This window comes from Oryctolagus cuniculus, chromosome 1 (assembly GCF_964237555.1).
Source record: "Oryctolagus cuniculus chromosome 1, mOryCun1.1, whole genome shotgun sequence".
Classification (NCBI taxonomy): Eukaryota; Metazoa; Chordata; class Mammalia; order Lagomorpha; family Leporidae; genus Oryctolagus; species Oryctolagus cuniculus.
The window spans coordinates 107,554,541-107,625,524 of NC_091432.1; the positions used below are offsets into that span (position 1 = coordinate 107,554,541).

Sequence of the window (70,984 nt, forward strand, 5' to 3'; positions counted from 1 at the left end):
TGCGCCAGTCACAGGTGGTGGCTTTACCCACCACACCACAATGGTAGCCCCAACAATATGGGTTCTTGATGTAGACAGAATTGAGTTCAAATCCCAGGTCTGGCATTTATTTACTGTGGGGCCTTCAGAACGCCCATTATAGCAATATGGCAAAAACAACATCTGTGTCTAGTCCCAAGAGGAGGAGTTCAGATTGGAATGTGAGAGTGGAATACCATGGAAGGGGATGTGAAGTGTTTTCAGTGTTATTAGTAGGTGGAGTGTTTGGTTGGAGAGGGTGGAAAGTAATTAGTGCACAGAAAGCAGCAAATGAAAAAAAAAATCGAACAATTATAAACTCCAGGAAAAACAATGTACAGGAAATGAAGCAAAATCATGGTAAATTCCTGGATCAGCAGTAAACAATATTTATATTATGTAAACACAGACTATTAATATAGCTCTACCTTGTGATATTATTATGCTAGAAAGATAGGGGAAAGATAGCAAGAAGAAGGTGGTAGTGCTAGATAGCAAAATCCCCAAAGCTGTAATAAACGGAATTTATAGAAACTATCTAAAATTAACAACCCAAGAAATAGCAGTATAAATATGTTTGTTAAAATATCGGCCGTGGGTGTGTGGTACAGCAATTAAGTTGCTGCTTGGGATTCCCACATCCCATATTGGAATGCCTGGTGTGAGTGCTGGCTACTCTGCTTCCAGTCCAGCTTCCGGCTAGTGAGTGCCATGGAGGCAGTAGATGATGGTGGGTTTGGTCCCTGTCACCGGTGTGGGCGTCCCAGATTGAATTCCAGGCTCCTGGCTTAGCCTGCCGCAGCCCATGCTGCTGCAGGCATTGGGGGGGGGGGGGTTGGTAAACCAGCTGATGGCAGTTTTTTAAAATCTCTTTCTACCTTTCAGATAAGTAAGTAAATAAGTAAATAAAAATGTTAAGAACTAAAACACTGGCAGCCAATGCCAGTGGAAACTGCTGAGAGTTGAGAGGTCATTGCTGAAGGAGTGGGGAGGTGAAGAGGAGCAGAGCTGTAGTTTGCTATGAATTTTTTAAAGGATGATTTCATTTTTAAAAACTGTATACAGTTTCCTTGGATTAAAAATAAGAATTGGGGTAAGCAGTTAGTGTATTTAATGTGCTTAGCGTGGTGTTTGGTACATTAGCTATTATAGAAGCTGAGTGCACATGAAATGTTTATTGTGTCCATTCTCTTGCCTTTAGCCAGGACAACATCTAAACTCACCCACACGGCTGGCCGTATCACAGGGTAAATCCAGCAAGTCTTCCAGCGGCTGCTAGTTCTGTGACACTCTCTCGTAGTTTATAATGACCCCAGCATTGTAGAATGGCAGGGGCAATCCTGGGTGCAATGTCAAATCAGGGAAACTTGCAGTAATTGTCTTTCTGTCCATGTAAAAAGACAAAATGTTGAGGAAGTCCTCCAAGCAATTCCAAGTTTTATTTAATTTTTAAATTCATGCATTTAAAAAAATTTTTTTTAATTTATTTTATTTATTTGGAAAGCAGACAGAAGAGAGATAAGAAAGAGATCTTCTACTTGCTGGCTCACTACTTCCCAAATGCCCACAACATTTGGGGCCAGGCCAGGTGGAAGTCAGGATCCTGGATGGAACTCAGCCTGGGTCTTCCATGTGGGGTGGCAGGGACCCAAGTACTTGAGCCCTCACCTGTTGCTTCCCGGGGTGCACACTATCAGGAAGCTGGAATCAGGTACAGAGCTGGAAAGTAGTGTCTTAATAGCTGTGCCAAATGCTCCGTCTCCCTCTACACCCCAATCCATGTTTTAATCCCAAGAACTTGTGAATGTTAGCTTTTTTTGGGAAAAGGAACTTTGCAGATAAGAATAAATTAAGGATCTTGAGATGGGAAGATTTCCCTGGATTATCGCTGCGGGCCCTGTGTAATCACAGCAGTCCTTGTAGGCGGGCGGCAGTGAGGACTGGAGGGGAGGACTGGAACGATGGGCCTTGCAGGTGGAGGGAGCAGCCACGAGCCAAGCAACAGAGTCACGGGGATGGGAAAATGCCGAGGAAACAGCCTCTTCCCCTGGAGCCGCCAGAAGGAATCCGTCCTGCTGACACCTTGACTTTGGCCTGGCGAAATGGACTTCAGACTTCGCACTGCCACCACTGGGGGAGAAGGAGTGTTGCGTTAAGCCAATAGGTTTGTGATGATTTTGTTTCAGCAGCGATAGGAAACCAACAGGGTGCCAAGCCCCCTCATTTCCCCTCCCTTCCTCTGCAGGGTCTGCATCCCAACCGGCAGACACCAAGTCCGTTAGCCAGGGCCAACCTGGGAAATGGAAAACTGTGTCCTAAGTGCTGTGAGTCACTGTGTATCCTTCAAAGACATTTCACATCCTAAAAACAGATTCGGAGAAGAGAGTCTCAAGGGCTGAAAACTGGTTTTGCTCTTATTTGTGTTTCTAGTACCTATCAGAGTGCTTGGCTAATGAGTGATTGCTGAAAGAGTGGTGAGTGAGTGGCTATATACATAAAGGAATAAATAACTGAATAGGGACCGAGACTCAGAGAGACTATCACTGCTCATTAGTCAAAGATATTTAATACTCCTCACTGTTAAGAAAGTCTTCTTGCTGCCTAATTGAAATCCCCCAAGCTGAATTTTAAGTGCTGTCTTTTTTATCCTCAGTGGATTTAGTGAACATCTGGTCATCAACCAACATCTATTAAGTCACTTTTAGTTTGATTTTTTTCTCAGGCTAAATCATCCCTAGTCAATGAACTATTCATGCCGGTCCTCTGTCTCATGGCCAGTTTCCACAGAGGGTGGTGCTTTGAGCTCACAGACTGAAAAGAACTGCAATGAGGTGGGGCTTCCGTTCTCCAACCTCTGCACTCACCTGTCTGGGGGCCGAGGACAGAGGGATTCTTCGTCTTCAGCTGCAGCAGCATGCTGAGAGGCAGAGGAGGAATCTGGGCCATGCGGCGTGACAGGAACCGATTCCTGCAACCTGGGGAGGTAGCGCCTTGAGAGGTTGAAAGTCTGGAGTTAGCCCCTGATGCACTTGCTCTCCAGACACTTCCCTCACCATCTGTGTGACCTCAGGAGATCAGGAGGCTCTCCAAACCTCAGCACTATCACCTCTGACACAGGAGCCTTAGAATGCTGTTGATTCGGTGATGTAAATAGTGCTATTCACTGTGCCTGGCCCTTAGTAAGTGCCCGCCAAATGGGAACTCTAGATACCTCTCAGCTTACAGTGGAGTTAATCCCATTGTATATCACAAGGCATCCAATTTACCGGACCATATGGAACATCCGGTTTAGCAACACAGTAGCCTTTAGTGTGCTGGTGTGAAGGCCGGGCTGACTGGGAGTCAGGGACCCAGTGCCCCGGTCAGCATTGCCAGGGAGTATTGCACTCAGACATCAGCCTGGAAAAAGAACAGAGGTCAAAGTTGGAAGAACAGTTTCCACTGAGTGCATATCACTTTCACACTTCATAGAGTAAAAAACAAAAATAAAACAAAACAAAACACCAAAACCACAAATTGAACCATTGTAAGTTGGTTACTGTTTGCATTATGGAAGAAATTGGGAAAAGGTGTGCTGAAACTAGTTTTTTCTCCATCCCTGAAAGTTGGATGGGTGCGGGCTTCAGGTCTGGTCATCTTGGGCAGAGAGTGTTAGAGTTCACTCATGCGTCCCACAAGCATCTATTTCCCCCTAAAGGAGTCTTGGGTGTAGCAGGGAAACCATCAGACAAACTCAGCCCTGGGAGGAGAAGGAAGGAGTTCTGGAGTGGCTTCAAGAGGAGGAGGCGTCTGAATCCGTCTTGGACGATGAATAGCTGCTCTCCAGGAAGCGATAATGACATTCCAGACACAAGAAATAACACGCAAGGCCACCGGATGTGCACTAGCACAGCAGGTCCAGGAATATGAAAGGGAGGTTGCAAGAGCTATTTGTCATATTTTCAGTTTTCCATTTTCTAAACATAGGTGGAAATTTTGAAAGAGTTTCTGGAAAAATGGAATTAAAAGATAAGTTTATGGGAGGGCAGGTATGGGGGGAAGAACTGCTGTATTGCTAAAGCTGTACCTATGAGATTTGTATTTTTAAAATAAAAGATTTCTAAAAATATAAAGATAAGTCTATTTTGATGCAAAAATTTTGAAATCTACTCATAGTTTTTTTCAAATTATGCCGTTCCCGTGCACTTTTTAAAGATTCCTCATATGCGTGAACTTTTAAACATTTTTTTGCATCAGAAGTTTTTATTTTATAAATTTCTTTTTTTAAAAAGGATTTATTTATTTACTTGAAAGTCAGAGTTACACAGAGAGAGGAGTGCCAGAGAGAGAGAGAGAGGTCTTCCCTCCACTGGTTCACTCCCCAATTGGCCGCAAGAGCCGGAACTGCGCTGATCCGAAGTCAGGAGCCAGGAGCTTCCTCCAGGTCTCCCACATGGGTGCAGGGGCCCAAGCACTTGGATCATCTTCTACTGTTTTCCCAGGCCATAGCAGAGATCTAGATCGGAAGTAGAGCAGCCGGTTCTCAAACTGGTGCCCATATGGGAAGCCAGGGTATTAACCCGCTGCGCCACCGTGTTGGCCCCTATAAATTTATTTTCTTTACTTGAAATGCAGACAGACAAAAATGTTCCATCTATGGATTCACTACCCTAAATGCTTACAACAGCCAGAGTTGGGCCAGGTCTAAGCTAGGAGCTGGAAACTCAATCTGGGTTTCCTATGTGGGTGTCAGGGACCCAAATATTAAGTCATCAGTACTGCCTCCCAAGGTGCACATTAGCAGGGAGCTGGGATCAGCACCAGAGGCAAGATTGGAACCCAAGCACTTTGATATGATGCAGGTGTCCAAGTGACGGCTTTTTTTAAAAACTGTGTCTCAGTGTCTTGGTATTTTAAGTTTTTGACAGAAGATTTTATCTTAAAACAGAGTGGGGAAGAGAGAGGCTTTCCATCTGGGGGTTCACTCCCCAGATGGCCACAACAGCTAGGCTTGGGCCAGGCTGAAGCCATTCCCACAAGTAGCAGAGTCCAGGTACAGGGGTCATCTTCCGGTACCTTTGACTAGGGAGCTGGATTGGAAGCAGAGCAGTTGGGACTGGAACGATGTTGGAATTGCAAATGGCAGCTTGACCCACAATGCCACAATGCTGGGTTGCCAAAGTGACCTCTTAATTGCTATGCCAGACACATGTCCCAAAGTTGTCTTTTTTAAAAAAATTTTGTTTTATATATTTGAAAAGGAGAGAGAGAGAGAGAGAGAGAGAGAAAGAGAGAAAGAGAAACAGGCACCTTCCATCTGCTGGTTCTCTCCCCAAATGACTGCAATGGCCAGAGCTGTGCCAGTCTGAAGCCAGGAGCCAGGAGCTTCTTCCAGGTCTCTCACCTGGTTGCAGGGGCTGAAGCACCTGGGATATCCTCTACTGCATTCCCAGGTGCATTAGCTGGGAGCTGGATCAGAAGTGGAGCAGCCAGGACTCAAACCAATGCCCATATGGGATGCTGGCACTGCAGGTGACATAGTAACACACTGTGCCACAGCGCCAATCCCCCAAAGTTGTCTTTTAATTCCACTTGTCATGAATTTTTTGAAATACCTTGAAAGGGGGATTGCACTTCTTGTCCTCAGGGTTGGGTTCCAGTGTATGAGCCTGGGGACAGAAGTCCATGTGCGGAATGTTTTTATTATTGACACACGTTATTTCCAAACTCTCATGCTGTATGATGTGTTAGATGGTGGCTGCCATGTGTTAGATGGTGGAGACACAGAGAACACTTCCTGGTTCTTAACTGTGTTCATCATTCACCAAAAAGCATCCTTTCATTGTCACAAGTCAGGAATGCTGAGGCTGCTTAGCCCTGCAGCATGTCCCACATCCGGACTGACGAAGTGAATTATAGTGATGTGGGCTTTGTGCTCCTTTTCCCTCCCAGGGATGCAAGAGAACTAGAGTTAAATACATTCTTCTTCTTCTTCTTTTAAAATATTTATTTATTTGAAAGGCAGAGTTACAGAGAGGCAGAGACAGAGAGAGAGGTCTTCCGTCCGCTGGTTCACTCCCCAAATGGCCGCAATGGCTGCAGCTGAGCTGATCCGAAGCCAGGAGCTGCTTCCGTGTCGCCCACGTGGGTACAGGGACCCAAGCACTTGCGCCAGTTTCCACTGCTTTCCCAGGCCGTAGCAGGGAGCTGGATCAGAAGTGGAGCGGTGGGGACTTGAACCGGTGCCCATAGGGGATGCCAGCACTGCAGGGAGTGGCTTTACCTGCTACGCCACAGCGATGACCCCGCGTTAAATATATTTCCAGTGCAGCCTTGAATGAGAAATGTCAAAGCTGAAGTCTGTCAATGTGTTTCAAGTTGGAATTTCCACCCAACGCGTTGCCTTTGGAAAGTGAAAGTGTTGTTCAGCGATAGCTGACATGCATGGCTGCCTCAGTTTCCCCTGGCACCGCCTGTTTCCTAATAGTGTGGGTTCCTAGAGCCGGGGCCCAGGGTGGTGGTTTAGAATGTCGCACAGCGCTCTGCCCATGCTTCTCTGACGTAGCACAGCCAGGAGCGGGGGCAGGATTACGGTGCAGCCCAGGTCACAGCTGAGCAATGGACAGGTCTGGGAGTCCCCGCAGCTTGGGCAAGAGCACAGAATCGGAACATCTGAGACACAGGCTTCGACCTGGGGCTGCCGATGCCAACTCCTGAGCTCTGTCCGCTCGGCTGCTTCCCCCAGCCCTTCCTCACCCCTGGGGACAGCCCAGCTTGCTCTCCTGAGCACAGTGACGGCTTCAGGGACGACGTGTGAAAAAAGTCCCAGGCCGCAAAGTTTCCTTCCGGCTCTTCACTCCTTTCCCGTCTTGACCAATGCGAGGACGATGCTTATGAGCACCACAACCCTGTGGGAGACACAAAGGTCCCTGGGCCCCTCCTGCGCAGAGCCGGAGTACAGCTTGGACAAACTTCGTCTTTGCTACTCCCAGAGCTTTGACTCCTTCTGGAATTCCTTGAACGGAAGTGTCCTTTTCTCACATTTCTGGCCAAAGCTCAATTGCTTCCTCCTCCACGGAGCCCTCCCAGATAGCCCAGACACTACCTGGGGTTTTGTTCTCACTGTGTGATGTCTTCTATTATGGTTCGTTGTGAGCATGTCTGACTTCCTCACCAGAATGTGGGCTCTCAGAGCCTGGGACTGTGACTCGCTCGTTTTCAAGGGGGCAGTGAGGTGGACAGAAGGCCCTGGGTTCTAGTTCTGTCTGCAGGTCTGTAGCCTTGGACAAGGTGCACGATTTTCTCTTCTGCTTACTAGGAAGGTTGAGATAAAGGCTTCCAGGGCCTGCAGTCTCCCTACAGTACGTGCAGACATTAATATCGATGTGTAGTTTATTTAAAGGGGATCCGAAATACTTATCAGATACTTAAGGGGGTTTATGAGCCAAGAAAGCTTACAAACCAATAAAGAATTTCCAAGTTTCCTTCAAGTGCTAGCATTCTTCAATACGTTTATAAAAATCCATCAATCAACGGCACAGAACAGACAGCCTACACTTAGAGAAGTCACTTGATTTTTGACAAAATTGCAACAGCTATCAAGATGAAAACAAAAGTCTTTCAACTACGTTTACCAAAGTAATTGGATAGTTGAGTGGAAAATCATTACCTTAGCCCCTGCCTCATTTCATACACAAAAAAATAATTCGTAATGGATCACAGATCTGAATGTGAAAGCGAAATCTAGACCACTTCTGGTGGAAAACCCAGATAATCTTCGTGACTTAGAGGTACAGGAAGAGGTATCAAGACAGTGGAAGCAGGAATGACAAAATTTTTAAATAAGCACAAATTAGATTTGAATAAAATTGAGTATTTTTACTCACCAAAAGACACTATTAAGAAAAATAAATAGGGGCTGGTATTGTGGTGTAGCAGGTAAAGTCGCTGCCTGCGATGCCAGCCTCCTATATGGGTGCTGGTTCGTGTCCCAGCTGCCTCTACTTCTGATCCAGCTTCTGGCTAACGGCCTGGGAAAAGCAGCAGAGAATGGCCCAAGTGCCTGGGTCCCTGCCACCCACATGGGAGACACAAAAGAAGCTACTGGCTCCTGGCTTTGGCCTGGCCCATCCCTGGCTCTTGTGGCCATGTGGAAAGTGAACCCATGGATGGAAGAACTCTCTGTCTTTCCCTCTCTTTCTGTAATTCTGACTTTCAAAATAAATAAATAAATCCTTTTTAAAAAACAAATATTAGGGATGGACATTTGGTGTGGCCATTTTCATTGCTTGGTTCACATACAGTCCCATATTAGAGTGACTGGTTCGAGTCTCGGCTTCTCTGCTTCTCATCCAGCTTCTTGCTAATGCCCTGGAAAGCAGCAGAGGATGGCTCAAATACCTGGGCACCTGCCACCCTTGTGGGAGACAGAGAGTGAGCTCTAGGTTCCTGTCTTTGGTCTGGCCCAGCCCTGGTTGTTGTAGGCTTTTGGGGAATGAATGAGTGGATGGAACATCTCTGTCTGTCTGCCTTTTAAATAAAATGAGAACAAATGACTTAAAAATAAAATAAATAAGCAAGCCACAGACTAGGAGAAAATATTTACAAGACATATCTGACAAAGAATTAGTATGAAGGAGGTATAAAGAAATTGCAACTAAATAATGAAAAGACAAACATAACTAAAACAGCTAAACGATATGGACAGATACTTCACGAAGGAAAGTTCACAACTGGCTACTAAGTGCTTGGGAAAATGTTAAAAAATGAGATATCACTATGCATCCATTAGAAAGGCTACATTAAAAAGACCGACAACATCAAATGTTGTCACAGATGGGAGCAACTGGAAATTCATGCATTGTTGGATTCTTGGTGGCCGGGTACAACCACTTTTGAAAAAGGCCTGGAGGTTTTTTTTTCTTTTTCTTTAATTTAACATACTTGTATACCTGTCCCCTAACCCAGAAATACAGCTCCCTGGTTTTTTTTTTTTTTTTTTTTTTTTTTTTTTTTAAATCTGAAATAAATGAAAACATAGGCCTGTATCTCCAGGGAGCTTTGTAGAAGACCCACATGCCCCCAACCTGGAAACAACCCAGGAGTCCATCAACTAAATAGAATCACACAGACAGAAGGACAGGACTCAGCAGTTGTTAGGAGCCAACCCCTGAGCCAGCCATCCCATGTGAGTACCAGTGCAGGTCCCAGCTGCTCCACTTCCAATTCAGCTCCCTGCTGAAGTGCTTGGGAGGGCAGCAGAAGACGGTCCAAGTGCTTGGATCCCTGCCACCTACGTGTGAGACCTAGCTGGAGTTCCTGGCTCCTGGTTTCAGCCTGGCCTAGCCCTAGGTGTTGGCCATTTGGGAAAATGAACCGGCAGCTGGGAAATCTGCCTTTCTCTCTCATCCTCTTTCTGTAACCCTGCCTTTCAAATAAATAAATATTTTTTAAGGAGCAAACTAGGGATACATTCATCAACATGATGAATCTCAAAACATTGTGCCTTGAGGCTGGTGCAGTGAGTCAAGCTCTGGCCTGCAACACCAGCATCCCACAAGGGTGTCGGTTCAAGTTCCTGCTGCTCCACTTCCAATCCAGCTCCTTACTAATGCACCTGGGAGAGCAGGGGAAGATGGCCCAAGTGCTCGGGGCCCTGCACGCACATGGGAGACCCAGAAGAAGCTCTTGGCTCCTGGCTTCAGCCTGGCACAGCCCTGGCAGTTGTGGCCATATGAGGAGTGAACCAGCAGATGGAAGGCCTCTCTCTCCGTCTCTCCTTCTCTTTCTCCATAACTCTGCTGTTCAAATAAATAAATCTTAAAAAACAAACCCAACATTGTGCCTTACATTGTGAAAGAAGTTTTACAACAATGGTAAATAGTATATCATTCTGTTTACATGAATTTCTTTAGCTGACAAAATTAATGTATAGTGAAAAATCACAACAGTGGGGTGTGTTGTGATGGGGTGGGGGCACATTCTGTAAATTGATAGGGCTTGAAGTTACACCAGTGCATGCACTCAGCAAAATTCTGAATGATACACTTGAGATTTGTGCATTTCATGGGGTGTAAATTTTACTTAAAAAGGAGCCATAAACAGATATTAAACTCTAATGATTTGCATGCCAAAGGGTTTGAGGGTGAAGTGCACTGATGTTTGCAGTTTACATTGAAGTGCATCCAAAAACATAAAACAGACTGAAGGAGGATACGAGAGATGGCTGGATGGACAGATACATGACAAACATGGATAACAAAATGTTAAATGTAAAACCTAGGTTTTTGTTGTTGTTGTTGTTGGGGCTGGTGCTGTGGCATAGTGTGCTAAACCTCCGCCTTCGGCGCCAGCATCCCATATGGGTGCTGGTTCCTGTCCTGGCTGCTCCACTTCCAATCCAGCTCTCTGCTGTGGCCTGGGAAAGCAGAAGATGGCCCAAGTCCTTGGGCCCCTGCACCCACGTGGGAGACCTGGAGGAAGCTCCTGGTTCCTGGCTCCTGGCTCCTGGCTTTGGATCTGTGCAGCTCCCACTGATGTGGCCATTCAAGGAGTGAACCAGCGGCTGGAAGACCTTTCTCTCTGTCTCTCCCTCTCTCTGTAACTCTACCTCTCAAATAAATAAATAAATAAATAAATCTTTTTTTAAAGTGTCTTCCATCGGCTGGTTCGCTCCCCACATGGCTGCAGTGGCCAGAGCTGGGCCGATCTGAAACCAGGAGCCAGGAGCTTCCTCTGGGTCTCCCATGTGGATACAAGGGCCCAAGGACTTGGGTCATCCTCTGTGGCTTTCCCAGGCCATAGCAGAGAGCTGGATCAGAAGCAGAGCAGCCAGGACTATAACCAGGGCCCGTGTGGGATGCCAGTGCTGCAGGCTGCGGCTTTACCCACAACGCCACAGCTCCGACCCCATAAATAAATCTTAACATAAAAAAGAAAAACCTAAGTGTTGGGTGTATGGATGTTCACTGTACAATTCTTTCAACTTTTCTGCTGTTTCATAATAAAACATAATATGTCACTTGAAAAATTAATAAGTCACAAAAAAACAGACCGACCAATTAATAAAGCAGCTAATATAGTGTTTCCCAAACTTTACGTACTCAGATACCGTCTGTACCATTACTTGCAGTATTGAATAATTTACCTGAACTTGACTTGCTGTGAAAGCTTACAGGCTGCCTTGGCTCATCCTGAGTATAGTATCTGTGAAATTATGTGTGATGTGGTAATTACAACTTCCTAAACACACAATATGCACTTATGTAAGTATGTAAACATTAAAACTGTCCACTCAACATGCCGTGCAAAATTTTTTCACTTACTCTCCAGGCCTGCACATCACCCCTTAGAAGCTCCGTTCTGTGCTCCAGGCTGTGGGGACATTATATCCTGTGCCCTCTGACCTCAGAGCTTTAGGACTGCCCCACCCATCTGCAGAAGACAGACTGTGCATAGGGGAGCTCAGCCCGGGCTGGGCTGGACACAAGGGGCTGGGAAATGGCTGCGCGCAGGCCCCATTCCATGGAAGGCAAGGACAAAAATCACTGGTGACACTCGGGTCAATGGCCTGTCTCCTTGCTCAAGACAAGTGGGCAGGACACTCTGAAGCCTCAGGGACAGACACTCTGTCAGAGAGCAGCTTGGATTGGAAGCTCTGCCGTGGACTTTGAAGAGAAGGAAAACACACAGAGAGAAGCCACCCAGTTGCAGGCCCCCTGTGGCTCCTTGCCCACCCTCCACCGGCTACCTATTCCTCTCCTCTCAATTGTCAATTAAAATAAACAGCCTTGTATTCCACGGCCCGGCTTCAATCTAAGCCGGCCGGGAGGATACGCACAGGTTTGTAGCAGTGCCCGAAAGTCCTTGCTCAACCTTTTCAATATCTGAACAAAGCAATCAAACCCGATAAGATCCAGCGAAGGCGAGATCACTCTCCTGTCCCCGGGATGGGAGCTTATTAGTCTGTGGCCCACATCATCAGAGTTATTGTGCCATGTTAAATTTATTGGTACTATCTCACCTCATTAAATACTTAAATAGACCTGACAGGACAGAAAAACGGGCTTTTTAATTTTTTTCCCCCTATCCAGAGGGAGCTGGTGTTTCCCCACGTCCCAGTTCACCTCTGCGACAGCTGTTGGCAAAGAAACAAGCACGCAGGGCTGTGCGCTGAAGCTTTGGCCTGGCTGTGCAGAGACTCCCGGCGTGCTCCACATGCGGCTCGGCTTGGGCTGCAAGTGAGAAAAGCCCCTTGGCCCAGTGGCAGTGGGGTGGATGACAGGGAGGGGACAGCTGTGCTGTTGGTCCCTTCGCCGAGTTTCCCAAAATCTGCCTGAGTTTCCATTTTCTAAGAGGAGTGTTGTCAATCATCCAGCTGGGGCAGCTGCCAGCAATAAAGGTCAGGGTGACGTGATGGAGGAGGAGAGGAGAGAGGAAGTGGGTGTGTGTGTGTGTGTGTGGTGGGGGAGGGGACGTTGGCGTGGGGGCAGCAGCCAGCCCGAGAGCTCCCCGCCCACCCTTGGGCACTGGGGCTTGTGTCTCTATTTAGCAGCTAGCCTTGGTATCCAGGGTTGGAGCGTGGCCAAGGCCAGGCTTTCCCCAGATCCTGAGCTTGTGAACTTGGCAGGCTGGAGAAGCCTTGCCGAGCTGAGCCGCTAGCCTGAAGGTTTCAAGCAAATCACAAACGACGCGAGGTGAGTGTCAAAGAATGCAGATGTCATTTGGTGCTGGCCCTTCCCCCAGCCCCCTCACTGCTGTCCCCGATGCGTGTGCATGTGTGTGTAAGTGTGTGCACGTCGGTGTGTTGTGGGGTAGAGGGCCCATGTAGGGACTGGAGACACCTTCCAACCTAGAAAATGTTCCTTAAAGGGTTTTGGGAAGAGGTTGGCGATTTTTCCTCATTAACAAGCCAATTTTCTTCTCAGCCAAGGTGATCTGGGACACAGGCTCCCTGCCTCTCCCTCTCCTCCTATCTCCACCTGCAGAGAAGATCTCTTTCTCCAGCTGTTTCCCTCTCCCAGGCCAGGTCCTCGTTTGCACCTTGCTAATAAGGTGGGCAAGGGGCCAGGAGGCAGCTCCCGGGCGCCTTCCATTCCTAATGCCCTGAATGGCCATGACACTGCACTTAATTTCCGTTTTAGTGCAACTGCTGGCAGCACATCAGCAGGCTGGGACCTGGGTCCTGTGACAGTACCTTCAACAGTGGCCAGCAGCCTCCCCATAATTAGATGCCACTTGGAGCCCGCTGCCCTGCCGTGCCGGAGCTCCTGGACTTATGTAACTGCCCCCCTGTTCAGAGCAAAAGGCTCTTTACGAGCTCCGAGTCTCCCAGCGTTAAAACAGCTATAATCCCTTGCCCACCCCGGGAGGGAAGGCAGGCCATGACCAGATGGGTTATCTGTGTTATCAGCTTAGCATTGTGTGGGGCACGTAAAACCCTGCGCCAGTGCAGAAAACCGAGATGGTTGACATTTACCTACTGGGGAGCGTTGCTCTTGAACTTTTCTGGAATGTTCCATAGTGGACTCAAGGAAGTGAAATGGCCAGAAGCCATTAGTGGGGGCTTTTGTTACCCCTAGGGCGTATGAAACAGCATTAAGTGGCGAGTGCGGTGGTTAAGCTGTGGTGTAATGAAGGAATGCCAGTCCTGGGTGGCGGGTGGTTGGACATGTGCTTGTGTTTGTGAATAGAAAGGCCCAGGTTAGTGTGGACTGAAGGTTGGGTTGGGGCAGCTGGGGGCAGAGGAGGTAGTGAATTACTGCCTGGGTGGCACTATGTCTTCATTGAGAGGTTGCAGCCTCAATCATCTTTAATTACTTCCTCTGTGGCCTCAACTCAGGGGCTGATCCAGAAGGGTAGGTATGTGTCCCGGGCAGGCTGGGCTGGCAAACGCAGGTCACGGGGTGGGGAGTCCCAGTGTGAGGCGGTGGGCCAGAGCCTCCCTCCAGCACTCCTCAGTGACACCGGTGACGACGTCCAATACCTGTGTCCCCAGTACCCCAGGCAGTCAGCATCTTGCGAGCCCAATGTCATCTTGGGTCCACTGACTGTTTGTCTTCACTTACATGCTGGGGAGGCTGGGAGTAAGTGGGGATTCTCTTTCACGTTGTATGGACGGCCAAAAAAACAATCCACCCCTATAATCCCCCATAATCTGTACCCCAGGCCAGGCTTCTCTGCTTAGATCTGAGGGTTCTTTTTCATAACAGGGTGGCCAAACTCATGAATAGGAGTCAGCTAAGGTGCTTGTTAAAAACACAGAGTGGAACTGTACCTACGGAATGCACAAAATCTTCTCTTTAAATTAATTAAAATATTTTTAAAAAATACAGAGGAGTGAATTAAATCCCTACTTGACACACCCTTGTTGAGTGTTTGGGTTCAAGCCGGGCTGCACTCCCCACTCCAGCTTCCTGCTAGTGTGCATCCTGAAAGGCAGTAATGGCTCCGGTATGTGGTTCGTGCCACACAGAGAGGAGACCTGGATGGAGTTCCCAGCGCCAGCCTTTGGCTTGGCCCAGCTCCAGCTACTGCAGGCATTTGGGGAGTGAAACAGTAGATGGGAGATCTCTCTCTGTTTCTCTGCCTTAAAAAAATAAAATGATTCACATACCAGATGTTTGCATTCAGAATTTCAGGGGAAGGCAAAGTTTTCTATTTTCTGTATTTTTAATAGGCTTTCCAAGTGTCTCTTAGGGGACAGGCATTTGGGAAGCACTGTACCGGGCTTGTCCTTTTTTACCATCTTCTTTTTAAAAGAGTTTATTTTTGATCTACTTGGAAATCAGAGTGAGAGAGAGATCTTCCATCTGCTGGTTCAGTCCCCAAATACCCACAAGAGCCAGGCTGGGCCAGGCCTAAGCCAGGAGCAGAACTGCACTAGGGGGTCTCATGTGGGTTTTTCAGAGACCCAAATGCTTGGGCCATTATCCATGCCTCCCAGGATAAATTATCTGGAAGGTGGGTCAGAGGCAGAGCAACTAGGACATCAGCTTCAGGTGCCCCAAACAGTGGCTTAACCCCAAACAGTGCCACTGTGCCCCCCCCCCCCCTCCTCGGCAGGGAGCTCCAACTCCTTACCTCCCAGGTGCCTCCTGGTCCCTGTGCCCTGCCCCCACATTCTTCACTCCTCTAACTTGTCCGGGCTGGAGGTGGTGTTTTCAAAATGTAGTCCTCACTCACAAGGTAATATCAGGAAAAAAAAATCACACACACACAGGAGAAGGAGAAAAGGATCAGGAAGGTGGCAGTGTGTTCTTCAGCATCAGCCCACCTCCCTGGTGAGGGTGATGTGGAGGTGGGAACTGGGAGAACTCCACAGAAGAGGGGTGATTGCAGATACAGCTATTCACACCCCCACCCCCAGCCCGAGTCTCCTCACCTGTGGGGTGGGACACAGGACAGGGTTAGCCATGGGATCCCTCCCTCACCTCTCCAGTCCCCAGCCAAGCTCTGGATCATCGTGTAGCTCCAATGGCAGGGAAGAATTCTGCCTCTGAGCATGGAGAAGAATCCCGTGTGCCACTCACAACTCGACCTGTTGCCTCCTCAGCACGACAGGAGCCTCTTGGCCTCTCTCCCACTCCTGACCCCAGCACCATCTCTCTCTCTCCCCCAGGGATGGGGTCTTGGACTGGATCACCCTGTCCTCTGACCCTGTAAAGCCTACTGAAATCTGCTCTGCCCTACTCAGACTCCTTGGACCATTTTCTGCTTTTCTTATCGTCCATTCTTTCCAGAATGGGGAGTTTCTTTTTGCTTCCTCTGCCATACTTGAGTGTCTGATCCCCGAGTGACCCTTTTCAATTTATTGAATATAAATTATGCCCCATGAGACAAATGTTTCTTCCCCTCTTGATCCTTGTGATCTTACCACCCCCAGTTCAAAATGTAGGACACTCTCAAGAGACGCTTAGGTGCACACGTTCCCAGCTCAGTTATCCAAGTTATTAAGGAGAGACGATTGGTAAGTCACAGTGGCGTATTTAGGCGGTGCCAACAGAATTCATGAATTATATCCCAGGGAGAAGTCAAGGATGACTCCAGGCGATTTGGCCTTAAACCAGACAGTTGCTATTTACAATTGACCACTGATTGATATCTGCTGTAACTTCACACAGGGAGGTCTTTGGGAGAAAACCTGGGACTCCGACATGATTAGAAGCAGCATCTCCTGGAGGCATCACATGCCCACCGAGCGGCAGGGAGACCCCAAGGGGAAGGAGACGTGGGCCCTGCCGCACAGGAACTGTCCTGGAAGACGACACCAACCCCAGCACACACACAGGAGTTGGTAGTGGTGGGTAGGGGCAGGTGTGGCTGAGACTTGTTGAGGGAAAAGTACAGTCCAACGGACTTTTAGAAGATACGACGCCCGAAGAGTGAACCCTGCCCTGTGGTAGGCTAAGGCTAGAGGTATGGTGTGTGTTTTGAACTCAGTAAATTGGAAAATATTGCCTTCTCTGCCTTTAAAAAGCTTGTTTCTGGAAGCAGGTGCTTAACCTCGTGGTTGAGATGCCCACATGTGATTTCCGAGTGGCCAAGTTCAACGCCCAGCTCTGGCTCCTGACTCCAGCTTCCTGATCATGCAGAGCCTGGGAGGCAGTGGTGATGGCTCAGCCCTGGGTTGAATTCCTGCCTCCCAGCTTCAGCCTGGACTTAATCCTGGCTTTTGTGGACATTTGGGGGGTGAACCAACAGATGGGCGTTCTCTCTGTCTCTGTGTCTTTCTGCATTTTTTGCTTGTTTGTTTCTACTACCTAATATTTATGCACAAAGGGCTCAACAGGGCAATGGGATCTTTCCAAGATGTTGATGAGGACATAGCTGGCTGCGGGCTATTACCAGTGATGATTTCTGCTTTTTGTGTTTGAGGATACCGACCTTGTCTACGCACAAAGATAGAGTGGTCTGTGTTCTGGAGCAGAAGGTTAAGAAATCTTAGAATTTGTGCCAAAGCCTCCGATTCTCTAATTCATTCCCTAATTAGTATATTGATTCTTTGATATAGTGGTTGATAGATGAATGGTTTGTTCATTTATTTGTTCAGTAAATACCACCGAAATTCCTTATACAGGTTCTTATCCAGTAAAATCTAGCTGGAGATTTTTCTTCCTTCTACTATCTCTTTTCTTGGTTTCCTTCCAAAGCAATTAAGAGGAGGCAGAGAGCAAAGAGGGGGAAAGATGTCAAATCTAACTCCTCGCAAAGCCGGCTCTTCCCCACGCGGGTCCCCAGGGAAGGAGGCCCCTGAACAAGGCGAGAGAAAGATGGAAGTCGGAAGCATTGTCTTGGAATCTGAATCAGTTCCTCTCCTGTGTCTGCTCTTGTCCAGTCCTCTTGGCTGGCTGTGTCCTTTGTTCCTTGGGTTTTGCACCCTTGGGGAAGGGGTCTGGTGGCCACGCCCTTTGCCCCGTGGGTTCCCCTGTCTGGCTGACCTACATCCTTCCCAACAATCCAGGGAGTTGGAAGCGTCTGGTACTCCTGTCTCTTGAGAGCCTTTTTAATATGATTTCATTTCTCTTAACCTTTATTAAGACAAACATTGAGCGGAGAACAGTCTATACTCCTGCTTGAGACTCTCTCCATCTCGATATTAAACAAAACAAAACAAAACAAAACCTAAACTCACCAAGGCTGAGGCCCAGAGGAGAGAGGAGAGGAGAGGAGAGGGAAAAAAAAAAAAAAAAAAAGAAAAAGAAATATCCTAGAGATATTTTTACCTTCAAAGATCCATCACTCATTACTGCATATCACATACACGTCTACAATCTCATCTTCTTACAATTCTCCGTGAAATAAGTGTAAATGGAAAATAATACCCCATTTTGAAAGTTCAACAAAATGTCTTTATCCACCAAATGTAGCCCCAGCTGTCTCATTTTCAGAAACAAAGCCTGATTTTAAGAAGCAGCTCACCACCCAAATAAACACGGGCAGCTCCATCCAGCTCCCACAGCAGAGGCTGCCTCAGTACCCCTCTAACAGCCCGCCTCGTAGTCAGCTTGGGGCAGCCTCTGTGGCAGCCCAATGCCCCAGTCCCAGCAGGTTCACAGGGAGAAATGCCAGAATTCTGTAAACACTGAAAGCCGTCTCTCCATCGCCACTTGGGGACGGAGTTGCCTGAGTTACCTTGTCACCCCCTTGCAGTCCACACCTTGGCATACACACACTGTCACCCCGAGGAGGGGGAGGAGAGGGTGCGAGAAGGCTGCCCACCCTGCAGCCAGTGTGCCTCGTTGAACTGAAGTGGAGCGGTAGACTGGGTCCCCTTGGCCAATGGAAAGGTTCTTTAAAACACAGAGAGGGAGGAGTGCTCCTACTTGAAGGCCTAACCCCTTTCTCTGCCTGGCTCTATGCTGCTGAGCCTCTCAGCTTTTCTTGGCTTCTATGACTTGGAGTCCGATGGGCTTTTCAAATAGCGTGTCCCCAATCACACTTCTGCTCGTCCCCTCCCTTTGGTTTTCTTCACCTCGGTTAAAAGCAACTCCATCTGCACTCAAGTGAAAACAAACACCTTGATTCTCTCTCTTTTATCCCACATCTGATCAGACAGCAATTCCAAAACCTGCTGGTTCCACCTTGAGATATAGTAGCCCACACCCTATCCACAGGGATATGTTCAGAGACCCGATGGATGCCTGAAACCTTAGATAGGACTGAGCTCTCTGTACAAGCACTGAGGGTACTGCAACAGTTGAGCAGGTAACTAAAATAGCTACTGTGTAACTAATGGACAGGTAGCACATACAGCATGGATACATTGGATAAAGGGCCGATCCACATCCCAGGTGGGAAGGCACACGATTTTATCATGCTACTCAGAACAACATGGAAATGAAAACTTAGAAACTGTTTCTTGAATTTTTCATGAATATTTTTGGATTGTAATTGACCGTGGGTATCTGAAATCATGTAAGGGGGGACTATTGTTTGGCCAGAATTTGACCTGTAATCCCGACTACCATCATTAACCCCCCCCCCCCCCAAGGTGAGGAAGCTTCCCTTCACCTCCTCTTCCCATGCTTGGGGAAGGAGTATGCGTGCAAGACCACTGCCATTGCTCCTAACTAATCTCACCCTTGACCTGACTCTGCCCAGAGCAGGATGGAGAAAAGGAAGACTTTGTGCCTTCACCCGAAACCAGGCCTTACTGCTCACTGACTGTGTCAGTAGCCAGGCACTGACAACTTCTCTGGGCTTTCCTTTCTTTTCTGTAAAATGGGAACAATCAGAGACTCTGCCCTCAGGGGTTGTGGTAAGGATGAAAGGAGTTGATGGACATGAAGAGCTTCAAGTGGGACTTAGCGTGCGGCAGGTGCCATTTAAGGCTTGGCTGATAGGAATGGTATTATGGTGGACGTTGTCCCCAGTGCAGCACCAGAGTGGGCCTGTTGGAATAGAAATCAGCCTCCATCACTCCTCTGTTCTGAACATTTCAGGACAGGATAAAACCCCAAATTCTTTCCAACTTCCTTTCTCTTCTGTTCCAGACTCAGGGGCGTCCTTGCCTTTCCTGCGACACACCTGCAGTTCCTACCTCAGGGTCTCTTCACTTGTCATTTCCTCTGCTAGAGCATTTTCCCCAAAGAGCCACATGGCTGGTTCCCTCGCCTCCTGCAGGTTTCGGTTCAAATACCACCTTTTTGGTGGAGCTGCCTCTGGCTACCTGTTTCAAATGAAACCCCAGAGCGGGTGTTTGGCACAGCAGTTAAGACACCAGCTGGGACACCCACGTTCTATACCAGAGTGCCTGGGCTCAAGCCCTGGCCCTGCTTCTGATTCCAGCTTCCTGCTAATGCACACTGTGACAGGCAGCAGGTGATAACCCCAGTGATGGGGTCCCTGCCACCATGGGCAGGGTTCCTGGCTCCTTTGTGTGCATTTGGGGAGTGAACCAGCAGATGGGTGCTCTCTCTGTGTTTCAAACACATGAAAATATGTTACTCAAATTAGTAAGTTAAAGAAACATTAAATGCACATATCTCTATACCTATTCTGATGCCTTTTCTCACCAGCACTCCTCTTGAATACACTATATGGTTGACTTTTTTTTTTAAATTTCGCTTACTGTCTCCTTTCATTAGATTATAAGCCCCATGAGGATGGAATAAAGATTTTGTCTGTTTGTTCACTGATAGACTCCCAACACTAGAATAGTTCTTGGCACATAATTGACACTCAATAAATGTTTGCTCAGCGGATGAATTTAAAGATAGTTCAGCCTGATGATCTTGAAGATCTCTCTGCTGAGGTTAACCCCCTGTGATGGTTTAATGTGTCTTCTTACCTGTGGGCCAGAGACGTCTGCCGTCACGCCCGCAGACAGGGGCCGGGCGACTCTCAGAGCAGCAGGATGCGGCTGGCAGAGTCGGTACACGAGTTCAGATCTCGTGACGGTGGCTTCATTCCTCTTGCCTCCACTTGGAACCTCGGCTGGCACTGGAGTCGACCCAGACGTGTTTGCCAGAGGGATGGATGAGCAAGAGCTTTCCCGTCCTCCGTGGAGAGCGGGCAGGAGGTGGGCGAGACGAGGCCGTCCTGAGAAGCCTGGAGCCTGTTTTGACAAGTGCAGGGTCTGACGTGGAGCCGGGCGCCATGGGGAGGGCCCGTCGCTGCCCGTGCTGGGCCGTGAATCACCGCTGATGATCGGGGAGCTGGGAGGCCTGTCAGGGGACTCCCAGATGGAATTGATGGATCAAGGTGCCGTTCTCTCGGAGTTGTTTATCAGAAGTGACACCCCGGGAGATTGACAGGCCGTCACTGGACACGTAGGCAGATCACAGGCTCACAGAGATGCCTGTGCCACCTGTTGTGGAGCGACTGGAGGTGCGCCTCTGGCAAGGCCTCCGCGAGGTTGACCAGCAGGCCCCCTGCACCAGGTGGGCATGGGGGGAGGGGCGTGGAACAGAAATGACCCAGCCTCAGGCTTTCCCAGCCACGCGGGTGGCGGAACAGTTCTTAGTTGTTTCTTCTTCTTTATTTCTTTGTGTGCTTTTACCTTCTCAGAGAGGCAACTGGACCACCCCACATCATCTCTAGGAAAAGGTCTCTAGAACAGTGCGGGGAGGGTGGGCTAGGCCAAGGACGTGGGCGCCGGGACATCTCCACACTCCTGCACCCTCCTCTCTGCACAGGATGACAGCTAACGGTTCCTGCGCCCTTACTTCTGTTCACTGCCTTAGCGCACCCCGGCTTGCTTTACCTTCCCCACTGCCAAATGACGCGGTGATTATAAACTCTGTGTTGTCATTGAAGAAACGGGCCTCTGAAGGTGGAATGACTTGTTCAGGTCAATGGCTGAGCATTGAGAGTGGCTGAACCGGGATTGCAATCCAGTCTCTAGGACGCAAGGTCTCATTCTTAACCCCTTCAGGCCCTGGAAGGTCAGGACAGGCCTCTTCCTGTGACTCAGCCGGGTCTTCAAAGCCCGCTTCTATATGCTTTTCCATTGCTCCCAGTGCAGGGGCTCTCCCTCACCCAAACCTGTGGTCCTTCTAATTCCCTTCTTGTGAGTTTTCCAGAGGTAAAAGACACAAAACGTGTCTTCATGCCGCAGAAGGCAGCACAGGCCTTGGCTCCCAATCAGGGCGCAGTAAATGTTTGTTGAGAAATAAAGTGACTTGTTTAGTCCCCGTGTCAACGCCTTGCACCTGCTTTCCTCATCCCACATTTATCTCCCTGCCTATTTTCCCATCCACCTCTCCCTCACTGTCAAAGCCTACTTTAAATCTTCATATTCTTCTCTTGGTTATGAATGTAGCTTGGTGCAAAGCTTCAGCGAGGACTTGGGGCAGGCTTGACACAGCAATTAAGATGCTGCTCGGGATGCCTGCGTCCCACGGTGCAGAGCCCGACTTCCAGCCGCGGCTCTGCTCCTGATTCCACCTGCAACAGCAGGTGTCATCTGGAATAGCTGAGCCCCTGCCACCCACACGCGAGATCTGGACTGAGTTTCCTGCTCCTGACGCTGGTTGTTGTGGGCATTTGGAGATCTCTCTCTCTCTCTCTCTCTTTCTCTCTCTCTGTCTCCCTGCTCTAAAATAAAATCAAAATAAACAATAACTAATATGTTTAAAAAGTGAGAGGACTTGATAGGGAATAATAAATGCCTTGGGAATATGTTTATCCTTTAACTCTGCATTTATTTCTAGGGATTTATCCTAAAGAAATATTTGTAAGGGGCCAGTGCTGTGGTGTTGTGGGTTAAAATTCCAGCCTGCAGAGCTGGCATACCATATGGGTGCTGGTTCCTGTCCTGGCTGCTCCACTTCTGATCCGGTTCCCCACTAATGTGCCTGGGAAAGCAGTGGAAGATGGCTCAAATGCTTGGGCCCCTGCACCCACACGGGAGACCTGGAAGAAGCTCCTAGCTCCTGGCTTTCAGCCTGGCTCAGCCTTGGCTGTTTCAGCCATTTGGGGAGTGAACCAGCAGATGGAAGACCTCTCTCTGTAACTCTGCCTTTCAAACAAATAAAATAAATCTTAAAAAAAAAAAAAATCGTACAGGTGACTGAAGAGGCAAGTACCAGGATGTTCGCTGCAGCGTTGTTTAATGTGACACAAACTGGGAATCCCTGAAATGTCCAATAGTAGAGGACTGGGAAATACATATATGTTCCCTGTTACATTCATACAATAGAACACTTACTGTTCATTACGAATAATGAAGATATATATCTATTGCCTCAAGAAATTAAGGGAAATAAGTTGGTTATAAAATAGTACACACAGAATAATTTGATTTTTATTAGAGTAGTATGAATATAAATATGTGCATCAAAAAATGTCTGTAAGGACATAGATCAGCCTGCAGACAGTGGTTATCTTCAGGTGAAGATTATGGGTGCTTTTTATTTTCTTTTTACTTATTCACTTTCTAATTTTCTGCAAAGCACTTGTTTAAAAAGAAAGAAAAATGGATTTTTTCTAAGACACATTCCCTGATTACCTCTTCCCTCCCTCAATCCTTCCTAAATCCGCTGCTGCCTCTGCCTGGTGTGGTCTTAGCCTGTGTCCGATCGGGTGGTCACAACAGTCTGGCTCTGTCCCCATGGGGGTGGCTCTCATTCCCCCTGTAAGCTCCTTGAAGGCTGGGGTCTGAGAGTGCTTATACTGTCTCTCTGTGGCCCCAGCATGTACTCCTACGACGCAGAAAATGAAGAGGGTTGCATGCACCCACCCCCCTGGGGAGCAAGGGCGGTGAGGACATTTCCCACGGGTCAGGCAAAGGCCCGAATTGGCCCATGAAGCCAAAGACAAGAAATAATCCAGGGACCTCGGAGGGCAGGGTCCTGGCCTTCTGCAGCAGCCACCCTGACCTGCATAATGGGCTGCAGCCCTCGGGATCCCTGCCGACGCCGCCTGGGCTGCTGCCAGCCTGCCCTGCAGAGGCTCCACGGTTGGAATGGATGGGCCTGAAAATGTGGCTCCCCGGGGACAGCTCAGGCCGTGATCCGGGGAGCCTGGCTGGCCAGCGGCCTGGGGGAGGGGTCTTAGAATCAGGACTGGAGACACGCGGCTGCTGGAGCCTTCCCCTGCCCGTATAGCTGCAGCCCCAGGGAGAAATGGACAGCCAGAAGGAGGACTTAGGTAATAATAATGTGGTGAGTAGCTTGGGCAGCGACTATTGCAGTAATATTACCTCCCACATGTACAGGACTTCACTGGGCACAACATGCTCCCACATATCTTACCATATTTGACCCTCACAACCGCCCTGTGAAATAGACCGTCTCTGCCCATATTTTCAAACCATAGACTTGGAACTCAGATTTTCCAAAAGCTGCACAGCCTATAAAGAGGCTGCTGCTTCTGACTTTGCTGTGCCAAAGAGAGCTCTACCTGAATGAGCCAGAGGGTGCGTCGCTGAAGGGCAAAGCAATTGCATAGTCATCTGCCTAGGAGCAGAGGGCTCCTCACTGGGCTTGGAGGCAGTGTGGACACAGAATCCAGCTCAGAGGGGGTGAGCTAGCCCCTGCAAGCCCCAGTTTATACCAGGCAGCCAGGGAGGCAGAAAGGCCATGGCCAGATTGTGTACTTAGGACTTCAGACACATAACCCGGTAGCACCATGACAAGGGAGACTTGGTGTCCATTTTTGGAAGCCAGAGGATGAGGAGGATGGAGTCAGTGAGGCAGATCCTCTGCCCAGGCTTCCCTTGGAGCAGTGGGATCAGAGGAAGGAGGGTGTGGGGACAATCAGACTGGTACTTGCGACATCTCAGGAAATTCGAAAGAAAATTGAGTCTCTGAGTTCATCCTTGTGGGATTCGCAGGGGGCTGGCAGGAGACTCAGCAGGGGAAAGCCAGCTGCTCTGACACCCGCCCTGCCCAGCCTATGAACTAGGAGCGTGCATCCTGTCCTTGTCAGAAAGGGCTCCAGAAGCAGAAAGTTGAGTAGATTGTCCCTTGGCCTCACCTTCCAATCCCCTCCCAGCATGGGGGGCGGAGTCTTCAGGGCTCCCAGCCTCCAGAGTTGACACTCTTATTTCCTTCACAATTCTTGCCCTGTGACGTGGTGACAGGGCAAGGGAGGCCTCTCCTCCGGAAGGCAGCCCAGCCAGGCCCACGTTCTGGTCTGCATCACCTTTGCTTCCAGGAGAATGCCGTCTCCTTCCTTGGTCCTGGCTGCTCAGTTTTGTTTGAAAGAGCTTGAACCGTTCAGAGCATAGCCAGGAAATCAAACCACTCCAGGCATTTCAGCAGGGATGACTTTATACAGGGTTCTGGTGCCACGGAAGAAAGCGATGATGTATGACCTGGGTCTGGGGGAACAAAGACGAGAGCTTGAGGTTACCGGAACCTAGAAGCTCCAAGGAGGGAGCCCGCGGAGCTGGGACCTAGACCTCAAAGGCAAGAGTTCCTGTTTGGCTGATGCTGGGCGAGACAAAGAAACTACAAACTGGAAACCGCTCTGGCCTCGGGGCAGAGAGGGCCCATGCTGGCTCTCGGGATGGGGCAAATCTTTGCTCTCTCTTCTCCAGCTTCCCAGAGTCTCTGTAGCTCCCCCCACTTGCAGAGCCAAACCGGAGCCAGTGGGCAAAGGAGAAATGCAAGTTGCAGTTTGCAGCTCCAGCGTCACAAAGCAGAACGTGGCAAGGTGGGGCTGGAACTTACTGACCAGCGCTGGCCCCTATCCCTGGAGGATGAATCCGTGGGGCGTGTTTTGCAGGCAGTCACGAGGCCCTCAGAAGGCAGTTTGGACTCTCTGATGGCCCATGCACTTGGCCAGCTCTTTGAGTCACCATGTCTGATCTGCCAGTTCTTAGCTGTCTGTGACAGGTCCTAGGGCTTTTATATATTACATTTTTTTTTTAAGTCTAGGGGTGGGAACACATCTTCATCTTTATTCCTTTCGGGATCATCTTGATCCTTTGCCCTTTGCCCCAGACTGAACAAAGCCCACTTCCAAGCAACAGGAAAAAGGGAGATTTAAGTGTCAAACAATAATAGCAAGATATTATCAATGTAGGCCTGTGATTGTGTCATATAAAAAATAAAATACACACCAGTTAATCAAAGCACTACAGACACTTTTAAGTAATCCCACTTTGGCTTTGCATAACTCCATATACTGCCGGCAGCGCTCCTGTCTACCACCAGAGACCATAATATACATCAAAAATTCTCCTTTAAATTTATTTTCAGTAAAGATTGCTCTTTTGAACTGCTGCAGTGGAGGCTTAAGGGTACAAAATCTCTCTCGCCTTTTTCTCTTTCTTTTTCTGTCTCCCCTGTCTGTCTCTTTGGTGGGGCGGTGACTCCGGGGCGGGGGCGAGAGCAGCAGTGGATTCCACACATCTTGTCGAACCGTCTGTCCTTTGCATGGATCAGTTCCTCTCATCTGCCACTTGATTAAGACATTAAAGCAGGAAGGTGAAGGAAGGTTGAGCTGCAGCAAGAGGGAGCGAGGAACAATTCCCCTCCATTCGCTTTGGAGAAAAGCGCTGGCCGCTGGGCCCAAGGATGGACGTGGGCTACCCCAGTTGGGAGGACACACACTTGGTGCTTTCTGGGAATGCCAGATTTTGTGGAATGTACAAACACTGGGCACCTAGGGACACTGATGACAACCCCACACCTATGTGGAATGCTCTTTTATTTTTTCCTGCCCTTGTCAATGGGACAGCCAAGAGGGCAGCCGTCCTAACTCATAGGGGGACTGTGGCTGGTTAGATCATTATGCAGGACAGTGCCTAAAGGTTAGTCCTAGTTTTAAATTGGAATTGATTACTTAATAGCATTGTGACCTGATACTAGATTTTTTTTTTAATTGGAGTTAAGCACACTCTACTTTCTCTGCCTTAAATGGAGAAAGGGCTCAGTGAACCCCATAGGAAAGAAGATCCGTCCATAGACTCTTAGAGCCGGAAAGGAAAGGAGCTGACGCTGATAGGAGAGGGAGAGGTGCTGATAAGGGTAGCGATCCTGCACACATTTAAAGTGAGTCACGGGTGTTTGCAACGCTTACTTCACTGGGTCCTAAGAGCAGTTCCCGCGGTGAGGAGGGGGTCCAGGCAGGGCTTGCTCCCCCTGTTTTCCTAAGGGTGGAACCTGAGCTGAGGCTGCAGGCCCCAGAATGAGTATGGGATGAGGCCACTTGTCCCCCACTCCCTGCCTTCTCGGCACGGCCTCTGAGGTTGCCCGGGTTAGCAGACCTGTTTCTATTTCACTCCTTATCCAAAGTTCACTGCATGCTCTCCTGTTTTCAGTGGAGTTCCTGCCTCAGAACCCACGGCAGCTGCTGGCACCTCCCCTCTGTGTCCCTGGAAGGGAAAGGCACTGCTGGAGGTTGGCTGGGGTGAAGACAGGGGTCAGGCAGCAGTTGCAACCCCGCGGGAGAAGGTCTCCCAGCTGCAGCGAGACCACCACCTGGGGGGCAGGCGGTTCTCCAAGCTCCTGACCTTGTCCCTCTGCGATAACCGTCCTCTTCCCTCTTGTGCTAAGATCCCTGGGAACAGAGCCGCTGCTGACCACATGTAAGAGACAAATTCCCTACTCAGCCTTCTGTGGCCTTGACGATCTCCCAAACCCCAGGCTTCCCCAGGGCTGTGTCTGGTAAAGGGGTCATGAAGGGCCCCCTCTCTTAGGAGGGGCTCTAAGGGCTAGGCGAAATTTAAGAGCAAGCTGCCTCCATCTGCCAGCCCCAGGGGTCAGGTACGGGGCAGGACAGGTCGGGGCAAAGGGCACAGGGCAAGGTGTCAATGGGACTTCAGAGGAGACCAGAGCAGCTGCTGGGTTTGCTGTCCACGCCTTTCTTTTGATCTCCCCAGTGGAGCGCAAGCCTACAATAAGGACGCCAGCCTTCTATAAACAAGCAACGGCCTTCAACTGCCACCCTGGCCTGTGCCCTGGATTCCTGAGTGAAAACACAGGCACCTTGCTTAGCAAGGGGTCACCGCCAGGACGATGCAGGGCAGCCACAGGGAGGGAGGGTGGCGAGACACTGGGTGGGCAGACAGATGGTGCCGGGGTGGGTTGGGGCATGGCGGCCAATGCAGCAGGACCAGCATCCCTGGGCAGAAGGAGGCACGGGGCAGGCCGGTGACCCCGCGGTCTGGGGGTAGGGCTAGAGGAAACATCTTAGCCGGCCTGCAGCAGACGTCTGGCCCGTGGGCGCTTCCTCTTGAGCAGCCCCAGCTGCACATTCCTGAAAAGTCGGCACTTGTGCGAGGCATCTCCCTACTCAGACATGAGTCACACCAGCTTATTTTAAGTCCTGACCTCCTCCCGGGAAGGGAATCCGACATGGAAAGCCACGTGCTGTGAAGCAACTGTGGACGGGGGCCAAGGGAAACAGAGGCCCCTGCAGCTGGCCACCACAGCCTCCTCTCCCAGAAGCTCAGTGTGAGCAGAGGCTGGGGGCAGCTGTGGGCACTCGCAGGGGCGGAGCAGAGGGCTGCGCAGCACCTGCAGCTCTGTGCCTCCCAGGAGGCCCCCCGAAGGCTGGGGGAAGGGGCAGCAGGCAGGGCAGGCAGCCCCATCGTTCCTCTTTTGGGGGTCCTGGCCTTGTTGTCTCCGCAATCCCAGGAGGCGACTGCTGCTCTCTGGGGACACACGGACAGAGGGCTGAGGACCGGAAGGCTCCTGCTCACTTGGCCAAGTGTATTCAAGCCCTTTAATAATTCATACCCCCGTTTCCATACACAGCCCCACTTAGAGAGGGATCCCTAAAAGCTTTTCTGATTGCACAGGCTCAGCCAGTATTCCCATAGAAGGTTCTCGACTGGCCTCTCCGAATCGACGGCATCCAGGCTGATGAAGAAAAACTAACGGTTCCAGCTGGTAGTCGTTGAAAAGTCACTTAATATTTCTCAGTGCAAGGAGGTATACTTAATGGGACACAATGTTTTTTCCCTAAGCAGTTGGGAAAAAACCCTTGACATCATATTAATAATGTCAAGTTTTATTGGTGCTCTCATTTGACATGATATTAAACTTTTCAGACTCTATCCCGACTGAGGTGTGAGGTTGTTAAAATGCAGACAGATTGGAGCACTACAAGAATGCACACGGGGCTGGCGCCGCGGCTCACTAGGCTAATCCTCCGCCTTGCGGCGCCGGCACACCGGGTTCTAGTCCCGGACGGGGCGCCGGATTCTGTCCCGGTTGCCCCTCTTCCAGGCCAGCTCTCTGCTGTGGCCAGGGATTGCAGTGGAGGATGGCCCAAGTGCTTGGGCCCTGCAACTGCATGCAAGACCAGGATAAGTACCTGGCTCCTGCCATCGGATCAGCACAGTGTGCCGGTTGCAGCGCGCCAGCCGCGGTGGACATTGGAGGGTGAACCAACGGCAAAGGAAGACCTTTCTCTCTGTCTCTCTCTCTCACTGTCCACTCTGCCTGTCAAAAAAAAAAAAAAAAAAAAAAAAGAATGCACACGGAAGTGCCGGTCAAGGTGAGCTGAGAGAGGGAAAGGAGGGAGACCCAGAGCTGCCTGGACAGACCCTGCGTGGTGGGAAAACTCTGAGGATGGCACCCCCTCCCCTGCGCTGTCTTCCTTCTGAGACTGATGGTGCCGGCGTCTCGGACGCAGAGGGGAGTTCAAAACCATACAGCACAGGGTTGCTTACTGTCTTCTGCAAGTCTAGTTCTTGGAAGAGAAGAAAGTAAAGACATCCACCTTACCATAGATACAGAGTCCACCGCAAAACCCAATCACAGCTTGGCTTCATGGTGCCCCCTGGGAAGGTTCCCAGGGTTTCTAACAAGAGCAATAAGAATAGCAAGGGTTGGGTGTTTGGGGCAGTCCCCAGCTGCTGCTTGGGACTTAACCCCATCCCATGTCAGAGTGACTCGGTTTGAGTCCTGGCTCTGCTTCTGGTCCAGCTTCCTGCTGATGCACACCCTGGGAGGCAGCAGTGATGGCTCAAGTACTTGGGTCCCTGCCACCCACGTGGGAGACCTGGATGGAGTTCCCAGGTCATGGCTTTGGCGTGGCCCAGCCGAGTTGTGGACATTTGGGGAATGAACCAGCAGACGAAAGATCTCTAGCTCCATCTCTGTCTCCCTACCCTTCAAATAAAATGAAAATCAATAAATAAAAATTTGAACAACAATAGCTAAAACCAACCTGATGGTACCGTTGGCTGACAGCGTTCTAAGCACTTTCCCATATTCACCCTTTCATGCCCTTCCAAATAACCAAATAAGTTAGGTGCTACTGTCACCTCCATTGTTCCCATTTTAAGAGAGAAAACTGAAGGAAAGGGGCGTCATGTGATTTGCCCAAGTCTGATGGCTGATAAGGACCAGATCCTGGAATCCCATTCCAACAGGACAGCTGACGCTTGAGACTGCGTGCTTACCCCTGCCCTGCTTCAGTACCATGGGAGCCACTATGGAAATGGAAAATGTCCCCTCTGGATCCCCACAGCCCTGGGCACCCTTCTGCTTTCCCCGTTTTCACTGTGGGGGCCTGACACGCCAGACAGTAGGAGGCTTTCGGCCAGCAGTGAGCCCTGATTTCTCTTCTCAGGGGCAGAACCACAAATAACACATGTTAAGCAAAGAACACGCCAGCAGCCCAATAATGCATGTCTAAAGCCATTTAGATGTTGGAGAGATACAGTAATACTCCTATGCTTTGTTTAAGGAAATTGTTTGCAGCGTATTTGTAGTGAAATCACTCCAAAGAGTTTATTTGGGATGATTGATTTATAGGAATGCAGCTCACATACCCAGAGGATGACACTTAAATCACATCTTCTTCCCGTTTATAATAAGGAACAAAACGATCCTATTTTGACAAGTCTGATCATTCTGGGGGCTGAGCAGTTTCCCTCGGTGGGCTCAGTCTACAGTCGCAGAACTGATAGAACATTATTATGTCTCATTAAAATCAGCGGCAGCGGCTTTGGCTGGCTGACCTGAACACGACGGAGCCAGCAGCAGTTTAATCCTGGAGAGCTCAGCTTACCTGCTGGTTTTCAGGAGGGGCAACCAGCAGTGTCTCTCGTGGTGATGGGCGAGTCAGTCTTCCTTGAAGTTGAACTTGAGGTTGAACCCTTGACACAATCCCCTGGCCCTGTCCTGCTGTAGCCTCTGGCCCGCTGGTCTTCACTGCCCAGGTGTAGCGGCCGGGGTGACATTTCCGGTTTGGGCACCTGCCCTCTGGCCAAATCAGACAAGTTGCTTTTGCGACTTTCAGACTCCAGCTTTGCAGCTGGGGCACAAGCCACGCTGCCACTTCTGTATGTGGGCTCAGCTCGCCCAGGGGGCTTCGGGTGGTGCTGAGCCGAGGGCTCCGCTCTGCTCCTGTCCCGCGTGGAAGCGCTTGCTTTTTCTCCTCTCCTGGTTTCCCGCACGGGTGGGGGCCCGGCCCTCCACCACTGCTACTTCTTGGGGGGAAGAGAGTTCAGTGTGTGACAACCACACAGTGAGAGGACCAGGAAAGTTAGCCAGGAACAAAACCTCCCCACGTCCTCGGGGTCCGTGCGGGCTGCGTAAGAGGAGTGCGGCGAAAGATCTTCCTCCTCTCATCTCCCTCTTTCATCTTCCCTCATCCCTCCCCTCCACTTATCTTTTTTTTTTTTCCCTCTGTGCCCCCAGCCCCCTCCTCTTTCTATTCACTATGGCAAACAGCCAATTTAGCGGGCAGCCGTGCAGCTCCAGCCCAAGTCCCTGGGATCAGTGGCTGTAGGGAATGGCACAGCCAGGAGGAGAAATCAAAGCTGAAATGTGCGTGTGGGTCTTGCTGAAACGGAAACGGAGCACCCTGCATGCATTATTCATGTGTGACTCCGTCACCCCTGCTCTCCATTCTCCGCTGAGCCACGGACAACAGAGCCCTGAATCCTCCCGGCTTTGAAATACTTGCCCCAAGGCGCTGATCCCGCCTCCTCCCTGCACGTGACCCAGACAAGGCTGTGTTCTGGGCTGACTCGGGCATGGCTGCAGGCCAGGTGAGCCTGTGACCTTGGTCATCCTCCCTCCTTGAGCATGTGGGTACCGCTTCCCACTGGAGGTCTAGCTCTTGATACCCAAACCAAAGGTGCAGGATCCTGACTCCCGTTTGATGGCTTTCAAACAGGAATTATTGACCTTGGGCAAGTCATTGGATTTCTCTGAGCTTCAGTACCCCATCCCTAACGCCTGGAGTTCGAAATGACTTCTTCACAGGGATGCTATAGAGACTGAATTAGTGAATATAGGAGAATGTGTTTTGTAAACTGTAAAAATGCTAAATTAGTAACAGCATTAAAATGATTAAGAAAAGCTGAAATATATCGGCATTCACAATATGCTAGCTGTTACGTTATGGCATTTGCTCGTTTAATCTTCACAAAAACCCCTGTGAGGCTGACACTATTATTTTCTCCATTTTTTTTTTTTTTTGACAGGCAGAGTTAGACAGTGAGAGAGAGAGAGATAGAGAGAAAGGTCTTCCTTCCGTTGGTTCACCCCCCAAATGGCTGCTATGGCCAGCGTGCTGCGCCGATCCAAAGCCAGGAGCCAGGTTGTATCCCTTGTGGGTGCAGGGCCCAAGGACCTGGGCCATCCTCCACTGCACTCCTGGGTCACAGCAGAGAGCTGGCCTGGAAGAGGAGCAACCAGGACAGAATCTGGCGCCCCAACTGGGACTAGAACCCGGGGTGCCGGCGCTGCAGGCGGAGGATTAGCCTAGTGAGCCGCGGCGCCGGCCTTCTCCATTCTTACAGATGAGGAAATTCAGGAGGCTCTGTGGGATGAAGGGACACCTGGAGCTGGGATTCCAGTGCAGAAGGAAGAGCAGTTCACTCTCCGAGATTTGCACAAACACAAATGCTGATTTGTGAGCAGCCTTGTTTCCCTCCCAGGCCCTGCACTGCGGGCAGGGAGCTGTCCCAGGCCCTGCTCCTCTGCTCAAGTGCTTTCCATTGACCTACCGAGTGGGCAGTGATCGCACAGCCAGCTGGGAAGTGCCGGCTCTCAGCGGGGATCCTTGGAGCAGGGGCCCCGGGAGCCTCCGTCTGCCTGATGCCTCTGTGCCCTCCAGGGCCAGTCTTTTTGTTCCCACTCATTCCCCTGGAACTGGTCTTAGAAAGCCACCCTTTTGCAGGAGCCAAGAGCCAGCACAGACTTTGGGGAGAATGGCACGCAGAGGGAAGAGGCTGTGGGTGCGATGCTTTCAATGGAACCAGTGGGAGATCTTTCTAGAGGACTCGGTGACCGGACACTTAGACAAGTTTGGAGTAACCACCCAGGGCAGTAACCTGGCTGAGGCTGTGGAAGGCAGCCGCAGGACGTTGTTGTTGTTGTGCACCGGGACTCGGGCTGCACAGGGTCGGGTGTGAGCTGATTACCAATTCTGTCAGCAGCCAGCTTTCGGCACATCGTAGAGCAGGCCCCAGCCGGCCCTGGGGAAACGCTGAGCTTAGTCACCTGTGGAGAGGTCCCCGTGTGGCGTTCTGACCTGGAAGGCGTCCCGGTACTCAGTGCGTCTGTGTGGGAGACGAACACTCGCTCTGCGAGATCAGGGGAGGGGCTCCGTGGCATGCCCCGCTCCTGAACTGGAGCCCCACGTCCGCTCCCGGAGGAGGCCCTTTCACGCGCTCGGTCTACAGATTCTGGTTTCAGCTATGGAAGGCTTGCCGGGCTTCCCACGCGCAGCCTTGAGGGGGAGTGAGAGGAGGGGGAAGGGGAAGAAGAGGCGCGAGGAAGAGCTGTTTCCTTGACAGAGCTGCAGGTGCAGGGAGGCAGAAGACATGCAGGTGGCTGTCAGTGGCCTGGAGGCTTGGAAGGCAGCAGGAGCGACCAAGCTTAGAGCTAAGAACTTGGCTTTGAAGGTCAGCCGGGATGCCCACATGAGTCGTGGTATAGTTCTACCTTATTGTTTGCTATACTTACTGTTCTATGGACATTCTGATATTATCCCAATCCTCCCCCAATATCAGAGAAGTAGGTCCATCATATTCCCACTGGACAGCTGAGAAGGCTGAGGGTCAGCTGACGTCCATCACTCATCGCGGGTCAGCAGCCAGAAAGGGATAAAGCCAGGATTTCCACCCAAGCAACCGGCTCTTTCCAGCTGCCTGATGGGGACAGTTCTGTCTGGCGGGGCTGGGCACACACCAGGAGACAGAAGGGACTTCTTGGGGACGTGGGCTTTGTGAGACTCCAGACGGCGTGGTGAGTGTGGCATCATGACCCATGTGGCTCTTTCCTTTTCTCCCTTCCCACCCAACTTTTCCACGTTCCGTTGCTCTCAGGACATAGTGGTGGGTGGAAGTCACGAGGAGGGATCCTGCCTGGGGAGGGGGCCCAGCCCCAGATCCCCTGTCCTGCGTGGCTTGCGCTCAGCACCATTGCCTGACTCCCACCTGCTGAGTTAGGCCACCAACGCCCATGCTGTCGCATGACCCCCTGTCCCGAGCTGAGTCCTTGGGGCTCCAGCCCTCCTGGGTCTCCCTCGCACTTAGCGGGTTTTAATCTGGCCCATGAGGTCTTGTCGGTTTCAAGAGCCCCCCCTGACCTTTTAATAAACATTTCCTATGTTATCAGAATTATTTCCTAATTCATTCCCTCTGTCCCCGAAAATCTAAATCCCATTTCAGTTAATGCCCTTCATTTTCATTTATAAAGACAGATACAAAATAATTATTTCCTATCTCTGTGGTTTCCTTATCTCTCGTCCCAATAATGCCTTTGGCACTCGAACATTTCTCCTCAGTCGAAACAGTTTGAGTGTTTATTTTTTTTTTCCTTTTTTAAAGAAGAAACAGAAATGCTTCCTCGGGCTTGGTCTCCTCCCCTCTCTCCCCTCGTCTCCTCTTCCTCCGTCTGGGCTCACCGTCCGCCCCTCCCTGGTGCTCCTCTCGCTCCCGCACCCTGGCCCCTCTCTGGCCGCCCAGGCCCCCTGACCAGCCATGCCGGTGCTTCCCGTGTTCCTGCTGGTGCAGCAATCTCTCTGCAGCCCCACATCCGAATTTCAGCAGCCCCTGAGCCTGCCTCGGAGCAAGTCCCGCCAGCTAGAACAACCGGGCTGGGTGAGCAGATGCCGACTCGGGAAGAAGCACGCTTTGGTTTCCTCTTCTGAAAACCAGCAAGTGGAGACTTCAGAGTTTCCTCTCTTCCAGCATCTCTTTGAAGTGTTGGATTGGAAGGGGAGGGGCTGCAAAGGGCTGGGGGAGGGCAGCAGGAGTCAGGACCCCCAGGTGAGCAGGACCCTGACTCTGGGGATCCTCCCTGTTCTTTGCCATCTTGCGGAGGGGAGTTCGGAGGCAACGCTTACTGTGACTTGGGGCTATTCTGTACCTGGCTCAATCTTTGGCCCTCCTCCCTCTTACTTTGGAATAAAATTAAACACGCAATTTAAATCTGGGCTTTGAGGGATTTACAGGGGCTCAGTTCTCAGCAGAGCTGTTTAGATGCAGCAGTTCACGTTTACCCAGAGCCTTCCAGATGCAGCAGGAGAAATGGTCTCATTTACATCTCGTGAGAACCCTGTGACCTAAGTGCCATCGTCTTCCTAGGGTGTCATGGGGAAACTGAGGCCCACAGACATGGAGTTTCTTGCCCATGGCCCACGGCCAGCAGTGGCTCAGCCGGGCCTCCATCCTGGGTCTTTCTTTATGCCCCACATTCCCCAACACCCAAACTTTCAAGAAAAAAGGATTTCTGTCACTCTTCCAGCCTCGTAGTCTCTGTCAAGACCACGAAGGGCCTGGAGAGCTCTTTCATTGTTGGTAGAGGAAAAAAAAAAAAAAAAAAAAAAACACAAGAGAGGAATGTTTGAAAGGACAGGGTGCTGGGGGGAGGTTGAAGATGGACGGGTGTCCTGGCAGAGTCTGGGAGTGCAGTCGTCTCCACTTCATGGCAGCTCCTTCGTCCAGACCTCTCTGGCCAGTGACCTTCCTCAGCTCCTTCCATACTCTGAGTCTTGGTCTGACAGAGGCCAGGGCCAACTCTTGGCTTCCTGGGGCCAGCCCCAGTGGCTGATGTGTTGCTCCCAGGCTAGGACCCGCCTCTCTCCCAGGCCTCAGCTTCCTCCCCTGTAGGACGCAGGGCTCTGATGCAGGGACACATGTGTGAGTTGTTGGTGATGGGGCGCACGGTAGATTTTGAAATGATCTGAGCATCAGTCATTCCAGTGGGGCAGGCAGGGCCTTTGGACAGGGGAAGAATGGGACAAGCCTTGGAGAAGAGAGGGGGCGACTCTGCTGGGTGTCTTCCTGGGCCCAGAGGAGGCGCTGGCCCCTGCACATTGCTGCTGATGGCTGCTCAGGGTGAGGGCCAGGCTGAGGGTGCAGGTAGAAGCCCAGGTGCTCTGGGAGTTCCAGACCTGGGTTCTGGTCCACTGCTGCCTCTCGGAGCTTCTGTTTGTGGCCCCATCAGATGAAGGCGTGTGGCTAGTAGGGGTTTCCAAGCCTCCATTTAGCCACCTACTATTTTTTTTGGACAAGCAGAGTGGACAGTGAGAGAGAGAAAGACAGAGAGAAAGGTCTTCCTTTTGCCGTTGGTTCACCCTCTAATGGCTGCCGTGGCCGGCGCACCTCGCTGATCCGATGGCAGGAGCCAGGTACTTATCCTGGTCTCCCATGGGGTGCAGGGCCCAAGCACTTGGGCCATCCTCCACTGCCTTCCCGGGCCACAGCAGAGAGCTGGCCTGGAAGAGGGGCAACCGGGACAGAATCCGGTGCCCCGACCGGGACTAGAACCCGGTGTGCCGGCGCCGCAAGGCAGAGGATTAGCCTAGTGAGCCGCGGCGCCGGCCTCAACTGGCTTACTTTTTAAATTTGTCCTTGCTCGAAAAAATGTTCTCCGTGAAACACGGGTTTGGTGTGTGAGTCGTACTTGTTCAAGTACATACACGTATTCAGATTCACTACTAATTCTCTTTAAGGCTCATCTGTGTACCACCTGGACGCGTGGTGGTGCCCACTGTCTTAGCCTCTGAGGAGCACAGGGCCAAGTGAGCGCAGGCCCCAGGCGTCTCTGCGATGCTGGGGTGCATTGCACAGGGACTACCTTCCTTTTCCTTTCTAAAAATGGAGGAGAACATTTGCAGAAGCTGTGGAGTCCCTGCTGGGAGAGAGAGAAAGATCTGCATGTTTCATGGGTGCTGAGGCAGGATTCTGAGAGGAAGGGCAAAGCCGTTGCTAATTGCAGCCGCTTGCTCTGTCGGGTGGTTCTGGTGAGGAAAATGACTTTGGATCTGCAGTTGTCTTGGAAAGAATTACTACACTGGTAAAGAATTTTGATTTGAGTAATTTTTAATGCTAAAATTTCCTATAAGTACTTAAAGCCTTAAAAAATCCCAATGCTTCCGCTTCCATTAGAGCTTAATAAGGCATCTTATAATTAATAACCCACTAGTCACACCTGCTAGTGTGACTTTGAGTATGAAGAGGAAGAAACATTAACTGTGCATTCTTTCTCTTTTCTTCTCTTTTTGGACAGGCAGAGTTAGACAGTGAGAGAGAGAGACAGAGAGAAAGGTCTTCCTTCCGTTGGTTCACCCCCCAAATGGCTGCCACGGCTGGTGCGCTGCGCCGATCCAAGGTGCTTCCTCCTGGTCTCCCATGCGGGTGCAGGGCCCAAGCACTCAGGCCATCCTCCACTGCCCTCCCCGGCCACAGAAGAGAGCTGGCCTGGAAGAGGAGCAACCGGGACAGAAGCTGGCGCCCCGATCGGGACTAGAACCCAGAGTGCTGGCGCCGCAGGCGGAGGATTGGCCTAGTGAGCCGCGGTGCTGGCTTTTTCTTCTCTTTTCTAAATGGTAGAATGATTCTTCCTTCAGGCCCCTGGGGCCTGGTAACACCCACTGGGAGGTGCCTTAGACTGTGGCTGGAGACCTCACCTCTTCGGCGGCACTAAAGGAACCAAAACTTCACCAGCACAGCGAGCACCCTCTACACGCATCTGCACCCTCTGATTCCTCTTCTTGGCCACGCAGGAGTGGTTGGTTTCTCCTCCTTTCTCTGTGCCTGTTTCATCACCAATAAAATGAATAAGAAGGGGTGTCACGTTTGAGCACTCTGTGTGTGTGAGAGAGAGCATATGTTTATTACGAGAGGGCTTCAGAGTGTTCATGAGTGGGGCCAACATTTAGACTAGGGTTGACACATTGATTAGTACTCCTGTGTCCCACATCAGAATATCTAGGATCAACACCTGGCTCCAGCTCCCGACACCAGCTTCCTGCTGATGCAGCAGGTGGTGGCGCGAGTGAGTGAGTTTCTGCCACCCACCTGGGACCCCTGTGTTGAGTCCCAGCTTCTGACTTCAGTGCAGCTCAGTCCCAGCCACTCTGGGCAGTTGGGGAGTGAACCAATGGATGGGAGCACGCTCTTTCTCCATCCCCGCCGTGTGTGCGCACCTCAATACAAAACATTAATGAAAAATATGCATTATCTTTTACTTCTGCTTCTCCATGAGCTTTATGAATCTCGTGTGTGTGTGTATGTGTGCATGTGTGTGTATGAGGATATTTCAAAACAAGTGAAGTGGACAAGTTTATTTTGGTGCAAGAAATTTTGAAATCATGTATAGTTTTTCATTAACACATATTTCCATGAACTTTTTGAAGACCTTGATATGCATGAATTTCAAATATTTTGCACCAAAATAATCTCACCTTTTATTTCTATTTCCGTGAGCTTTTTAAAAGATTTATTTATTTATTTGAAAGGCAGAATTACAGACAGGTAGAGAGAGAGAGAGAAAGAGGAGTAATCCTGTGGTTCACTCCCCAAATGGCTGCAACAGCCAGAGCTGAGCAGATCTGAAGCCAGGAGCGAGCCAGGAGCTTCTTCCAGGTCTCCCCCGTGGGTGCAGGGACCCAAACACTTGGATCATCCTCCACTGCTTTCCAGTCCAAAGCAGAGAGCTAGATTGGAAGTGGAACAGCGGAACTTCAACTGGCACCCATATGGGATGCCGGCACTGCAGGTGGCAGCTTTACCTGCTACGCCACAGTGCCGACCCCTCCATGAGCTTTCTGAAGTAGCCTTGTTTGTAGGTAAGCTGCAAGCTAGTGCTATATATTTAAATAAATAGTGACGCCACACTGCTTGAAAAATATACTTCATCATTTTATTTATTCTCATTCATTAAGTACCTGTTAAACACATTCAATCCATGTATCTACTCATCTATTCAGCAACACTGTCAACAAACATTTGTCAAGAATCACTTACGTACTAGATCCTGAAGGAGATACAGAAAGGTAGCAGAGAGCTGTTCAAGACCTTGTCATCTTTTTTTTTTTTTTTTTATCAACAAGACTTTGCTGTATAATAGTTAACTAACAATGTGCCTTAGCAGGAGTCAATGATACCACGAATAATTCAGAGGCCAAACATCCTAAGAGGTAACTTAGGCATTCAGAGGAGGGGTAGGCGTTATGGCATAGTGGTAAAGTCACCGCCTGACATGCCAGCAGCCCATTTTGAGTCCTGGCTGCTCTATTTCTGATTCAGCTTCCTGCTACTGGTCTGAGAAAAGCAGTGGAAGATGACCCAAGTGACTGGGCCCCTGCCACCCTTGTGGGAGGCCTGGATGAAGCTCCCGACTCGACTTTGGCCTGGCTCAGCCCCGGATGATGTGGCCGTCTAGGAAGTGAACCAGTGTTTGGAAGATCTCCCTCTGTCTCTCTCCATAACTCTGATTTAGATCTTTGTGGAGTGGTGGATTTTAAGAAATGTTAAGCAAAGGAGACTTCAAAGCAGAGTGTTACAGGTTGAACTGCACTGGGATTGGCAGAGAGGATGATAGAGGGAAAGAATTGAGCAGTATGGGGCTGACACTGTGGCACAGCAGGTAAAGCCACCACCTGCAGCACCAGCATCCCATATGGGCACCAGTTCGAGTCCTGGCTGCTCCACTTCTGATCCAGCTCTCTGCTATGGCCTGGGAAATCAGTACAAGATGGCCCAAGTTCTTGGGCCCCTTCACCTGCATGGGAGACTGGAAGAAGCTCCTGGCTCCTGGCTTCTGATTGGCACAGCTCCAGCCATTGCAGCCAACTGGGGAGTGAGCCAGCAGATGGAAGACCTCTCTCTTTCTCTCTGCCTCTCCTTCTCTCTCTGTCTAACTCTGACTTTCAAGAAAGGAAGAAAGGAAGGAAGAAAGGAAGGAAGGAAGGAGGGAGGGAGGGAGGGAGGGGGAGAGAGGGAGGGGAGAGGAAGGGAGGGGGGAAGGAAGGGAGGGAGGAAGGAAGGGAGGGAGGGAGGGAGGGAGGGAAGAGAAAGAACTGAGTACTGTAGATGCACTCTCAGCTCCACCATGCCCTTACTACAGGACTTGGGGCAAATCTCCTTGCCTGTCTAGTCCTCCATGCTCTCCTCTGTAAACCGGTGGTGGACCATTTGCTCCAAAATGTTATGGTCCAGTGAAAACCTACAGGGGCGAACAACATGAGTGATTCTATAGGGAGGCAGGGGAAAGGCTGGATGACCTTGGAATGACCTTGTCTGATAGGCCCAGAGTGTCTGTTCTGCACCAGAAAGCATGGACTATGTTTGAACTGAGGGCTGTAGCCTAGAGGTCTGATCTGAATTCTCTTTCCCTGGACCGGAAGAAACACAGTCTCACTATCTTGCCAACAACTGCCTGTGGCGAATTCAGTACCCTGTTTGATACAGCACTTGGAAGAAAATTTTCCATGAAAACAAAAGTTTTTGCTTAATTATTCAGCACACTCATGCGTTTAAAAATGCTGTCCACTCTAACTAGCTGTCTTTTTAACGAAGTGTCTTGGCTCCCAGGGAGCCCAGCCCCCAGTGTCTAAGGCTTTCTTACACAGAACTCTGGGCCAGGCATAATCCCAGCTGTCGCTGGCTTATAGAGGAGCTTCCCCAGCAGAAGGAGGGGTCTGGGCTGCTTTTCTGCAGAGGTACGAGGAAGGCACATCTAAGCTCCCTAGGGGCTGGGGCAGCAGTGTGTGGACTGGGATGAGGCAATGAGACAGTTCATCTGCCCCTAGAGCAGGAAGTGAGTTTCAGGAGTCTTTCTTTGCACTGTCTCCTGGTCCGATTTTATCTGTCTGCTGTCCATCAGCTTGCCATTTACCCAACACATGTTCACTGCCTACTCAGTGCCTCGATGGTGCTCCGGGTACTGAAGCCCTGATATACAGAGAATAATCAGTGTAGTACAATTTTCAAGGGACGCTGGGGAGTCTTCCAGTGGCACAGAGGAGACTTGGCAATTTTTGCCTCACCCCAATTTATTATGATTTCTCGGAAGCTTTCCAGTTGCATGACATTTGGGGGAGCTGGCTCCACTGGGGCAGGTTAGCTTACCTTGAGGAACAGTCAGACGTGCACTGCCAGAGGGCAGAGCCACGTCTTCATTGCTGACTTCATGCCCAGTTCAGCCCAGCCCTAGATCAGTGGAAGTCCAGTAAGCGAAGGATTTGGACGAGGAAAATGCTATTTATCAAAACAGCAGCCCACTTAGATGGCAGACTTACAGGATGTAATGCAATCAGCAGCCCACGTGTGCGCCCTTAGTATTCTAGCCTGCTTCTCCGGCTTTCTTGCTGAGGGTGCCAGGAACAGCAACATCAAAAGAAAGAGAAAGTGCCTGAAGTTGGAATCATGAGTCATTCTAGAGGGAAGCCAGAGCGGCGGAGAGGGACTGTCACTATGCCTGTGATCCTGCCAGAGGGTCTTTCTGCCACCACTCGCCTTTTCTGGCAAGCTTCCTCCTCCCTACGGGGCGTGGAGGTGTGGGCTGGGGGATGGCGTTGGCAGTGCTGGCAGTTTCAGGCATGGGGTTTACAGCCGTGTCCAACCCTGGGCCACAGAAGGTGGTGCCAGCTCACTGACCACCTGGAAGGGAGACAATGAGAAGAAAGTAGGATTAAGGAAGAATTCAGACAGACTTCTGGTAGGATTTTCTGACCACAGAGGTCCCAGGGATCCGTGAGGAGTCACGGATTTAGCAACGACCTTGGGTGTTTTCATCTGTTAGACTTAGATGTGAATGCCTGTCTTAAAGGCAGCTATGAGGATGGGATTTAAACAGATAATGCACTTGAGAGCACCAAGCACCGTGGCTGTCCCTGAGATGTCTCAGTACTTGCTGCCGAATCTGATTCTGACCCTAGAGAACAGAGGAAGGCTTCTCAAAGAGGACAGCTCCAAGTGGGATCATGCCGATTCCTAGGAGTACTTTGACCCACGGAAGCCTGCCTGTCAGTGATTTCCCCTCCATGTGCAGTCCATCTTGCAAATGGCTCGTCTGATATTGACTTTAAAGACAAAATGATTATCCTGAGCCCCTTTTGGAAACATAAAAACCAAGTGCAAAGAAATCACCGCCTTTCTCAGATCCCAAGATTTGCCCTTGCTAAGAGCCAGGAGGCTCCAAGGCCATGGGCACTGAGGCCTGCTCATAAGCTATGGTTTCTAAGCGGGTGGTAGAAAACGAGTGTCTTACTTCTGTATTGATAAGCTTCTTCTGTCTAATTCCCTATTCCTTTCCAACATGAAAAGCTAGGAAGGGGGCTGGCGCTGTGACGCCTCCAGCGCCGGCATCCCACATGGGTGCCGGACCCAGTACCAGCTGCTCCACTTTCCCTGCTAATGAGCCTGGGAAAGCAGTGGAGGGTGGCCCAAGTGCTGGGGCCCCTGTACCCATGTGGGAGACCCAGAAGAAACTCCTGGCCCTTGGCTCCTGGCTTTGGTCTGGTTTCTGGCATTGTAGCCCTTTGGGGAGTGAATCAGCGGATGGGAGACTTCTCTCTCTCTGCCTCTGCCTCTGCCTCACTCCCTCTCTGGAACTCCACCTTTCAGATAAATAAATTAAAAAAAAAAAAAAAAAGCTAAGAGGCCATGAATTCTTCATCACCACTAAGGATAAAATCATAGACAATAGACTGGCATTAGAGCAGTGAGGTTTTAAAAAATTTTTAAAATATCCTTAATTTATTTATCTTTATTTGAAAAGGAGAGAGGTGGTGGGTGGGAGAAGATCTTTCATCTGCTGGTTCTTTCCTCAAATGCCCACAATAGCCAGGGCTGAGCCAGGCTGAAGCCAGGAGCTCAGAACTCAGTCCAGGCCTCCCACATGAGTGGCAGAGACCAGTACTTGAGCCATCACCTGCTGCCTCCCAGGCTGCTCATTAGCAAGAAGTCAGAATCAGAAGCAGGCCTAGTTGCTGGCGCTACGGCTCAATAGGCTAATCCTCCACCTGTGGTGCTGGAACACCGGGTTCTAGTCCCGGTCGGGGTGCCAGATTCTGTCCCGGTTGCTTCTCTTCCAGTCCAGCTCTCTGCTGTGGCCTGGGAGTGCAGTGGAGGATGGCCCAAATCCCTGGGCCCCGCACCTGCATGGGAGACCAGGAGAAGCACCTGGTTCCTGGCTTCGGATCAGCACAGTGCGCCGGCCACAGCCCGCCAGCCGCAGTGGCTATTGGGGGGTGAACCAATGGAAGGAAGACCTTTCTCTTTGTCTTTCTCTCTCTCACTGTCCACTCTGCCTCTTAAAAAAAAAAAAAGGAAGCAGGCCCAGGATTTGAACCCAGGCACTCCAATATGGGATGTGGGTATCCCAAATGGCACCTTTAACCCTGGGCCAAAAGCCTGCCCTCAACAGTATATTTTTTTGAGAAAAAAATTTTAACAGACACATATAGTAGACTTCACCATGTGATGTCCTGATACATGTGTATATTGTGTAATGTCCAATCAGGATAAATGTATATTTTCTCAAACATTTAACATTGCTGTGTCAGGAAAACATTCAAAATGCTACCTTCTTGTTTCTTTTTTATGGAGGACTATATGGTGCATTACATTATCTGTTGGACATTGCCTAAAACCTCCATTACAATATGGCGCCTGGCGGATATTCGAGGGGCGTGTCTGTGGCTGCTGCGGTTAAGCTACGTAAGATCAGACCACCAGCAGGGATAGGTCCGCTTTGGTTCTGGACAGGTGGACAGTGTGTGATCCCTATACTTTGTTTAAGATGCCCCTGTGCGTGGTCCACCCACGCCTGCATGACCTTTTCGCCGATTGGCTCCCCTACTGCGCATGTCTTTCGAAAGCTTTATAAGCCTGTACACTTCCTCAATAAAGTAGTTCCTGCTTTGACAGGACTCACAGGTGCTTGCTGCGGTGTGCTTGACCCGTCGACCTTACCTTTCCCGTTTGCCTTGTCGGGGAGTGCTTGTACTGCCCCTGCTGGTCAGGGGCTAGCCTCAGGCTTAAGACCCCAACAGTTATCTTTAGTCACCCTGCTCTGAAATAGAACCACCGAACTTCTTGCTTCTCTCTGAGTATAACTTAGTACCTTTTCCCATTCCTCTCATTTCTCTCCTCCATCCCCAGGCTCTGCTAACCACCACTACACTTTTAACTTCTAGGACATCACCATGTATGAGGGAGATTATCTTTCTGTGCTTGGCTGATTTTACTTGAAATAATGGAGTAATTAACCTCCAGTTCCAGCACAAAATATAACAAGTATTGGTGAGGATGTAAAGAAAAGGGGACCCTTGCACACTGGTGGTGGGAATGTAAATTAGTGCAGCCATTGTGGAGAACGGGATGGAAGATCCTCAAAAACTAAAATAGAACTACCATAGGATCCAGTAATCCCACCAGGGGATCTAAACCCCAGGGGAATGAAATCCATCTGTTAAAGAGTCATCTGCACTCCCATGTTCATTGCAGCACTATTCACAACAGCCAAGAAATGCAGACAACCTACGTGTCCATCCACTGAGGAGTACATAAAGGAAATGTGCGTTTACACGATGGAATAGTACTCGGCCATTAAAAAGGGTGAAATCTTGTCATTAGCAGTAATTAATGTAGAAATTGGCCAGGACTTTGAGATAGAAGAGTAGGGAATAAAACTGAGATGTTTAACCAGGGCTGTCCCGGGTTCCTTTGCAAATACCTTCAATAATGGGACGGGCTACCAACTTCTGGTTACCTAACGCCAATGCAACACGAGGCCACCTTATAAGAGTCCCTCCAGATCCAAGATAAGGCCAAGCAACAGCTGTCATGTTTGCCTTAAGAAACAGCTGCACGTGGTCAAGTCAGATGTAGTCACTTACCAGGGTGCATTTCCTGTCTGCTGCCATTCGGTAGAGGGAGGCATTGGGTGGGGTGAATCCTTTGACAAGGGGGTCAGGAAATGGGCAGCTGTTCATAGCAGGTGGCCAGCAAGCCTAGAAGTGAAGGTAAACAGCTGTGGAGCTGGATCAAGAGGCGGGGGAGGGGGACTCGGGGGGATGTTGGTGTGGTGGGGGTGGGCACAGGATGAGAGCAGCAGAATGGAGGAAGGAGAACTCAGCAAGAGAAAGAAAGGGGCATCTGTAGCCCAGACAATTTCTGTTTGAAGCGCGAATCCTGCTAGCTTTGGGCAGGTATGCCTGGTGCTGCAATTTTGCCAAATGGAGCCGAGTGCTTGGTTTAAAAAAGAAAAAAAAAAAAACACTGAGTCATTTGCATGTGGTTCTTGCATCTCATTTGCATACTATTCACTTAATGTCAGATGCACCCAACTTCTCAGCTCCTGCTTTTTGTCTTCCCACCCCCCCCCCCCACCAAGCACCTGTCTCCCTCCTTTCTCAGCACCTCTCCTTCCACCCCTGTGTCTATCTTCTCCCGGGCTCTGACCCCGGGTACACCTGCACTCCCAGGCAGTCTCCTCCACATACCTGGGGTCCTTCTCACACTCACCTGCAAAATGGGAACCATCATACCTACATCTCAGAGTTGTTGCAGAAGCCAAATGAAGTTAAGTTCCATCCAAAGTCCCAGTAGCACTGCACAAGGTGGACCAGTTCCGGGGTCTGCCTCCCACATCAGTTCAGGACAAGGTGGCAGCGCTGGAGTCCCTGGATGGTGTTTTACCTGGAACCTGTGGGCCAGCCAGTTGATTTTTCAAGCTGGCGCCCTTCTCGGTCACGTGTCCGAGTTGTAGTTAGAGGCAGGGAAAGGGGAGGAGGTAGCACTTGAGCAGCAGCGCCCCCGGATGGAAGTTTCCAGTGTCCTCTAACTGAAGGCTGTTCTCATTCATCTTCCCCAGCATCCAAAGCCAGGTAGGCTGTGGTCCTAATCCCCGGGGCCAGCCTGTTCCTCTACAGCCTCGCTCTCGGACCCCCATCTGCCTGGTCCCCAAAGCCGGGAGCGCACCACCAAATCCCTGGCCGCTCTGGTGTCCCTGACTAAGCGATCGTCCCTGCCTGGGTCAGGTTCCCAGAACGCCTGCTCTTTGTCCAAGTAGCGGCTTGGCCTGTCTCCAGGCCTTCGCGTCAGAGTTGATATTTTGGGAAATGCAGAGTGGGGAGAAAACTGCCAGAGCTCCCCTCTGCATCTCAGGAACCACTTCTGGGAGGCTCTGCGCCCGTCTCCCCATCACTGTCAATCAGCAGCGTCCTTCTCTTTCTTTCTGGGGCAGAGGTGAGGGGCTGTGCTATAAAGAGGTAATAGCCGGGGCTGGCACTGTGGTGCAGTAGGTTAATCCTCCGCCTGCGGACGCTGGTCCTAGTCCCAGCTGCTCCACTTCCTACCCAGCTCCTTGCTAATGCAACTGGAAAAGCAGTAGAAGACGGCCCAAATCCTTGGGCCCCTGCACCCATGTGGGAGACCCAGAAGAAGCTCCTGGCTCCTGGCTTCGGATTGGCGCAGCTCCTGCCATTATGGCCATTTGGGGAGAGAACAAGTGCATGGAAGACCCCTCTTTCTCTCTCTCTCTACCTCTCTCTGTAACTCTGTATTTCAAATAAATAAAAATAAATCTTTTTAAAAAGAGAGATAATAGCTAACACTTGAGTCGCACTTACATGCCAAGCTCTATTCTAAGCCCTCCACATATATGATCTCCTTTAATCCTCCTGACAGCTCTACGAGGTCATTCTTCTCCTCACTTTTGCAAATGAGACAGAGAAGTGAAGTAACTTGTCCACGACCTCACAGCTAGTGAGCATGGAGTCAGAATTCTACCGAGGGCAGCCATTGGCTTCACCACTTGTCCTAGTGGATTGGGGGAGAAGTACATGGGAGGAAAAGCAAAATTGATGCCTTCCAAGGTTGGGATAAGGAAGGGCAGACGTGTTGCAGGAAGGAGGATTAGGTGGGACATCAGAACTTTCTGTTTCAAAGAATGAACAAGTCTCATACTACTGGAGTATAATGGGACGCCTTGATACGGAACACCTGCTCCCATGGGGTCTGCAGAAACCGTGTGTGTCTCTGTGTAGAGGAGAGAATCAAACAATGGTGAGCATGTACAGGAAGCTTTAATACCAGTCTGCAAATTCTCTTCCATGCTGACACCATGCTGAGCACCAAGGGCGGATGGGCCCGGCTGCTCCTGGTGGTTGCTGCCGGGTTCAGTAGACCATGGGGCCCCAGGCTCTGGGCACACAGGGGGCCGTCTCAGCAGCCCTTAGTTTTTTCTTCTTGTTCCTGCCATGCTGTGGTCCAGATCTCAGTTCACGCCTTCCCAGGCCCAGGAGTCCCTACTCTTGGGCTGGGACAGCCCCACAATCTCCAGACTCCAGAAGCTTACAGAGGATTCATTCACCCACTCAGTGACTGGTTCACTTGTCCCTTGCATGGTTGTGAAGACCCACACGACACAAGGCCTGCGTCAGGGCGCAGGGATGCAAGGGTGAAGACTTCGGTCTGGTCTTGCTCTTGAAGGCCCACTGGGCAGTCAGTGGACGGACTACTTCCAGACAGTCGCACCATGGCCCCAGATCCATCCTGGCCCCGGGGGGCAACCTAGGGAACTCTGTCCCTTTATCGGGGCCCCCACTGATACTGCATTTTTAGCATGGCTACATTTGTCATCCTTCACGCCAATTAATTAATTAATTGCATTTTATTTTATATTCTAGGAGTTTGGGTGTTTTGAAGGCAAAAATGCAAATGTATGCAAATCAGCACACAAATTTATGCAAAGACAACATGGAAATGTGTCCCCAGATTTTCTGGGAAAAAAAATCTGGAGGCCTTCGTCAGTCCCCCAGCAGGCTGCCTGTCCCCAGGCCTGTCCTGTCTTCCCTTTTGTTTGCGTTCTTAATCTGTGCTGGGCTCCCCGCCTGGCCAGGCTGAGGTCAAAAATGCAGGTGGGCAGGCAGCAGCCTGGCCATCCATTATCCGGAACCCGCTGAGCTTCCCAAGCCACCAGAAAACTCCCCCACTCCCCGTAATCGGCTTTCACTGGAAACAACTATGAGATTTCCTACCACTTTCCCTATGACCAGGTCTCATAAAACACCCCAGATGCCGAGTGTCAGGCTTGGAGCTCGCCTCCAAGAAGGGACTTCAAAGGAGGAGATGGGCGATGTCTGCCTATGGTTAGTGAAAAATATCCCAAGCCGTTTCACTGACCATCTTCTGTGTGTATCTGTGTGTGTGCGCATGCGTGTGTGTGTGTGTGTGTGTGTGTGAAGAGGGGGGTTGGCCTTGGTTCCCTAGGGAGCTGGGAGACTGTGGGGAAGCGAGGGTTGGGAGGGTTGCAGAGCCTCTGTGGGTTTGCAAGGCGAAGCTGCCCGGCAGGTGTCACAGTGATAAACAACCTGTCTTCTGCGCTGGACAGGAAACCTCATGGAAGCTGCCTGGCGGGAGGAGGGGCTGCGAGGGCAGTGGCTGATGAGGACGGCAGGAGAGGGGCTCAGCCTCGTCCTTGCAGAGTGTCATCAGGTAGTGCGGCTCTGCAGAATCAGAGAGTAAAGCCAGCCGAGGGCTCAGCCAGGGTGGAGAGGTGAGCGGGGAGTCACGCGTGGCGTGCCCTGGGGGACGAGTGGGCGCCGGCTTCTGGGACCGCCTCTCACCTGGAGAGCCAGGGTGCGTGCAGAGTCCGGGCTTGTGCTTAGGCACGAGCAAAGCCACGTGCCGTCAACTTGCCAAGTGTGGCCAGACTCTCAGGAGGACGTGTGAGCTGAAGGCTGCTTGAAGGGGTTTGATTTAGGCTGGAAGGGAAGAACTTCCGGAGGGTGGGCGGTGTGAGATACTAGAACAGGTGACTAAGAGAGGATGCGAAAGCTCTTTTCCTCCGAGAGTCTTTGAAACAAATCTGAAACCCATTTGTTGTGTGGGAGAGGAGGCGCAGCTCTGTCTGGAGGCAGGGGGATGACTCTGGGAGTCCAAGGAGACTAAAGAGAGCTCTACCCAAGCAGATGTCCGAGTAGCATGATCTTGCCTGCTCATGTGCGGCCACGCCCAAGGACACAGAGCTAAGTCTTCCTCTCTCTTTCCCTCCCCCCTTCCAGTGAGTGCAGGTGTGGTGGGTGGAGCCATCCGGTCCTGGAGCTCCGTGTCACCGCGTCGCCCCTGCCCGCTCCCTTCCCTGCGTGGATGCAGAACTTCCTCCTAGACCGGCAGCGCTGAGCAGCCCTGTGGCCACTGCAGCTGGAGCCTGGAGCTCAGCCCTCCGGAGGGGCACAGGGCAGCATGCCGGCGAGCCGCATGTCAGAGTGGCTCTGGCGTTTCCCTAGAACAATTCAAATTGCTTTTTTTACACCTCACTGCACTATGCCAACCCTGATTCACATTATTTGTGCACTCGCTAAGTGTACATTATCTGATCCGTCACCCTGTAAAACGCTGCAAGAGGAATCCGTGGCTCCTGCCTGCTACTGACTGTGGGTCAGGCACAGAAGCCTCTGTACAAATATTTTTGCAAAATGGGAAGGAAGGAGTACACCAGACACCGGTGACAGCGACAGCCTGCCGTGGCTCTGGGCTGGGAGGGAAAGTCCACGGCTCCTGTGCCAGGCGCTCGGGCGCTCCTGGAAGACAGCTCAGGCAGAAAGCCCCAGTGTCTTCTCTCCCATGGCCTCCTTTCTGTGTCACGTTCTCTAACAGGAAGAGACAGGCAGGAGGGGAATAAGTCTGTGAACCCAGCTATGCAGATCTGCTCAGCCCGGTGCCCAGGGTCTGGGCAGCACTGCAAGCCAAGGCAGGAGTTGGGGGGAGGAGGTGGAGAGAGAGAGAGCGAGCAGGCAGGAGGCAGAGTCGTGCCTTGTGAACAGCTCAGCTGCTGTAGGGGAAACAGGGCTTGCCACCCTTCTGCTCGACCCTGGGTACACTGGAAATTGCTCCAAAACCTTAGGCTCCTTCTATCCTGGGTCATTGGGAGCTTGGCTACCCGGCAGCTTCCCTAACGCAGCCCTAGAAACAGCTGATCTGAAAGGAAGCGCCAGCACTCTACAGGTGTTGGAGAACGGGTGCTTGCTGCTTTTGGCCAGCGATCATTCCACCCTTCTGCCCCCTTGCCCATAGCCTGGGTGGAAGGGACACGCGTCTTGTCCTTGGAGACCTCCCTGTGTGCCAGATGGTCACAGGAAGCTGAGGAACTGTCCCCCTGGGGGCCAGGGGCTCGTTTCTAAATGGAACCAGCAGGCTTTCCTGTTGGCTGCATGAATGTCCCTGCCTGGGTTTGAATGCCGACCCACTCCCTGCAGGCAGAGCTCCATACTCCTCATGGCACTCAGGGTGGGCCTGCCTCACCTGCACCATCTCAGCGTCAGGTGGATCCACTGTGTGCGCGTGGGGGACACAGGGTGCGGGAGCCCATCCCAGGGCCTGTGGGCGAGAGGGAGCAGAACGAGAGAACGACCCGGTCCCTGCCCTGGGGTTGCTTATGATCTGGGTGGATTGACAAATAGCTGTCTTTCCCAGCTGTTCCCAATTTGGCTGCAGCCCCGGGGCTCCTGAAGGGCATCTGCCGCCGTGAGGCCCAGGGGTCGCCCAGCTGAGAGCCACATCGCCTCTCTTTTGGCAGGAGCCGGCAGCTTCCGCTTGGGAGCTCACATCTCAATGAAAACAAGAAATCTGATGCCTCTCTGACAACTCATTTGCTCAACCTTCATTCTGGGGAAAGGCGACTTTGTGTTCCAGCTGCCATATTGTAGCCGCAACCCCTGATGCACCATCAATTAAAAACAGCAATAATTATGCATGGGAAAAAAGCCACAGATAATAGGCTTCCATTAGATTAAGTAGTTATATGAATAAAAAAAAATAAAACCTATACTCCGGCTAATTAAACCCACTCACCATCTGATTAAGATGTGTTGTGAGACCATGGAAAAGTACCAGGCATTGACTGTAAGTAATCTGGCACAGATGGGAATTAATAGCATATTCCCTGGCTTAGAGATAATGGATCTCCATAGAGGTTAATCAGAATCATTAATAAGCATCGACAGGATGGACGGTCCCAAACAGCTGGTGCCTAATGTTGGGGTCAGGGCAGGCCGCGCGCCCAATAAAAATGGCCTCTCCACTCCATACCACCTCCTGAGAGGAGCGGCTGAGGAGGGAGAGGTGTGCCGACCTCCCCAGCAGTCCAAGACCTGCGGTCTGGGCTCACGTAAGCTGAAGAGGAGTTGTTGACCCAGCCAAGAGTGTGGAGTGGGCGTGGAGTGAGACGGTAGTTCAAGGGTAACTCGGTAGGAACCCAAGCCTTGGGCACTCCGGGAAGGCAGTGTGCCCGTTATCAGGGACTGTGCTCTCCTGGGGCCAGGGCTCGCATTCCCATGGGAACAAGGCCTCTCACAGGGGCATCAGGGCCCTCGTGCCGCAGCTGGGCCTGGGTGGCCAGCTGCTGCTGGTCGGGGGACTGAGAAGCAAAGGCACGCCCCAGGATGACACCCGGAGGAGCAGGTGCAGGCAGGAGGAGCAGCGCAGGGCCGCCTGGGCAGTGAAGGAGGCTGGAGGGCAGGAGCACGCCGCCGGAGCTCTCCCCGGCACGGTGTATCCAATACCCACTCAGCAGCCACTCTCCAGCCCGCTCTGTCCTTCGCAGCAGCTGTGAGGAGAGTGCCCCGGCCCTGCCTCCTAATTACCACTAATTAGGTAAATGCTGAGACGTCTCTCTCTCTCTCCCTCCCCCTCCCTCCCTCCCCCAACAAAGGCAACCGAGAGATCCACAGAGAGGTCAGAAAGAGACTTTTCCAAATGGAGACGGGCAAGGATGACATGGCCTGAATACCAAGCAGCCGCTGGCGAGGAAGGGGCGAGGGGATGGGAAGCTGGGCTTCTGAGAGTGTGGCTGGCTTCTCGCTGGGGAGGCACTGAGAGAGGACGGGGGTCACACAGAGGCCAGGAACCTCGGCCTGGGCTCATGCCACTTTCCCAGTTGGGGTGCCTAGCTCCTCCCCTGTTATTTGGGGGATGTCACATAATCAGTCTTCTGAGGGTCAGCTCCATCAGGCTCAGGACCCTTGTACTTCTGGTCTTCCACTTGTACGGGTTTGACTCAACTCCTGGTGGGCTGGATGGGAGCAGAGGAGCTTGTCCAGGCTCGGGGTAGGGACAGTCGCACGGTGAACACCAATGGACAGCTGCAGGGCAAACGCAGCAGGCATTTCTGCAGCCTGAGGCTGTGGGTGGAACCAGCACTCTGTCCATGACAGCAGAGGAGCTCAGAGTTTGGGTTTGAGGCAATAAATTGGCTCCAAATGGGTGCTTTGTCTTCATTTGCATATTTAATAACACCACTCTGTTTAAATATTTATTTTTGTTTTATTTTATTTATTTTTAAATATTTATTTGAAAGGCAGAGAGAGTGGGAGAGACATAGAGAGAGAGAGAGGTCTTCTAAATGGCCCCAATGACCGGGGCTGGGCCAGGCTGATGCCAGGATCCTGGAACCCCATCAGGGTCTCCTACATGGGTGGCAGAGGCCCAAAGACTTAGGATGTCCCCTGTTGCTTTCCCAAATGTAGCAGCAGGCAGTTGGATTGGAAATGGAGTAGCTGGGATTTGAACTGGTGCTCATATGGGAGGCTGGCATCACAGGTGGTGGTTTAACCCATTGCACCACAACATCAGCCCCCAATATTAATTTTATTTGAAAGGCAGAAAGAGATAGAGATCTTTCATTCACTGGTTTACTTACAAATACAGTAAGTATTTAACAGTAAGGCATGGCCAGGCTGTAGCCAGAAGCCTGGAACTCAATCTGGACCTCCCATGTGGGTGGCAAGGGGCCCAAGTTCTTGAGCCATCACCAGAGAACACATTAGGAAGAAGCTGGATTGGAAGTGGGGGAGCTGGGACTTGAACCAGGCTTTCAGATGGCATGCAGGCCTCCCAAGTGGTGGCTTAACTCCTATGCCAAACGCCTACCCTGGATATCACTTCTTTATCTTTCGTGTAGCCTTTAAAGCTGGAAGCTGAAAAGGGAATGGTGGTCCCACTTTACAGAAAAAACTGGAGGCCGAGAGCAGGGAGCAGCTGAGTGACTTCAGAGTCACCCTGTCTGCAGTTCCAGGCAACGACCCAGTAACCTGCAGTGTCCAGGAAAATACGGCTTTGGTTGTGCGTTATGGGAGGAAAGCACGTTTGTTTCCTAAAGAATTGTGCTAACCCTGACGAGTTTCAAGCCAAAAGCAAAGTCTCCGAGCCCATCGTCCCTCCTGCTGGGCTCCAGTAGTCATCCTTGGAGAAACACCCAGGTCTGTACGAGCACACGCATTTCTCTCTTTAGTTTCCTCTTTTCCACAGATCAAACAATGACTATGCCAGGAAAGTACAGTTTTATTTTGTCATTGGTCTGTTATTCTTGGCATTTTACGAAGTGTTTTGATTCTCAGTTTCGCCAGTCAAAGCCAGGAGGATGGAGGTTATTATCCTGAATTGTCAGGCAAAGACATAGATGCAGAGAGGGTAGGTCACGTGCCTGCTGCTACGGTCCTGCTTACTGCTGGAGCCAGAACTCAAGCCCGGGTTTGCTGCTTTCCAGTCCGGTGCTCTTGCCTGGGTAACAGCCTCAGCAAACTCCGACGCCAACCTCCATGCCAACGCCAGCCAGCACTCCCGCAGCACCTGCGAGTTCCCGGATGGCTAAAGGCTCTCTCTCTCTCTCTCTCTCTCTCTCTCTCCGTTACCTCATCAAGTCCACAACTTGCTCACGCCGGGAGGGGGGGCTGGGGCGGGGGGCTGGGGCTCAAGGCAGGGTTTGCATCCCGAGTCTTCGTTCTTCACTCCTGCACTGCACTGTCGCCGGCTCTGCCAGATGCTGTTGGCGTCAAGTGAGCAGCTTCACACGCATGACAGCTCTGTAGCAAGCAACAAAGACTGGACCTGCGCAGTGTCTTCAGCAGCTTCCCAGGCTCAGAGAAAGGACATCTCCCAACTGTGCTGGGGGACTCCTGGGCCATGGGACCTGCCTGCATATGCCTGCGTACTGAACAAGTCAATCAGTGGTCCCAGGAGCATCCAACAAACCTTAGGCAATGATAGTAATAAAACAGTGATGCTAATAATAATGCCAGGGATGCTAATCACAGCAATGATCATAATAACAACCCTAATAGGGCCAGCTATCATTGCCTGAGTTCTTACTACAGCCTGAGTTTGTTCTAAAGATTTTACGTATACTTCTTTATTTTTTCTTTGTAACGACCCTGCAATAGAGGGATTGTCATCTGCATATTACAGGGCTCAAAGAGGTTAAACACTATTCCCAAGGCCACACTGAGGGGAAGAGCCAAGACTGGAGCCAGGCCTATCCCTTCTGGAAGCTGACTGATCCTTCCCAGCTTGGATTTTGTTTCGCAGGCTGGTTGAGTCATCAGCATCTTCTTTAATTCCTATTCCAAGGCTTGGGACAGCCTCAGCTGCCTGTCCAGGGAGGAGGAGCCACCCCACGGCCATAGCCGCTTCTAGTTCAGGAGAATCCGGGGTCCTGTCCTGGACTCGGTCTGCTCCCAATCCTCCTGGAGAAGCGGCCGCCAGCCCATTTGTGTTTTTACAGCTGGAGACATTAGGAGGGACTGACCACTCTGCTCCCTCCCCACCCTGGATCTCGGGTGCATTTGTCAACACCTTGAATCTGTCCTGTGCCGTGCAGTTGCCTTGACAGTGGCCCTGGCAGACTGCAAGCATGGCTGAGCATCCCAGAGTGTAGTCAAGGGTCAGCATGAACGTGTGCTCCAGAACCGCCCACACTTGGCTTTTCAGACTGTCCTGGCCGCAGCTCCGTGTGGGGAACATTCTGCACCATCAACCTGCGAGTGGTCCCATTCCCGCAAAGCCTTCCTCCGCGATCACGGTTTGTTCTGGAGAGGAGACTGACTTCCTGCCAGGCCTCGCTCCTGGGCGCCTCTGCAAGGGAGGCTCGCCTAGTTCCCAGCAGCACCTTGGCGGTCCAAGGCAGGGTGTACGTGGAAAGGCCTTGGAAGGGCCAAGGAGGTTACCCAGAAATGCAAAGCCTGCCAGTTGACAAACAGCTGCTCCTCCATGTGTGCATATGTGAGGTCTTCAAAAATTCATGGGAAATGCATACCTCAGAAAAAGCCATGTATGGATTTGCATTTTTTTTGCACCAAAATAAATGTAATTTTCACTTCCATGTTGCCATGATCTTTCTGAGGCGCCCTTGTATATCTGGTTCTGTAAGACAGAGGCCAAATGCAAAAATCTCACTGGTCACCTCAGGGAGCGGGGGATGGCGAGGGTGGAGCCCAGTGTCTCTGAGGCCTGCACCGGCCCATGTGAGGGAGGAGCAGACGGCCATGCTACCATAGAGGGCATTGGGGAACACAGGAAGATTCCGGGTTGGTGTTCCCTCACTCCTCCCTGCTCCCTCCCTGCAGCCTGTGCACACCGCTGTCTGGGGTGCAGAGAATCACAACGCTCATTCCTGGGGTGCAGAGTCTCCCCAGCCATCAAGGATCCTGTCCTACTCATCTCCTACTCCAGGTGCTGCCACCTGCAGAGCCCAGCGACTACTACTGGAGACTAAATGACTTGCACCTGGACTTCGGGCCAGGCTCTGTCACTGACCATGTGACCTTGGGCAACTTCATTGACCTCTCCGAGTCTCGGCTGGGTTTGCTCTAGAGTCCTAAGCATGCCTACATCTCAGGGTTGCCATGGGGAATTAATGAATGTTTCAAGTATAATATTAGTTGCCGCCTTCTTCCTGTTTACTTTCTGCAGAAGAAAAGGGAAGAAGTAGAAGCACAGGGCAAAATTTTTTAACAAGAAATATGTATTGATCTGAAAGGCAGAGGGACAAAGAGAGACAAGAAGAGAGAGAGAGAGAGCGAGCACTCTTCCATCTGCTGATTCACTCCCTGGCCACAACAGCCAGGTCTGGGCCAGGCTGAAGCCAGGCACCAGGGACTCCATCCATGTCTCCCACGTGGGTAACAGGGGTCCAAGCACCTGTACCACCTTCCACTGCCTTCCCAGGCACATTAGCAGGGAGCTGGATCCAAAGCAAAGCAGCTGGGCTTGAGCTGGCTCTCAGAAATGGGGTGCCACTGTTGCAAGTGGTGGCTTAACCTGCTGCACCATGACACCGCCGCACAGGGCAGCAACTACCTGGAGGATCCTTGCTCCTTTTTCTACGGGGATGAGGGATGGCCAGACCCCTGGTGTCTTGTCTGTGCAGCTCTGCAGGAACAAGTTTCTGGACAAAGCTGTCCCTAGACCCTGGACATGCTCTGCTCTAGTTTTCCTCTTGGGCCCACTGGTTTTCTCTCTCGTCTAGGTCTCCCTCCTCTTTCCGTAAATACCAAATGGGCGCAAAGAGCAAACAGTGCACAACACCAATGAGCTCCTTGGGCCCGCAGCACAAGACTCTCAGGTCTTAGACCTACTCGTGAAATTAGTAATTTGCTTTCTCTTGTGCTGTAACACAGGTATGTAAATGACACATACAGTTTAGGCGTGCTTAGTGCATTCGCAGGGGGGTGCAATCATGACTACCACCCATCTTCTCACCTTCCTCAGCTGGAACTCTGTATCCAAGAAACACTCTCTCTCCTCCTCAGCCCCAGGCCCTGGCAATGCGCATCTCACTTTCTGTCTCTGTGAATCTGACTGTGTTAGATGCCTCATACCGGTGGCACTGTGCAGTATCTGTCCCTCTGTGACTGGGTCGCTTCGCTGAGCACAGTGTCCTCAGGTTCGGCGGTGCTGTGACAGGTGTAGAGCGGCCTGCTTTCCGAGGCTGGCTACTGCTCCACTGCCTGTACAAACACATTTCACTGCTCCATTCTCTCGCGGCTGCCATGTTATTCAGCAAGCAGGGTACTAGGTAAAATGATGTTCAAGGTTATTAAACCTCCTGAACTTCGTGATCCAAAAATGGAGGATCCCTGGCTTAAGGAGAAATAATTTTGTCCCTAGCATAGCCTTAAGTGGGGAGCTCTGAGTGGTACGGGCTGTGTGCAGTGGGGGCTAGTATTAGTGACCATGGTGGTGAGAGGCTGAGTGTCTAAGGAATACCACCAGCAACTTGCGTGGAAAACTCCAGGCTCAAAAATGCCCACTTTGGATCCCAGGGGCTAAGAAATTCAGCCTTTGCTTTCACGTGGGGAAGACGCAGGAACCCCGCGGACTCTGAAACAGGTCGCACTGCACAGCTAGGAGCCACCTGGGTCTGCCCGAGGGAAGGAGACTGCGATTCTGATCTTGTTTCCGCCGCCAGCTGTGCGACGTGCAGAGCGTGCCGAACTTCTTGGAAGCTGTTTCCTTGCCTGGAAAACGGATGACAAGAAGCCCTCTGCTTGCTTCTCACTGGGAACTCAGATGTCGACACGATCCGTGCACTAGACGTGACGGATGGAGTGACAGAGTAGGACTCCAGGGCCCAGACGTGGGTGAGAGATCCCCAATCCTAGGGTGTCGGCAGCAGAGATGTACTCAGGGGCTGCTCGGGGATGTGCCGGTGACAGAGGGAGGCGGGGCTGAAACCCCACAAGGGTGACAGCAGCGCCTTCGGGGCCCGAGGTGGACTCGGCCTGGGAGCTGTCTGTGCGAGCAGGTGCAATGGAGGCTCCGTGCCATGTGAGCGGGTCCCAGGAACAGAGAGCACCACGTCCTGGTTCAGGAAAGCAAGCCGGAGTCTGAGTCCGGGCTCCGTCCTCCTGGTCCGTGAAACTTCTCTGTGCCAGCCTTGCCACCTGGACTCCAATCCTGCTACTGACCTGGCGGGCATTCAGTGGGCAAGGGCTTCTAACCTGCCAAGAGCTGACGAAAGGCTCTCTTCTGGTCTCACCCTTCCCCACCCAGGGCTGCCTTCACACAGCACTTGGCAGCTGCTCTTAGCCAGGCCGGGTCTGTGGGACCTGGCCATCCACCCAAGACGCCACACTGCTCGCCAGCCTCAGCCGCCCAGCACGCCTGTAAAAGCTAAGAATACGTTATAAAACCGCCGTAAGGTTTTATGAGCCCTCCTTCCCAGGGACCGATCTTGGTGCTGTGAATCACAGTGGCATCTGCCTGGGGGGCTCAGAGCACAGGGCCAGAGCAGCAGAGCAGATGGGACAGGGAGGGGGAGCTTCCAGGGAGCCGTGGACCAGCAGGATGTGCCGTCTCCAAAGGGCTCCAGCTCCGGCTGACTTTGGGTGACTCAACTGCCACCTTGGTAGTACCATTTGGTCTGGTCCCAGTGAGAGGAGTGAGAAAGAGAAAGAGAGGGGGAAGATGAGATGAAACATGAAAGTTTGGAGCCAAACAGATCTCCCCATGGGTCTCATCTTCTCCACTTCCTAGCTGTATAACATACCTCTTTAAGCCTTAATGCTATCATCTGTAAAATGGGGATAATACTTGTACTAAGCTGTAAACTGTGCAGTAAGATGTCTGGCACTAATTATTTTGATGATTTAAACATGGTTACTATTTTTCAGGTAGTGTTTATGCTTAGTAAGTGTCCAGGAAATATTTTCTGAATGAATAAGAGAGTGAATGAATGGCCAAGCGCATCAGCTGAAAATGCTGAAGAGGAAAAAGGAGGAAAAGGAAATGGAGCTCGTGTTGCCTTCTCTTCCCGCCCCCAAGTTCTCCGCGTCCATCCTGGCCCAGGCTCTCGTTCTGGAGAACAGACGAGGTTGAGGAGGAAGTCTGTTTTCCACTGAAATCCTTGAGCGTTATCAGTTCATCTGCTGGCTGGAAGTGAAATCCCAAACCTCTGGCTGAGCAGGCAGGATGGAGCAGCAGCCACTCACCACGTCCCTTCATGGCGGGGGTGGGGGGGGGGCGGCAGGGGTGGGGCAGGGGAGGAAGGCGGCCAAGGCGAGGCTATGCGACAGAGACCTGGCACCCACTTAATTCAGCCTTGTGGTGAGAAGAGTACTGGGCTGAGTTGGGACACCTACTTCCAGACTTTATTTAAAATTTTGTATTTATTTGTCTTTCATTTTACTTGGAAGGCAGAGAGTCAGAAACAGACAGACTGAGGCAGAGAGAGAGAGAGAGAGAGGAGAGAACAGAAGCAGAGACAAACACAGAAAGATCTTCATCTGCTGGTTCACTCCCAAAACACATGCACCCAAAAGCCAGGGCTAGGCCAGGCCAGGCTGAAGCCAGGAGCCAGAAGCTCCCTGGAGCGCAAGTATTCGAACCACCACCGCTGCCTCTCAAGGCGCACATCAGCAGGATTAGCAGGAAGCTGGAATTGGAAGTGGAGCCAGGACTCAAACCTAGGACTCCGATACAGGATGCAGGTGGTGCCCTAATCAGCATCTTTACCCCTATGCCAAAAGCCCACCCCAGCTGCAGATCTGACCCTGAAACCTTGCCTATGTCCTTCCACTCTGTCACGTGACAGTACTGAACTTGGGCGTGTCTACCTTTCCTGTAAGCCTACAGACTGCTGGGTGGGGAGGCCTCATTCAGCACCGCACCCTTGGCGTCAGAATCAAGGGGATGGCGTCTGATAACTAAACAGAGGCCAGGTGTTTTAGGGGGAGGGGTTTCCCTGCAGCCTGGGGGCCTTTGGCAAAACCACACTTACCAAGAGCGGGCCCGAAGCTGGAGCTGTCTGTGTGCTCTGGCTACAGACACTTCTTCCTAGCCGAGGGCTGACCTCTTTAGCCCAAGAGACCATCCATCACGGGTAGTTGATAGGAAAAATCAGCTTGTTTACTTTTCATTAACTACTCTCAAGTGTGGCTGTGGGGACGGATGCGGGGAGCTGGTTAGACGGTGGAGAGGCTCTGGCCAGCCTTCCTTCCCCTGTGAGGCACATGTAGGCCAGTTCTCCTCTCCCCTCCTGACTTAGGCTCAGTTCATGGCCATGGCCCCACAAGTGCCTCCCCGCCTCCAGCCCCACCGCCCTAATGAAGGGAACATATGCTCCCGCAAGGTGAGCCCTGCAGGCTGTGTGCAAGGCCCAGTGATGGCCAGGCTATTGATCTGTGGATGGTGACGCTGAAGCAGCCACCGGTCGCTCTGCGGGAGAGTGTGTACCAGGGATGCCGTGAAGGGAGCCATGACCCAGGCTGCCAGGGAGTCTGCGAAACAGCAGTAGCCCTGGGCACCACAAGGCACTCCCAGGGTTGCTGAGATGCAGCTCTGAACCTCCCACCCTCCCTAGGCTAAGCAGCAGAGAGGACAAGGGGCGAGGGGAGGCGTCTCCCTGTGGAACCTGACTGGTTGAGGCTTAGGAGGCAGGGAAATCAGGAAGTAGTGTGGCCCCCGTATCCAGGGCCTGCCAGCGCCTCTTCCCGTCAAGTGGCTGAAGTGTCGCTGGTGACCCGAAAGTGACAGGTCAGACTGCTGCGCCAAGCGAAGTGCCTTCCCGTGGGAAAACAGCTCCAGATCGGGCTACATCCAAGCGGAAAGAGCGCTGTGCCATTGACTTAAAAAAATAATGAGTGTCAAGACAATCAGGAACCCCAGCTTCGACGCCTTATTTACATGTCCTCAAGTCCCGGCTCCTGTCCCCAAGGACGCGCCCCACCATGTTCCCGCCACAAGAGGTGAGACCTCTGGGGAACTCCTACATTGTCTGAGTCTTGGGAAACTCATCCAAAACCGGGGATTTTTTTCAAGTGCGCAGCACAGGGTGAGTGCACGAATTCTGGGACTGCAGCAGGAATGCTTTTGGAACCGTGAAGCACTGAGGAAAGTCACCTGTTACCCTGTGGTCACCTTCAGCAGCCACCCATCAAGATGCAGAACACGGGGCAGTTTTCTCTGTCTCAGCCACAGAAGCTGATCTTAGTCTCTGTCCCTAAACCGCAGCTAGGGCTCAGAAGGGAGCCTGGGTTTGAACGTCTCCCCAACCCCTTTCCAAACCGGCCCCTCCTCAGGCCCCCATATCCAGCTCCTGAGATGTCAGACAAGCGACCTGACCCCTACAGGTCTCATGGAGCAATGCTGGAATATTCCACGATGCCTCAAGCCGGTTGAGGTCTGATGTGCAGAATTCACAGGTGGCACCTTCTGCCCGCCTCTCCTCTCTCCTGCCTCAAGCTCTCCCTTCTCCTCTGGGGATGTTCGTTGGCTCCCAGCCCCTTTTCTTTGATACCCACACCCACGCATCCCCTCTGCCCACATCCCTTAGTCCCGCTGGGTTTTGACAAGAGACATCCGGCCCCTTGGTCAAAAGGTGTTCCTGAGAATTCTGTAAGTGGCTGGGAGGGGGAAAGGATCGCATGTATTTTTGGTACCAGAGATAATCAGATAATTGTGCAATTAGCAGTAATTTTACCGCTTCTGTAGTTTCCTTCTAACAAGAGCCCCCTTTAAAAAAAAGAGAGAGAGAGAGAGGGATTTCTCTATGCCCCTCCCCAATGTTGTTTTGTCTGCAGTGTCTGGCTTCAGGAACTTGGTCGGACACCCACGGGCTCCCGGTGAGGAAGCCAGCAGCGGGAGGGATGCAGGAGGGGGTACCTCTGAGGAAGAGAATTAGCCCAGTGGACGGCTCTCAGACTGTGGGAGGGGACCCTGTGGAGGTGGTGGGGCTGCTCCAGTCTCCAGAGATGGCCCCCTGCCTCTCCAGCGAGGCCTCTGTCCGCCCACCTCGCCAACAAGCGGCAGGGTGCAGCTGGGCTGCTCTTGGGGGGCTTAGCGAGTTGCGGGGAATTCCTCCCATCACCTGCAGCAACTGGGGAGCAGGGAGCAGCGCTCTGGTACCCAGGTGCCCAGGGCCCGGCTCCAGCCCGCTCTGTGGTCCCCTGGCCCCGCGGGTGGGGCCACAAAGGGGACCGATGCCCCCGAGGCCTCCCGCGAGGTAATTATCAAGCAAATTCGCGGCGATTTCCTCTCTTCCCCCCAGGCTGTGCCTGCTGCGCGTTGCCTGATTCGGGCCCCGGCTGTGCAATCAGTGCGAGGGAACCTGCGGGGACCTGTAATTGCTCTGGAGTTGCCTGGGACTTGGCAAGGTAGGCGCGCGGCGCTTCTCCCTGGCGCTGCCTGCGCACCGATGCGCCTTGCGCCCGCCCTCCCTCGGCCTGGATGCGGGGGACCGCGGAAGAGGGGCGCTGTTGGGGGCTGCAGGGTGCCTGGCGGGGCGAGATTCCCAAGCTCCACCTGCAGCGGCGGGATGCCGGTGCGGAGAGAAGATCAAGGGGAGAGACCAGATGACTTGTGGCCGGAGAGGGGCCACCTTGCCATGTCCAGGTGTCAGGGGCCCCTGGGGGACACGGGATTCTTGTGTCCCTTCCCTCCGGTGCAGAGGCGCCTCATTGATGAGCCTTGTCATCATTCTTCAACTGTAATTTTTTTAAATTGCAAAAATCTTACAGAGCTATTAACCTCAAAAGAGTTTAACATATGGCAGACCGAGTCTCCCTCTTACCCTAATTATAAGGCTTGCAGTAATGGGGCTGTCTTTTAAGTTACAGCTGCTGCGCTTTTGGCTTTCGCTAACATTACATCCTATTAAAGAGCTACATTAAATGCATGCAAATTGCCGGAGCGACCGCACTCTCCCGACCAATGAGGGGACGGACTGCAGCCGAGGCAGCGGTATCAGGGTCAGACTCACCCTGCTGCGAGCGCCATATGATCCATCAATCAAACTCCTCTCATTAATTAACTAATTCATTAAATATCTTTATATATGAAGGCCCGGCCAGGCGGAACATTGTGTTGACAGGGACGTCCCGTCAGCATTCAGCCCCGCGTTCCCCTCCCTTCCCGCACACATCACCCGGTGACTCAGAGGTCAGCGTCCCAGTGTCTGCGGGCTCCGACGCGACGCAGGGCTGTGCGGGCTCCTGGGGGCGCGAGACCCGCCTCTGCCCGGCTGCTCCTGGCGCGCCGCAGGTGCCCTGGCTCCAGAGTGCGGTCTACAGAGCTGGGTGTGAACTGGTGCCTCTGCAGCCCGCACCTCCCTGAGGGGCCGGTGGGGGGTGGGGGCTGGAGGGCCGGGCGGAGCTGGGGCTGGCTAGTCTTCTGCCTCCGTGGCCAGCACGAGCTGGGGCTGTGAGTGTTTGCATGGAATAGGAATGGTCTCCTCTGGCCAGCTCTCCCCGCACCACCGAGGCCTGCCTTTGCGGTATTCCTGCAGAAGAGGTCACTCCGGGAAGGACAGCTGTGCAAGCAGATGGCCTCCAGGGAGAGGGGGAGCAGGGCTTGCTGGCGGTACTGGAGGAGGAGGAGGACTAGGGATGGGAAAGTCAGCGCCGGCCCGCGGTATAGCCACAATCCCCAGACCCTGATGCCAACTCCTGTGCCCAGCAGAAGGAGGCTATGTCATCCCATGGGCAGTCGAGGCATTTTTGAGTGCATGCTGGGTTGCTTTATATATCCACAAGGAGAGGAGCTTGCTCACTCTATTCAATTATATATGTATTATATTAGGAACATATATACAGTTTGATATCTACTGTATATGTCAAACTTATCTCATTAATGAATTTATTAAGTAGCTTTATGTCTGAAGGCCCAGCCTGTTGGAACATCATGTCGACAAAGACAGTACCAAACATATATTTATCTGTATAGATAGATAGATACAGAGTTGAACACATTAGATGTTGCTCCTTCCCTCCTATTATTTCACTTAATGTTGCCAACCGTTTTGCCAGGTGCTTATTTTTACCTCCAGGATAGAGAGAAAGAAACCAAGGCTCAGAGAGAGCAAGTAACTCGTCCAAGGTGAAAGCAGAGCCAGAATTCAGGCTTGAACTTCCTAGATTCCAGACCAGGGCCCACCGCTGCCATCAGAATGTGCAAGAAGAATGCTCATGTGATCAGCAAAGGGGCGGGCCTCCTGGGGCACCTGTCACCCCTGCTGTCCACAGTTATTGTCCTCTCCTTGGTCTGCAGCACTGCCTACTCAGCTGGCCTGCTGTGTTTGGGAAGGTGGAAGTCATAGCCCAGCCCGTGAGAAAGGCTGTTGGCTGTTGACGGTGCTTCCAATGGGTTGGAGCTATTTGCCATTTAGTCTATGGCCTGATACCTCTGACTCTGCAAAACCCAGGCCCTGGGCAGTCAGGCACAGGAATGGGGATGACACAGGCAGCCTTGGGGCCAGCTGCTGGAGGACGCTCCTCTACCAGGCTCTGCCCCATGCTGGAGTGGGCAGTTATGGGTGAGGATTTCAGGACCATGCAAAGAGGGTCCAGTATAGGTGTTCGCCTTGGTTCCTGCTACTCGGCTGGTGCAAGTCCCCAGCCCACCGAGTGAGGTGAGATGCACAGGCAAACTTGCAAAGCCTCGGAATTCCCAGGAAAACACAGCCCAGATCCTTTTCCACTCCTCCTTTCTCCTTTCTCCATCTTACTGCCTCTGATGCCCTTGCGAGACATGGGGCTAATGGACTTTGGCCGCCAGCCCCCATGATGTTGGGCACCAACCTCGCCGTGGGCCTCTGTGGCTTCCTCTAGCCCCCTCGGTTCCCAAGAATAGTTTTGGAATGGGGCGTGCTGTGATAATGGGGGTTAATGGTAACCTCGGCATCAATTTTCCCTCCCAGAAGAAAGTTCTCCCGGCTTAGGCTGCACACACTGTAATAGTGAAAATGGCTCTAGATTTGAAAAATTGGCACGTTGTAGTCCAACAAGGCAATTTTTGAATTGTTCCATGCAGCTGTGCGCCTCTGGATGCTATGCTGCTTGCGTCCCAAAGCTGTGGGATGAAGAGCGTTTCCCAGCCAAAAACAGCTCGGAGGTGGGTTATTCTTCTCCTACGCCAGCCTGAATTTATTGTTTTTGTCCACCTGTCCAAAACCGTTGGAGCCTTGGCCTCGAACTTAACGGCAGCCAGAGCTACTGGGCAAGGAGAGAGCGTGGCGGCTCACTGTGTAACCTCATTCCTGCAGACCTGAGGGTGGAGGGCCTGGGACAGAGCATTTCCTGGAGATCTGGCTCTGTGCAGAGGCACCAGGAAGGGGCAGGGCAGCAGGGAACAGAGCTCACACGCAGCGTTTTCGGGCTGGCGTCACAGCCAGGCCTTTCTTGGGCTGAATGGCAAGAATGCAGAAGAGGCAATGCCTTTGATCATTGTACAGGATACCTGATTTTCATGAGCTGAGTTTGCTCTATTATAAGATGAGAACCATTTTGTCCTGGTTTTATAAACATTAAAATGCAAAACAAGGCATCTTAGAATAAAAATATAGGATATATATTTCAAGTAATGGAAGCACAGAATGTGAGAACTGCAAGGCAGTTTACTGATTACTTGGTAAATGTCCTCATTGTGCAGATGGGGAAGTGGAGGTTGCCCAAGGTCACATATGTGGTTGGTGGAAGGGACCTTGACCTCACCGCAGGGTGCTGCTGTGTCTGCGGCATAGTGACCCCAGGGAAACCCGCTCTGTTCCCCCACGCCTGTGGCCACAGCTCTCTGCTTTCAGCATCTTTCCTTTTCATGAGTTCTCTTAATAGTGGGCCCTATTGGGGATCCAGGTTGGAGCCTGGTCCTGTGTTGGAATGGAACGTCGTGGTGCCCCACCTGTTGCCTCGTCTCCCTGCTGCACCCTTTGCTCCCTCTCAGCCCATGTAGTAGGTCCCGGTGTCTTCCCATGTTACAGATCATCCCTTACACCTCCTGGTAAACCCCAGTCCCCTCTCAATGGCTGTCCAGGAGCGTCGTGAGATGGCCATGGCTCCCTCCCTGAGCCGCCCCAGCCTCACCCCGTCTGACCCCATTGTCCAGGTGTACTGACATTTTTTCATTTCCTTAAATGCAGCTTGCCTTCAGCTCACTTTTATTTATTTATTTTCTTTCTTTCTTTTTCTTTTTTTTTTTTTTTTTTTTGAAAGGCAGAGTGGACAGTGAGAGAGAGAGACAGAGAGAAAGGTCTTCCTTTGCCGTTGGTTCACCCTCCAATGGCCGCTGTGGCCGGCGCGCTGTGGCTGGCACACCGCACTGATCCGATGGCAGGAGCCAGGTATTTATCTTGGTCTCCCATGGGGTGCAGGGCCCAAGCACTTGGGCCATCCTCCACTGCACTCCCTGGCCACAGCAGAGAACTGGCCTGGAAGAGGGGCAACCGGGACTAGAACCTGGTGTGCTGGCGCCGCAAGGCGGAGGATTAGCCTAGTGAGCCGCGGTGCCGACCTTCAGTTCACTTTTGCACATGTAATTGTTCCCTCTGCCACAAAACCCTCATCCACACCAACCTGTTAACTCTGAATCACCTGTCAGGCTGAGACAGCGGTCTCTCCTCCCTGAGCTCCCGGGGAGTCTGGATTAGACACCCTACCATCCGTACTGCGATGCCTACTGATCAGGGAGAACCTCCCGTTGGCTCTGGAGGACGGTGCTGCGTCACGTTCGCTGTCCTGTGCCAGGCCCCCTGCACGCTGTGAGCAGACTAGTGGCAGCAGAAACCTCTACTACCACAGATACAAGCTGCCAACATTTTTCTCGTGCATCCGTGTGCTAGGAATCTTGCCTAACGCCTTCCGCATGTCACCTCATTTATGTTCGTGCTTATGCTAATGGAGTGAGATGAGAGACCAGGGTTCTAATCCTGGCTCTGCCGACTGGCCGCCTCTGTGATTTTCCACAGTTACCATGGTTTCTTCATCTTCAGAATGGAGGAGAGAGAGAGAAGTGAGCAGCCCGCACTTAACTCCTCCGTTCTTTTGCCCAGGCAAAGAGGGAATCAGGGGTCAGTCCAAGTGGGCCTATGGGGAGTGAGCCCTCAGGATTCAGAGAACAAACACAGAGGGTCACCTTTCTAGTGCGGGGGCAGGAGGAGGGGGATCCAGCAGAGGCTGGGAAGGGCGGCGGGTTGCTGTCCCATGCTGGGGCAGAGCTTCCAAATAGGGAGGCCCGCTGCTAGCTGAGTCATTAGCGCCGGTCTCAGCGCGGCCACCTCGGGCATTGTCTGATTTAAGTGTAATAGCTTGTTTGGTGGATTTTGCCTTCTATAGAAATCCCCCCAAGAGTGAAGTGCTGCATTCAGCCAGAGAGCACAGGCCTTTGTGCACTGATGGCCCGGCCTCAACTGAATGTGTTTGGAGTTGGTTATCAAAGGGGAGGATAAATTAGAGCGCAGGGCTGAAAAGAGAGGAAGAGGGGCCCTTTCATGAGCCGGGCTGAGCACTTAGGCAGCTGACTCGGCGGCGAGGAAGCCCTGAGCCGGCCCCCTTGCTTTTTGGCGAGGGGAGAGAGGAGTGCCGTGGGCAGGGCTGACTGCAGGCTGGCAGAGCCCAAATGTGTCGCTCCAGCCAGGCCACTGGGGGCCAGGAGGAGGGGGTGGCAGGTGCCATTCGTAACAGAATGGCGTCCAGTGGCTGCAGGAGAGCTACAGGCGGGGGTGGGGGCAGCTGGGGAATAGATCTCTCTCCCTCCGTGTGCCACCTTCGTTTCCCTTAGAGCCCGCTTGAGATATTTGCACACATCTTAAGCGCCCCCTGAATTTACTAACACCAAGTGCTGGTGCTGCTGCAGGTCCTACAGGGACTGTCTCCCACCCACCGCCCTCGGGCACCTCACCGCGCCCTTTCCAGCTGACGGCTTGTATCCAGTGCTGACACCAGGCACGAATTCGGAGTTTCCAAAATAAGAGATCCTGGACAGTCGCCCCTCTCCATGGACTTGGCTTCCGATGTCCACGTTCAGAGGCCAAGCTGGGCACAGCTGTCGGCTGAGTCGCAGGCAGGGCTGCCCACATCACAAATTACACCGAGTGCCCAGTTTTACCCTGCAAGAACCCTTCGCTCTGAATCTCAGTGGGTCTTTTGCCACCTGTCAGTGTCCCTGTCTACTCACCCCCAGCTGACACCTTCTTATCACTGGGATTTGCATCAGTAAGGGTTCTCTCTGTAGGACCCAGAGATCTTTTGTTTCCCAATTGACAGTGAGCCCTTAACAACAAAGTCTTAGGCACACAGCTTTTTCCCAGCTGGAGGGAAGCTAGGACAAGTATGACTGAGACCTGTTTTGGGTTGCAAACATTTTTAAGAATTGTCTGAAAGTTAACAAGCCCTCGTCCCAGCACAACACAAGTACTCTCATGCATGCAAAAATGTACCTGCCATTTCAGAGGGTGGGTGGGGTTACAGCCTTCAAATGTACACAGATATCCCACCCTGGCTGCACATTTAAATGATCTGAGAACTTTGAGTGAAATTCTCAGGTCCCCAGGCCTTACACACTGGCGCTCATTCAATTTGTCAAGGGTGGGGTCTGGACATGAATATTTTTCCCCTAAGGCTTTCTAGGTGATTCTAACGCAGTCATGATGGAGAATGCTCTCCCTAGGGGCTCTCAGCACCCCAACCTATGAGCCCCCTGCTTATGAACCCCAGCTGCCGACAGGCAGTGACTGCACAGAGAGGCGCTGTGCTGGGGGAGCTGCTGGAAACAGGTTAGACACCAAGAGCAGATTTATCATTTTGCCCGCTGCGTTTAAAATCCTCTCCTTCTCTTCCCATCCCTCGAGGGTGCTTCCTTGGTGTTCACTTAAAATAATTTAAGCACACCACAGTGGGAAAGGAGCTGGGTTGCCTTGATGTGCTCCTGTCATTTCAAGGAGCTCAATAAAAATTTAGTTTCGGTGTTCGCTCAATGCAACTTCCGCATAGAGGTCTTATGTTGCAAACCAGATTTCTCTTTTCATCTGGTCACCCCCAGGGAAATTGTGTATTTGAAATTCAAACAATATTTGGGCAAAAAGAATTTCTCATTATATGCGGTGGGGAAGGGCAATGAGAGGAAAGCGCCGAGAAATGATTGAGTGACATTTCTATTTGCCGGGTTGACTTCTCCACCAGTGGCAGCTGTGGTTTGGGGCTGTCCGAGAACTTCAGCTTCCTGGTGTGGACTGGAAATGCCAGACCCCTGGAAGAAAATAATTTGGAGGAGGCAAATGTGAGGGGAGGGGCTGGAAAGGCATTTGAGGAGCCAGTGTGACCGCGCGCTGACATTGCTGGTAACCGTGAGCAGAGCGTGGGCAGAGAGCGTCCTGCGTTGTGCACAAGGAGACCGTCCAGGTTCTGGGCTCTGCAGGAGGGAGATTCTGAAGCCACCTGCGTCCACCGTTCCTGGCTGGAGAGTCCCTCTGTGACACCCCGCACTGGTCCCCGCTTCAGTGGGTGCATTCTAAAGCCGTGTATCGAGCACCAACAATGCCTGGCACTTGGCAAGGTGTTTAGGAGGCACCTGAGACTGACAGGATGTGATACCTGTGGGAATGTGCTGGTTCCTGGAGGACCTGGGGAGCCACAGTGCAGGAAGCAGCGATCGGTGCTGTCCGTGCCAGGACACTCACCTTGTAGAGAGTCTGTTAGGTGCTTTCCCAAATGACCTCTTTTATTTGTTTGTTTGTTAAGGTTTTATTATTTACTCGAAAAGCAGAGTTGCAGAGAGAGGGAAAGACAGAGAGAATCTTCCATCTGCTGATTCTCTCCCCCAAATGGTTGTAGTGGCTAGGGCTAGGCCAGGCTGAAGCCAGGAGCCTGGCACTCCATCCGGCTCTCCCATGTGGGTTCCGGGGCTGAAGGACTTGGGCCATCTTCCGCTAATTTTCCAGGCACATTGGTAGGGAGCTGGCACAGAAACAGAGCATCTGGGATTCAAACTGGCATCCGGATATGGGATGCCAGCGTTGCAAGTGATGGCTTAACCTGACCCTGACCCTAAACATTTTTTGGGGTGAGATTAAGTATGATGTGATCCTTGTTACTCTTGACTTATGATGAAGCGTGGCGACATGGAGTCCTGCCTCTGTTTTCCCCTAGCAATGTAACAGGGGGGGAAACTGTGTATTTTCCTCAAATGGAAAATAGGAATGATAAATTGTTGCATGGGATTGTTGCATCAAATAAATACCACATGGGATGTCTTAGCCTCATGCTTGACACGCAGTAAGCTTTACCCTTTGAGAACGAACTTCCGAGAGTGGTGTCTATAGCAGGGTGTGAGAAGGACGAGGTCTAAGGGCAGGGCAGTGTGGTGGCGAGGGTGCCCCTGCTGAGCCGTGGGAACTGGGAGGGTGGAATCTGTGCATCTCACTCCTGGTGAGCAGTGCCAGTGGACTGGCGATGGGCCAGAGACAACTGCTGAGCGACAGGCAACTGCAGAGCCTAGACAGGAGCCCCGGGCGGGGCGGCTCAGCCCCTCTCTGCACTTGTTTTCGGGGCACTGCCCTGCTTCTTCGCCCCTCCTGGGTCCCAGGCAGCTCCGTCTCCATGCTGTGGTTGATCTGTACCTGCAACTGCCCCACGCCCCTTGCGGAACCTCTGAGTGCCCTCTACAGCTGCTTCCCGACGTGGTCGGGGCCTGTCCCTCAAAGCAGGTGACATTTCCCACTGTTGTCTTGGGGCTGCTGGGGGGTGAGGGGTGTGTGGGTAGAACCCCAGGCTGTGTGGATGAAGAAAGGAACCGGAAGGAAAAGAGGGAGAAATAGACGAGTGCCCAGCTTCAGGGCTTCCAAGGGACCCCTTGCCGTGGGGCCAGCGCCCATCTGATCTCTGCACCTGTTTACTTGTGTGTGCGTGGCATCGTGGGGTGTGGTGGGTACCAACTTGAGGCACCAAGGTGGCCGCTGGTGAGTAGAGAGGCTCAGTGCGGAGCCACCGCTCATGCCCCCTCCTCCGTCAGCTCTGTCCGCCTGTTGGCCACGTTACTGCTGTGCCGACACCACTGCTGGCATAGATTCAGATGGTTCCCCGAGTTACCCATCAGGCATTCACACAAAAGGAGGCTTGCAGCTGAAGGGGAGTCTGGCAGCAAAATTCCCAGCCTGCTGTCAACCAGCCGCTCTGCTACTACCGAGCAGGCTCCAGACAGGTTACGGCATGTCAGGCCAGGGCCTGCCTGGGCTTGGCAGGGGGTCCTATCACAGATAGAGCCAATTACCCAGAAAAGGTTCCACTTAACTCCCCCCACTGCTCGCAGACCCTGCCCCAGCCTCTGCAGCCTCACTGGCCTCTGCCAAAACACCGTCGGCTTGCGCTGGAGTTGGCTACCTGCCAACCATGTCTTTGGGCATGGCCGGTGCCCCCCCCCCCCCACTCCAGGGCACCAGCCTCCTGCTTTCATCAGCTCTAGGGCTGCCTGTGCTGGCCCTTGGCCAGTGGATTTGCATGTCTCCCCGCAGACCCCGAAGGACCCTTAGGAAGGGACACCAGCAGGCTGCCTCGTCTATCATGTCCATCAGCAGGCGGCCCCGTGCCCCCCACCCCCGCCCCATGACATAAGCATCCCACATGGTCCTAATCCTCCCCAGTCAACTGTCCTAGCACAGTGTGTGCTTAGCTTTGGGCTCTGAAGTCAGACAGACTTGGGTTTGAAGTCTGGCTCAGCTGCCTGCACTGCTGTGTGACCAGACACATGACCAACTTCTTTGAAGCTGAGTTTCACCATTGGTGAAATGAGAATAATAACAGTATATGTGAGTATCTCATGGGATTATTGAGAGGATCAAAGAAGCTG

The 70,984-nt window shown here is 51.8% G+C and overlaps 1 long non-coding RNA gene across 1 annotated transcript; it reads left to right on the top strand.

The window, feature by feature from the left end:
• Positions 1-12,401: 12,401 nt before the first annotated feature.
• Positions 12,402-16,473, top strand: LOC127485811 (uncharacterized). The gene is made up of 2 exons (XR_007912716.2): positions 12,402-12,692; positions 16,119-16,473. It is a non-coding gene; the product is annotated as an uncharacterized lncRNA (long non-coding RNA).
• The last annotated feature ends 54,511 nt before the right edge of the window (positions 16,474-70,984 follow it).